The sequence below is a fragment of the Vigna unguiculata genome, chromosome 9, assembly GCF_037176805.1.
Source record: "Vigna unguiculata cultivar grain cowpea cultivar isolate G323 ecotype 2 chromosome 9, ASM3717680v1, whole genome shotgun sequence".
Taxonomy (NCBI): domain Eukaryota; kingdom Viridiplantae; phylum Streptophyta; class Magnoliopsida; order Fabales; family Fabaceae; genus Vigna; species Vigna unguiculata.
Genome location: NC_140800.1, coordinates 12,709,815 through 12,781,903, shown reverse-complemented (window position 1 = coordinate 12,781,903; position 72,089 = coordinate 12,709,815). Strand labels below are relative to the sequence as shown.

General features: G+C 34.4%; 2 protein-coding genes, 1 non-coding gene and 1 pseudogene across 3 annotated transcripts; 1 reads left to right on the top strand and 3 right to left on the bottom strand.

Moving 5' to 3' along the window:
- Positions 1 to 4,343: 4,343 nt before the first annotated feature.
- Positions 4,344 to 6,113, bottom strand: LOC146883568 (uncharacterized). Its single transcript, XM_085666618.1, has 6 exons — positions 5,876 to 6,113; positions 5,609 to 5,824; positions 5,229 to 5,380; positions 5,004 to 5,135; positions 4,776 to 4,838; positions 4,344 to 4,676 (listed from the first exon to the last, which is right to left on the bottom strand). Exons 1-6 carry the CDS (start codon positions 6,111 to 6,113, stop codon positions 4,344 to 4,346), a joined length of 1,134 nt encoding a protein of 377 aa, XP_085522744.1.
- A 35,226-nt stretch (positions 6,114 to 41,339) lies between these two features.
- Positions 41,340 to 47,935, bottom strand: LOC114162124 (tryptophan aminotransferase-related protein 2-like). Its single transcript, XM_028045905.2, has 5 exons — positions 47,558 to 47,935; positions 44,382 to 44,685; positions 43,013 to 43,293; positions 41,815 to 42,116; positions 41,340 to 41,631 (listed from the first exon to the last, which is right to left on the bottom strand). Exons 1-5 carry the CDS (start codon positions 47,890 to 47,892, stop codon positions 41,447 to 41,449), a joined length of 1,407 nt encoding a protein of 468 aa, XP_027901706.2. The 5' UTR covers positions 47,893 to 47,935; the 3' UTR covers positions 41,340 to 41,446.
- An 11,190-nt stretch (positions 47,936 to 59,125) lies between these two features.
- On the top strand, positions 59,126 to 61,268 carry LOC146883567 (uncharacterized; annotated as a pseudogene).
- A 4,097-nt stretch (positions 61,269 to 65,365) lies between these two features.
- On the bottom strand, positions 65,366 to 65,472 carry LOC114164915 (small nucleolar RNA R71). Its single transcript, XR_003599650.1, has one exon. It is a non-coding gene; the product is annotated as a small nucleolar RNA R71 (small nucleolar RNA).
- Between the last annotated feature and the right edge of the window lie 6,617 nt (positions 65,473 to 72,089).

Here is a 72,089-nt window from a genome sequence, read left to right as displayed (position 1 = left end):
TTTTATTTTATGCACATATACATGAGATTCCAAAGCTTCCTTATTAAAGTGATTTTCCCTTACATGATGAAGTATAAAAATAATTAATCTATAGAAGTTATTTCTTTATTTTTCTTATACACAACATTTAAGTGGGCCAGAGTTGCAACCACATTCTTACTATTTCCTTCCTCCTTCATGTCATTCATTTTAAATCAATTTTGATATCCTTCCCAAGACATACTTCAAAGTCTTCTAATATCATTTCCAAAAATTTATAGTAGGGCCTTTTGTTTCTTCTACACACTAACACAATGAAGACTTTTTACGTAAGTTATTTTGGGTTTTTCATGTCAGTTTTAAGCCTGATATTAATACAAGGCACATAAATTTACATTGCATGAAAAACACCTGACATAAATTTAAATCAATTTATGTATTGTCTAACGTAAAAGCATACATTATGTCAAACTATATTTGGTTTGATGTAAAAAATTTTGCACCAATAAAGAAAACTACAATGAAACGAACATTCTAAATTTGTTTTAGTTTTGTGTGTTGCATATCAAATGAAGGATTTGGATAACGTTGAATAAGAGTTGGTGAACTGAGAAGTCAAACTTAGTACAAAGATTAAGCCACAGAGAAAGAAGATTGAGTTGTACAGTTGGTCGAGATCGTACCCAAACAAATAAACAAGTTAAATATAGTATGTAGGAGCTAACCCAAGGTCATCTCACTAGTGTAGATTTCGCTTTTTACCTCGCCTTATATGCCTCAGTTGGCCAGGAACTGAAGCGTATAATGACGCGGTGACATTTTTGCAATTCTAGAGAACTTTTATGCCTCGATTCAGTTAATAAAACTTGAAGCAAAAGAGTGTTATAGGCTTTCATTCGCCCAAAACCGGTGTCAAAAGTTGTTATATGCTTCGGTTCTAAAGACCCGAAGCCAAAAATGGGGCTGCATTTTTCAAAAATGCCACTAGCCGTTAGGTGTTTGGCCTCGGGTGGCACTTAACCAGTGCCAAAAATAGTCTTATATGCCTCAATTTTTAATTGAATCGAGGCCGTAGGGTTTATTTAGGGCTCAATTTTGCGAACCCCTTTTCTCTTCTTCTTCCCCGTGCCTCTGCAACAACACTCTCTTGTCTCTCTCTACTGCCACCACTACCACCACACCCTCCGGCTACCGTCGCTAACATCCCTACTGGAAATTACTTAATTAAAATAAATCAATAAATAAATAATAACAAATAAATTTAAATGTTGTACTATTACTCCCAAAACGCGGGAAAATTTAAAACATTAATAATCGTGCCATAATTTAAATAAAGCTAAAATAGTAATTTTATTACAAGTTCAACCATCCGACAAAACAATGAAAAATCATAAGAAATCCCTAGCTCAAAATCCCCAAGCTAGCCCTCTCTCCGTCTCAGGTGTTAGTAGCATCACCTGTACCATGAATTGCTCCCGTGTAAAGAATTACACGATATCGCCAAGCACAAACAGAAAGGGTAAGCTCAAAAGAATATAATAAACATATCAAGCAAATAATATAATTACACCCAATTATAGTATCATAGCTAGATCATGGTCAAATACTTAATACCCCCAAGGTTTTTCAACCTCCAATTCAACAACAAAGTCAACCATGGACTCAAGATTTATGATGCTCACACGAACCTGCCCGTTTGTGGTCCTGCCTCTACGAACCTCCTCGCTCGTACTCCTACTCTACGGACCTACCCGCCCATAGTCCAACACATGCGATCCACCAGCTATGTACCTCCCCGCACGCAACATCTCTCAATTGTGAGCACGGAACATACGAACCTACCTCGCTCGTATTCCCACAGGAGAGTAATTAGGTATGAACCTCCCCGCTCATACCATCACATGTTACCACCATCCATGAACCTACCCGCTCATGGCACAACATCTCCTGATCCATGTTCGCATCAATGCATACAACTATACACACAAACTGCACTAAACTCGCTTGGGCTAGAAGCTTTAGCTTAAGCGACCAGGCCTGTCTCGCTTGAGCTAAACTTCCTCGCCTGAGCGAGCGTGCCACAGTGGTTCATAGCGAAGCCTCGCTTAAGCGAGCCTCTACTCGCCTGGGCGAGATCGCCCTTCGCCTAACACCAAAACACTCGCCTAGGCGGCGAGTTAAGCCAAACCACAAAAACTCTGCACGACTTCTCGCTTGAGCGAGAACCTCTCGCCTGAGCGAGAGTCTCACTCGCCCAAGAATAAAACCCTCAGCTTGAGCGAGGGGCTCAAGCAGAACCACACAACTATTTTAGGTTTTCGCCTGGGCGAGATACCCTCGCTTGAGCGAGATGCTCGCATAAAAATATTCTTGTATTTCTAATTTTCTCGCCTAGGCGAGCCTTGCTCGCTTGAGCAAGAATACCAGACATTTTCATTGTTACGCACATGAAAAACCAGAAACCATACCAAATTCATATCCCAGAAACCCATACATTGCAATTTGGAATTAGGCACAACTCTTACGGCATAAATACAAACCAACACAATTCCCATTTTATTTAGTTTAAGCCATAATAACCCGAAAAATGCAGTAATCCAATCAAATTCATACACATGAGTAAGCATTTCAATCCAACCCTCACAATACAAAGTCAAAGCACAACCAACCAACCAAATTTACATTTTGTGATAATTCTTATAAATATAGAGTTACATTATCACTACCCATGCTCTCACATGTTATTAAAATTAATAATAAAACAAACATCACATAATTGGCATACATAGGACTTGAACCCAAGTCCTCTCACACAACTAAGTACTCTCAACCATTTGAGCTAGTACTTTACCACATCATAGCCCTCCTCATTAAATGCCTTAAAGGCTTCTACTATCCACCTTTATTAAATAATTAATTATTTATTTTATTTTTCTCGGGTCTTACATTCCCCACACCTTTAAAGATTTTTGTCCTCGAAAATAGGACTTACCAGAGAACAATTGCGGGTAGGATTGCCTCATGCGATGCTCCATCTCCCAGGTCATTTCATGAGTAGACTCATCCCAAAGTACTTTCACAGTCTTGATTTCCTTCCCCTGCAGCTTCTTCACTTGACAGTCGAGAATCCGCACCGGTCCGGTGTTTATTGTCAAGTCTTCCCTGATCTGAATATCATCTGACTCCAGTACATGAGATGGATCTGCTATGTATTTCCTCAACTGGGAAACGTGAAATACATTATGCAGATTCGCTAAGTGTGGTGGCAGGGCAATTTCATAGGCTATAGCGCCAATCTTTCTCAATATCTGATAGGGTCCAACAAACCTCGGGGTTAACTTCCTTGATTTGATAGCCCTTCCAATACCCGCCGTCGGTGTTACTCGGAGGAACACATGATCCCCTACCTCAAACTTTAAAGGTCGTCTCCTCTTATCTGCATATGACTTCTGTATGCTCTGAGTAGCTCTCATTTGCTCCTGAATCGCCTTAACCTTCTCAGAAGTTTGCTGTAGGAATTCTGGTCCCAATACCAAGGACTCACCATCCTAATTCCAGCACAACAGTGTCCTGCATCGTCGCCCATACAAGGCCTCATAGGGTGCCATTCCTATACTGGAATGATAACTATTGTTGTAAGTGAATTCCAACAATGGAAGCATCTCACTCAAACTCCCCATATGGTCCAGCACACAACCTCGTAAGAGATCCTCCAATGACTGCATTGTCCGCTCTGACTGCCCATCAGTCTGGGGATGATATGCAGAACTCATCCTCAATTGAGTCCCCAATACTGCTTGTAGAGACTGCCAAAAGCGAGATGTGAACCTCGGGTCTCTGTCTGATACTATACTAGTTGGCACACCATGCAATCTGACCACTTCTCTCACGTACAACTCGGCCAACTTGTCCAAAGACCACTTCTGATTTATGGCGAGGAAATATGCACACTTAGTCAATTTGTCTACTATCACCCAGATTGAATCATGTCTTTTAACCGACCTCGACAAGTGAGTCACGAAGTCCATGGCAATACTATCCCATTTCCATTGCGGGATGTCTAACGGCTCTAGTGTGCCCCCTGGTCGCTAGTGTTCAATCTTGGCCTTCTGACACACCAAGCATGATGCCACGAAGTCAGCAACATCAGTTTTCATACCATTCCACCAAAAGGATTGCTTCTAATCCTGATACATCTTAGTCATACATAGGTGTATGCTAAGACGACTTTTGTGTCATTCTTCCATAATTTGCTTCCTCAACCTCTAGTTTCCCGGCATACAAACTCTATCTTTGAACCGCAAGATACCATCTGACCCCATCCTGTAATCCTTCCCTTTCTCGGTCCCTATCCAACTCACAAACTATTGCAGCTCAGCATCATTCTTTTGCTGATCTCGAATAGTCTCCAAGATATCACTGGTCAGTGTCAGAACACTGCATCTGATGGAATCTTCACCCAATTGTATACCCAGGTTCATGTCCTTGAGCTTCTCAATCAATTCTAGCTCCTTCACCATCATTGCTGATATATGCATCTGTTTCTGACTCAAGGCATCCACCACTACATTTGCTTTACTAGGATGATAAAGCAACTCGAAATCGTAGTCCTTGAGATACTTCATCCATGACCGCTGTCTCATATTCAGCTCCTTTTGATCAAACAGGTATTTAAGGCTTTTGTGGTCACTGAAAACCTGGAACTAGGAGCCATACAAGTAGTGTCTCCATGTCTTGAGAGCAAACACTACAGTAGTCAACTCTAAATCATGGGTAGGGTAGTTCTTCTCATGCACCTTTAACTGTCTATAAGCATAAGCTACTGGCCTCTTCTCTTGCATCAGCACATAACCCAAACCCTGGTAGGATACATCACAATAAACCTCAAATTTCTTACTGGTATCCGGAATAACAAGCACCGGAGCTGTGGTCAACCTCCTCTTTAGCTCCTCGAAACATTCGTCGCATTTCTCTGTTTAGGAGAAGGGTTGATCTTTTCTAGTGAACTGAGTTAAGGGACTCACCATTTTTGAGAACCCTTCCATAAATCTCCTATAATACTCTGCCAGCCCCAAGAAGCTTCTGACTTCGGTTACCGTCTGAGGTCTCTCCCACTTTAGCATTGTCCCAATCTTACTCGGGTCTACTGCAATACCCTGTGAAGAGATAACATGCCCTAGAAATTGTACCTCTTCTAACCATAACTCACATTTAGATAGTTTGTCATACAATTAATGTTCTCTCAATACCTCCAGCACAATCCTCAGGTGATCTGCATGCTCCTCCTTGTTCTGAGAATAAATGAGAATATCATCTATGAACACTACTACAAACCTATCCAGATAGGGGTGGAAGATTCGGTTCATATAATCCATGAAGATAGCTGGAGCATTGGTCACTCCTAATGGCATCACCACATATTCATAATGCCCATATCTCGATCGGAAAGTTGTCTTCTAAACGTCCTCTGACTTGACTAAGATCTGATGATAGCTAGACCTTAAGTCGATCTTAGAGAACACACCTGCCCCCTCTCAGCTGATCGAGCAAATCATCAATTCTCGGTAGTGGATACTTTTCTTTATCGTTAGTTTATTCAACAGTCGATAATCGACGCACAACCGAGAACTTCCATCCTTCTTTTTCACTAGTAACACTAGAACTCCCCACGGTGAGGCACTAGGTCTGATAAATTTCTTTTCTAGCAAATCCTTGATATGCCTTTTGAACTCTGCCAGTTCTGTCGGTGCCATTCTATATGGTGCTGCTAACACTGGACCCGCTCCAAGGATTAGATCAATTGAGAAATCTATATCCCTGCTAGGTTGTAGCTCAGGTATCTCGTCTGGAAAAACATCAGCTAATACTGGTATTCTACTGATCTACTCTTCTGTACTTATCTTCTTCTCTTGAGCCACTATCACAAAGCAAATAGATCTTCCCCTCATCTCTTTCACTGCCTCTTGTGATGACACCAACTCTATCCCTTCAGTTTCTGGAAACACAATTATGTGTCGTCCACAATGAATCACCACATGGTTAATAGACAACCAGTCCATTCGCAATATAACCTTCAGTCCCTCCAGAGGCAAACAAACAAGGTTCACCTTGAACCGCCTGCCCTCTACTTCCATCAAGCATCCGACACAGGCTGAATTTGTTGAAACTTGTCCAGATGTTGGTGTAGAGATGATCAACTCGCATCCTAGGTCACGAGTCGACAATCCCAGTTTCTTCACACAGTCGTGGGATATGAAGGAGTGCGAAGCTCCTGGGTAAAAAAGCACTAACACACTGTTACCAAACAATACACAGTAATCCAGAATGAGGTTACCTAACCGAGTGGCCTCCGTGCTGGTCAAGGCAAAGACTCGGCTTGCTACTCTAGGCCTATCTGACGAGGATGGTGGAGGTCATGCTCCGGTAGTAGTTTTCTTATTAGGACACCTGTTAGCAAAGTGCCCCAGTTGATCACAAGCATAGCAATTGCGAGTGCTAGCACTGTTTCCCATGTTGCCCGCCGGTTGAGTACAATCTCTCCTCATATGCTCTCCTCCATAATATTAGCACCGCAACTTCTGCGAGGATGATGACAGTCAACTATAGGGCTTTTTCTGCTGTTTGCCCTCAGCACTGGTCTTCTATGATCGACTGACCCTGCTGGGTCCCATCTCTAGCTGCTCCACACTCTTGGCCTACTCGACCAAGACGGGAAACTCCCTGACCCTCAGTGGTATAATGAAACACCTCAGTTCATGCTTCAGGCCGCTTTCAAATTTCTTGCAATGCTACTCCTCCGTAACTGCCTGTGAGTAAAACCTCACCAAATACTCAAAACGCTCCTCGTATGCATGTACTGACATAGTCCCCTGTTGCAGGGTAAGGAACTCAGCTTCACGCTCATGTTTAACGCTGTTGGGGAAATACTTCTCCAGGAACCTTTTCTTGAAGTTTTCCCAATTCTCCTCCTCCCCTCGGGTCTGCATTTGCTGCTGCATCCCCATCCACCAATACTCTACATCCATCACCAGCAAAAAAGTTTGAAAAGGTAAGCTTCTGAGCCTCTGTGCACTCAATCACCCGGAATATCTTTTCACATTCGTGCAACCATGCATCTGCCTCATCCGGGGTGGCTTTGCCGGTGAACTTCGCCGGCTTGTGACGCATGAAGTCCTCCATCGTCACTGGTCTGACAGGTGGAATCATCGCCCTCGGCTGCATTGCAATAGGCTGCATCGCGTCCACCATCTTATGGATTGCATTGGCAATCTCATCAGCCCCAATATTATTCCTACGTCTCCTATTAGCCATAGCCTGTGCACGCCACATTATTCAGTTGTTCACATTAAACAGCTCTAATTATAAAAGAGAACCAACAATTCTTAACAATCAATAACACACAATAGTTTCGCAAAGGAAACACGGTCAGCTCACTCCCCATAATTCCCAAAAATCTTAAAAAATTTTGCTCTGATACCAAATGTAACATCCCTACTGGAAATTACATAATTAAAATAAATCAATAAATAAATTCAAATGTTGTACTTTATTACTCCCAAAATGCGGGAACATTTAAAACATTAATAATCGTGCCATAATTTAAATAAAGCTAAAATAGTAATTTTATTACAAGATCCAACATCTGACAAAACAATGAAAAATCATAAGAAATTCCTAGCTCAAAATCCCCAAGCGGGCCCTCTCTCCGTCTCAAGTGTTAGCATCATCACCTGTATCATCAACTGGTCCCGTGTAAAGAATTACACGATTATCGCCAAGAACAAACAAAAAGGGTGAGCTCAAAAGAATATAACAAACATATCAACAAATAATTTAATTACACCCAATTGTAGTATCATAGCTAGATCATGGTCAAATACTTAATACCCCCAAGGCTTTCCAACATCCAATTCAACAACAAAGCCAGCCATGGAGTCAAGATTTATGATGCTCACACGAACCTGCCAATTCGTGGTCCTACCTCTACGAACCTCCCCGCTCGTAGTCCTACTCTATGGACCTGCCCGCCCGTAGTCCCACACATGTGATCCACAAGCTACGTAGCTCCCCACACGCAGCATCTCTCAATTGGGAGCACGAAACATACGAACCTACCTCGCTTGTATCCCCACAGGAGAGTAATTGGGTATGAACCTCCCTGCTCATACCATCACATGTTACCACCATCCATGAACCTACCCACTCATGGCACAACATCTCTTGATCCATGTTCGCATCAATGCATACAACAATACACATAAATTGCATTAAACTCGCTTGCGCTAAAAGCTTTAGCATAAGCGACCAGGCTTGTCTCGCTTAAGCTAAATTTCCTCGCCTAAGTGAGCGTGCCACAGTGGTTCATTGTGAAGCCTCTCTTAAGCGAGCATCTACTCGCCTGGGCGAGATCGCCCTTCGCCTAACACCAAAACACTCGCCTAGGCGGTGAGTTAAGCTAAACCACAAAACACTGCACAACTTCTCGCTTGAGCGAGAACCTCTCGCCTGAGCGAGAGTCTCACTCGCCCAAGAATAAAACCCTCCGCCTGAGCGAGGGGCTCAAGCAGAGCCACCTAACTCTTTCGAGTTTTCACCTGGGTGAGATACCCTCGCCTGAGCGAGACGCTCACGTACAAATATTCTGGCATTTATGATTTTCTCGCCTAGGCAAGCCTTGCTCGCTTGAGCGAGAATACCAGACATTTTCACTGTTACGCACATGAAAAACCAGAAACCATACCAAATTCATATCCCAAAAACTCATACCTTGCAATTTGGAATTAGGCACAACTCTTATGGCACAAATACAAACCAACACAATTCCCATTTTATTTAGTTTAAGGCATAGTAACCCAAAAAATGCAATAACCCAATCAAATTCATACACATGAGTAAGCATTTCAATCCAACCCTATCAAGGCACTCCAACTCTCAATTCACATCATGTATAGCACCAAAATTCATAACCAAACCCTTCCATACATGCATTTCAGAGTACCCAACATTCAGAAGCATGTAAGCATACAAAAGAACTCCCCTAACTTAGAATTTCCTTGGCTTTTAATTTGAATATTGCATCTTCCCTGGAGTACCAATGCTATCTCTTTGGATTTTCCCAATTCAGCTCTCAATTGTCGTAATCCTCACAGTTCACTCTAGATTTTCGTACCCCTAAGCCTATTCCAAAATAACATATGCAAAAAAACTTCCTCTCAAACCTCAATTTCTCTTTATATAGGTATCTTTATGGTAGGTTTAAGTGCCAAAATGCAAATTTAACTTAATGGCGATTTAATTGTTATTCATGGCCCATGATTTAATGATTTTTCAGCCCCTCTTGGCTACCCTTCTACTAGGTTTTCCTCCACCCTTTCACATTCATGCCACAATCAACTATTTAGCAAAATGAAAGTTAAAGTTTGGTTCACCAAGGTTCAAACCCATACCCTCACAATACAAAGTCAAAGCACAACCAACCAACCAAATTTACATTTTGTGATAATTCTTATAAATATAGAGTTACATTATCACTTCCCATGCTCTCACATGTTATTAAAATTAATAATAAAACAAACATCACATAATTGGCATAGATAGGACTTTAACCCAAGTCCTTTCACGCAACTAAGTACTCTCAAGCATTTGATCTAATACTTTTCCACATCATATCCCTCCTCATTAAATTCCTTAAAGGCTTCTACTACCTGCATTTCTTAAATAAATAAATAATTAATTATTTTAATTTTCTCGTGTCTTACAGTTTATTGAGGGCTCAATTTCGTGAACCCCCTTTCTCTTCTTCTTCCTCGTACCTCTACAACAACACTCTCTTGTCTCTCTCTACTGCCACCACAGCCACCACACCCTTCGACCATTGTCGCTGCGTCACCTCTGGTAGCGCTGCACCTCCATTTCTTGCGTCATCTCTCTCGTCACTCTCTCGTCTCTCTCCTTGCCACCACACTCCACCATCGCTGCCACCACGATCCTCCGGCCACCGTCGCGACGTCGCCTTTGCTAGTGTTGCACCTCCATTTCGTCCATAATCATTTCGTGCACGGCTAATTCGGGCACCTCCTTCTCCGTTTTTCGGTAACTATCGTACCACCGTTCCTCCAAGGTAAGTTTCCAACTCGTTTTTGTTTCGTTTTCCGTTTTCAATATATTAATTTTCATTTTTGATTATTGCAAGTAAGGATTTTCATTGGGATTGAAATTGTTTGGATTGTTTTGTGAGAGAACTGGGTCTCAATTTAAGAGCATTGGGTCTGAAATTTAGAGCATTGAATCTGAATTTAAGAAAATTGTAACAATATAATTAAATAGGTCCTAATTCTAATATTTTCCTATGATTTTGTAGTTTGTTATGTAGTAGTTTTATATTTTATATATGTGGTTAATTATTTGTTTAAATATGTTGTTTGTTTTTCTTATACTGTGAGTTAGTCTTAGTTTCCCGTTTGAGATTCAATACGAAAATTATGTATTGTCCGTGAGTTTTCATTTTGAAGAAACTACATTTTTTTTAAAATTAGATATAAGGTGATACAATACTAATAATTTAAATGTATTGAATCTTGAATTATCCGATTGGACATTTTAAGAAGATTAATCACTTTCTAGTAGTTTATTAGTGCATATATATTTTTTAAAATACCTATCTTAAAATTCATGAATATTTGTCAAGTGTGTTTTGTATTCATCTTTTGGTGCATATTTGATTGTGGTTTATAATCACGTTCATTTCGTGAATCCTAAAGGCCAATACGAAATATTGGCAAAATTTGGTAAAATTTAAGATATGTATTTTAAAAGTAATATGTACAAATAAAATAAAGAAAGTGAATCTTCTTAAATGGGATAAGGTCACACCTTGATTACGATGTGAGCATTGATTCAAAGATTACTGAAATTGTTCACGCAATTTTAATATACATATATATGGATTGAGATTGGTTTAGTTTACCACGTATCAGCACTGAGTATGAGAATGGAGTAGAAGAATTTATAAACTTTGCGCAACGCTATGAGGGGAGATGTGATGATGAGGTGAAGTTCAGATGTCCTTGTGTCAACTATTTGAATGGGAGAAAATTGAATGCAACTCAAGTTAGGGAACATCTTATTTGTGATGGTTTCCTTTGAAGTTATACAATATGGACATGGCACGGTGAATTAATAGACTTTCCAACTGTTTCTTGAACTAAACATGTTGTCGATTCCACCATGAAAGAGCGACGGGAAGAGCGATGTGAAAAGCGAGTAGAAGAAGACAATATGGAGGACATGATACGAGATGTTGGCGCAGAAGTTTTTGCACAAGCGCATGTGTGTGAGACGATGTCTGCTGATGCGGAAACTCCGTTGTCTGTCGGTTCAACTAAGTTCACGCGATTATCAGCGGTTTTAAGACTTATGAATTTGAAAGCGACCAATGGTTGGACAGATAAAAGTTTCACAGAATTGCTCGTGCTCTTGAAATAAATGCTTTCCGAAGGAAATACTCTACCCACTCGAAACTATGTCGCCAAGAAAATTCTTTGTACGATGGGTATGAAGTATAAAAGGATACATGCATGCCCTAATGATTGCATATTATACAGCAAATAATTTGAAGATTTGAAAAAATGTCCAAAGTGTGGGTCATCACGGTATAAGCAGAAAAGAAACAATGAAGATAATGGTCAAATAGAGAAGGAAGGATATGCTTTGAAAGTAGTTTGGTACCTTTCAATCATGCCCATACTTAAGCGTTTGTTTGCAAATCCTAAAGACGCTAAAAACCTTAGATGGCATGCAATTGAGAGAAGATATGACGGACTGCTTCGTCATCCAGTTGATTTAATGCAATGGAAAAATATTAATCAAGAATTTCCCAAGTTCGGTGAAGAATGTAAAAATATTCGTTTTGCCTTAGCTACCGATGGAATGAATCCATTTGGTAATTTAAGTACAAACCACAGTTGTTGGCCCATTATATTATTCATTTACAACTTATCTCCTGGATTCTGCATGAAGAGAAAATACATGATGATGTCTATGATGATATTTGGTCCAAAGCAGCCTAAAAATGACATAGATGTATATCTCAATCCTCTAGTTGAAGTCTTGAAGTTGTTGTGGGTTGATGGTGTTGAAGTATTTGATGTTGTTGCTTTTGAAACTTTCATGATGCCTGCATTGTTATTATGCACCATTAATGACTTTCCAGCATATGGTAAATTGTCGGGGTACAATGTCAAAGGTCATAAAGCATGTCCTATATGTGAAAAAAATACTACATCTCATCAGTTGAAAAATGGAAGGAAGACCGTGTATCTGTGCCATCAAAGGTTTTTACAAGCTAATCATCCTTATCAAAGGTTAAAGAAAGCATTCAATGGACATCAAGAGAATGAGAAAGCACCAACTCCATTAACTAGCATTCAAATTCATGAAAAAGTTAATAAATTACATCATGTATTTGGTAAAACGTCCAAGAAGTCATCTGCATCGTGCCCTTGGAAGAAAAAATCAATATTATTTGATCTTCCATATTGGTCGAAGTTACAAGTTAGGCATTGCATAAATGTCATGCATGTAGAGAAGAATGTGTGTGATAGCTTGATTGGTACACTACTTAACATTAAGGGAAAGACAAAAGATGGAGTAAATGCTCGTTTGGATGTGGTTGAAATGAAGATCCGAGAAGACTTGGCACCAAGGGAGGTTGGTAGGCATACTTATTTGCCCCCTGCATGTTATATTATGTCTAGATAAGAGAAGATAAGGTTTTGCTTATGTTTAAAGAGTGTCAAGGTACCTCAAGGATACTCTTCAAATATTCAGAGTTTAGTGTCCATGCAAGACTTGAAGCTTGTTGGCCTAAAGTCTCACGATTGCGACATCTTAATGCAACAATTGTTACCTGTAGCTATTCATGGAATTTTACCCAAAAATGTTAGACAAACTATAACGCGTTTGTTATCATCTTGTGTCAGCTAGAGATGTTTTTCCCTCCATCATTTTTTGACATCATGATACATTTATTGGTTCATCTGGTGAGAGAAATCAAGTTTTGTGGACTAGTATACTTAAGATGGATGTATCCCATTAAACGTTACATGAAGATTTTGAAAGGGTATGTGAAAAATCAATATCGTTCAGAAGGTTCAATGATAGAAAGGTATATTGCTGAAGAAAGTGTCGAGTTTTGTTCAGATTACATGGCAAAAGCAAAACCTATAGGAGTTCCTCAGAGATCATGGTTGAACAGATGTTCTATAAGTAACAGCATCTGAGGTGTAAGTGTGGTTAGCAAAGATCGCGAAGAGTTATTGCAAACACATCTATACATATTGAACAACACAAATGAGGTAATGCCTTACTTATTTACACACAAAGTCATTGTGAAAGACAATCAGAGAAATGACATTTGATGGAGCATAATAGAACATTCATGCCTTGGTTTAAATCTGAGGTTTTGAAAGATTCGCAATGTTTTGAGACTTTGATGTGGTTAGCGAATGGATTGAAATTTGATGTCATCTATTGTACAGGTTATGAAATCAATAATTTCACATTCTATACGAAGTCTTTGGATGATAAAAACACAATACAAAATAGTGGAGTCAGCCTTGAAGCTTAGTCGGTAATATTTTCTACATCTAAAGATCAAAATCCTGTATTTGGATCAATGACATACTATAGTGTAATACAAGAGATATGGGAGGTTGATTATACCATATTTACTATTCCATTGTTCAAATGTAAGTGGGTTGACAATAAGAGGGTGTCGAAATGGATGAATTAGGAATGACTCTAGTTGATTTTTGAAAAGTGGGTTATCGAGACGAACCATTTATCATGGTACAACAAGCATCTCAAGTTTTCTATGTTAAAGATCCTGCGTCTGAACTTTGGTTTGTCGCTCTTCATGGAAAAAACAAATTAATCCTAATGAAGAGAATCTGAGTGATTTTAATATTGTTGTCACCCACCATTTAGAAGAATGATCAATGTTGATGAAATCGCTCTAGTTGATGATGTACAAGCAATTCGAGAAGATCACGATGAAGGAATATACATATGACCAATCAATAACTTTATGTATGAATTTTGTGCTCTTGTTAAAATTTAGTTGTTTTGTTAAATAATGTTTTATATGTGATTTTATATGTTGCTTATTAATGTTTTGTGATGTCTTCATTTCACATATATATGGCTGAACATCATAGTTCATTAGAGGATGAAGCACCCGCTAAGAGACCCACCAGAGGAGCCACTAGGTTGAGATATCTCTTGATTAGAAGAGCTAATGGTCAGAAAACACTTGTTGATATTAACGTCGACACTGGAATGCCTAGTGGTCGTTATGTAGACGTCTTCAAAAGCTATTTAGGAATGCTGGCACGAGAGAGAATATCAATCCTTACTCCATCTTTTGATCATGTCACTGAAGTTGATCAGGAAATGGTATGGCATGATTTATTGGTAACTAATATTAATGTTATTAATGCTATACTTTGATTTTGTTGATAATATGTTAAATATTATTGATGACATTTTCTATATTGCAACTAACATTTGATATTCCAAATATGGCGACGCTTAAACAAAAATGTGTGTCATCGGTGGCTAAGAAATTTCATGGTTTTAAGACCAAGTTGACGTCTAGGTATGTCTTTGGATCTAAAAAGAATGAAAATCCATTGTTGAAGTACACTTGAATTGATGAAGACACCTCGAGTCAGTTTCTTGAGCTTCGGACATCTGAGGGATGATAGGTATGTTTATTTGAAATCATCAATTGCACAATTGATAATTATGCAAAAATTGAACTAATTCATAAAGTGAGTTTTATATGTTACAGGAAAAGAGAGAAAAGACTTAAAGCATAAGTGCTCAAAATAAAAACCCGCACATATTTTCTCGTGGTGGGTATAGAAAACTTGAAGAGAAAATCTAGGCCCCCACCTTCTGAAGGTGAAGATACTGAGCCTCCTTCACCACCATCACGTCATCAAAAGTTGAAGTTATCCTATCTACGCACATCGGGCAACTACACTTCTGAATCTGCACGAGAAATCTCTGAGAAAATTGTAAGATATAATTCTTATCTAAATAGCTCGTTCATGTTTTATATTGTATTATTTTTTATAAAATTTTTTGTTACATTACAGGATTCGTTGGTTGAGCAAAGCTCCCAAGGAGGATTCACTCCAGAAGGTCGTCATGACATACTTGCTGTTGCAATTGGACAGCCTAAGCACCCTGGACGTGTGTGTGGTGCTGGATTAGGAGTCGGCATACGCCAATTTTTTGGTTCCTCCTCTCGTTAGTCTTCATGCAGTCATGATACTGATTATGAAGAAAGAATGCAGGAAATAATCACTACGAGTGTGAGAAAAGAACTTATGCACCAATTTGAGCATTATGGCATTCGTTCGCCAGTGGATCCTCCGCCAGAACTAGACCCATTTGTGCCTCCCACGGGTAAATCTGTTTTCTATAAGTTATGAATTTAATAAATGATATTTAATAAATAATTGAATAACATTAATAAATCGTTGACTCTAACAGGTAGAAGCGGAGAGGGGAGTTGTTTAGCTCCACCCGGGGATGACATGGATGACACTCATCCATGTCAGCTATATATTTGGGATGGTACAAAGAAGACACTAATGGCTCGTGGAAAAGTATTCGAGGAAGCCACAATTCTTCATGGCATGGAGTTATCAGAGGATGAGGTTAAGGTCACGATAGAGGAGGTTCTCGTGTCGTTTGCTTTATTTCTTGTGCCAACAAATGAGGTATATATTGTGGCACAAGCATTCCAATGTTTCCTCGCCTAACCTAGAGATTTGGTTGTTTCTAACCCCCCGGTATAGACTCTTAAACCCACCATATACTAAATTTTTAAGTTTACATGTTTATTATATTCAAACTTAAATTATATTCCATTTTAAATAAAATTGCATCAATATAGGAAAAACCTCAACCAAAGAAGATTCTTCTCTCTTTGGACGATTCTCTTGGTGCATTGCTCCAACTTGCAGAAATCATAGATGATAAGTCGATGCAGGTTCCTTGGGATGCTAACTTTTTGGGAGAAACCTTGAGATCCCACTTTACTTGCATTCCCAAGATGTCAAGGAGCTTGCACGGGGAAAAGAGGAACTGAATATTATGATTATTCAATTATGGATGATGTAAGTCTTTCAGTCATTATATATAGTTATATGATATATTTATCTATTTACTTATATCAAATCAATTTTATGTTTACATATTTGTTTGGTGTCACTGAAACTATGAGGTTGAATGATCTATATGGGTTTGTAGACCCCCAACTCACTCATGAAGGCAACAAGTTTGATGACATCCAATCATATGTGATCGGATGCTTTCAACGCGAAAAAGAAATTTATTTTGTCTCTTATGTTGCAGGGTAAGTCATTTTTGTTAACTTATGAATATAATCTGTCATTTTAATGCATAAATATTAATTTATTCTCTTCTCAGACGTCATCAGCAGTTACTTGTGGTTTCCCTAAGGGACAACCTTGTTGTGTGGTTTTGCTCTTTGCTCCACCTTCCACCCAACCATCTTAGACAAATGATAGATTGGTAAGAAACCTCAATCTCAATCTTATGAATATGACATGTTATATAAAAGTATCCTAACTTATTCCCTTTATCATAGTTCAATTGTTGGACATAACATGTTGTTAGGGAGATCAACGACTAAGGCAAAATGTCTTGCATGGTGTTCCCTCCAGGTTTATTTTGTCTCTTATATTGCGGGGTAAGTGATTTTTGTTAACTTATGAATATAATCTGTCATATTAATGTATAACAATGAATTTATTTTATTCTCAAGCGTCATTAGCAGTTACTTGTGGTTTCCCTAAGAGACAACCTTCTGTGTGGTTTTGCTCTTTGCACCGCCCTCCACCCAACCATCTTAGACAAGTGATAGATTGGTAAGAAACCTTCATCTCAATCTTATGAATATGACATGTTATATAAAAGTATCCTAACTTATTCCCTTTATCATAGTTCAATTGTTGGACATAACATGTTGTTAGGGAGATCAACGGCTAAGGCAAAATGTCTTGCATGGTGTTCCCTCCAGGTTTATTTTGTCTTTTATGTTGCGGGGTAAGTCATTTTTGTTAACTTATGAATATAATATGTCATTTTAATGCATAACAATGAATTTATTTTCTTCTCAAGCGTCATTAGCAGTTACTTGTGGTTTCCCTAAGAGACAACCTTGTTGTGTGGTTTTGCTCTTTGCATCGCCCTCCACCCAACCATCTTAGAAGAGTGATAGATTGGTAAGAAACCTCCATCTCAATCTTATGAATATGACATGTTATATAAAAGTATCCTAACTTATTCCCTTTATCATAGTTCAATTGTTGGACATAACATGTTGTTAGGGAGATCAACGACTAAGGCAAAATGTCTTGCATGGTGTTCCCTCTAGGTTTATTTTGTCTTTTATATTGCGGGGTAAGTCATTTTTGTTAACTTATGAATATAATCTGTCATTTTAATGCATAACAATGAATTTATTTTATTCTCAAGCGTCATTAGCAGTTACTTGTGGTTTCCCTAAGAGACAACCTTCTGTGTGGTTTTGCTCTTTGCACCGCCCTCCACCCAACCATCTTAGACAAGTGATAGATTGGTAAGAAACCTCCATCTCAATCTTATGAATATGACATGTTATATAAAAGTATCCTAACTTATTCCCTTTATCATAGTTCAATTGTTGGACATAACATGTTGTTAGGTAGATCAACGGCTAAGGCAAAATGTCTTGCATGGTGTTCCCTCCATGTTTGATATTTCTATCCATATATTTATAATTGTTTGATTTAATTTTCTTCCTTAATTAATTTTAACGTTGTTGATATAATGTAGTGTAATAGAGAAACTGACTCATATGAGTATGGTTACTATATAATGCAATTGATGACAACCATTGTGCATGCTCGTATTATAACTAATTGGGAAACAATAATATATATTTGAATTAAAACAATTACTTTGCAATATACTAAAGTTTTGTATACTAAAGTTGTCTTTCTATATACTAACTTAAATTAATGTCTTATTTTGTAGATAGTATACTAAAGTTGTCTTTCTATACACTAACTTAAGTTAATGTCTTATTTTGCAATATACTAGCATGTGCAAAATTCATAATTCAAATGTACAATAGTATTGATTAGGATATATGTATTTGGATTGTGGATATTCCAATTATCTTTTAAATGTTTTTGGATTGTGGATGTTTGAGAAAATATTTTGTTCTAGTTTGTGTTGGTCTGTGAAAAAAATTTGTAGGTTTAAATGTGGGAATCACAATAAAACAAAAAATTTATTTAAAAAAAATAGTAGAATAGGCCTCGGTTCTTATCAAGACCGAAGCAAAAATGGGGTATATGGCCTCGGTTCTTACTATAACTGAGGCCAAAGGCTCTGCAAAATTTTTAATTAAAAAAAAATATTGTGAACCTATGGCTTTGGTTATTGCAGACCCAAGGCAAAAGAGCCACCTCTATGGCTCTGGTCCCTTTGCAACCGAGGGAGAAAAATGCCTCTATGGCCTCGGGTGATAACCGAGGCCAAAAGGCCCCTTTTGGCCTCGCCCCAATATGCCTAGGTTCTAAAATCGAGACAAAATGACGAAAATAATTGAGGCCAAAAGCTCTTATTGCACTAGTGTCTCCTTGTGACCAATGTTTTTAATCAAAAGTTCCAATTGCAAACAAATAGGGGTTTTAACAGATTCATAAAATACCAAATTCAACAAATTTGCAATCTAAATCAATAAACAAAGATTAAAACGAACTTACTCCTTGATTCAAATGCAATTCACTTATCATAGGTCATGAAATTAATTCATTTTGTTCCAATGTCAATCCACTTGAACATAACCCATTAAGCGAAGATTACAACTAGTTTCAATACACAATTAAGTAGTGCATACATCTATGAATTTGTGGTAGTCAAGCTACATTAAGCACAAACACAACCCAACCTATAACACATACACCCAATCTGATTATTAAGCATAAATAGAACAAGGATATCATCAAAACATAGATTCAATGATGAAGACAAAACAAAAATAACAAATAAAAATAGAACCTCAAAGCTTCATTACATTATCTTAAAGAAGTCAAAACATAGAAATTAGCAAGCCATAGAAATGATGTAATAAAATAGTGCAGAACAAAAATGCTCCATCGAAGGTGAGAAAATAAGTCAAAAACCAAAATAATCAAACTAGAATATAAAATCCTAAGTTGGGTGTTGTTCAAAATGAACCAAAACGTGAAAATAGTGTGGTTGCCTTCAATGGCTCTCCATGGGAGGCTTTAAGAACGTAAAACAGAAGATTGAATGGAAGAGAAGGGTTCTGAAAACCTAAAACCTTGCAAAACATGTGGTCACATCACCACAAATGTTCAAAATTACAAAATTGCTACTATAGGCCCAAATGATGACATGAAAATAGGGCTGAAGTGGAACAAATGACGTGGCAAAGCTTTCGTAGCCCAAAATTAGCTTTGCTTGATTTTCACTACTAGATGTTCTTCACTTGCATGCTTGCTTAGAAACAAGGTATTTTGCCTCTCTTTCCTTGCACCATTTTTGACCCATAAAGCCAACTTGTTTTTCCAGTCTAAAATCTTTATGCAACCCTTGAGCATTAAAATCACATTTCCTTCATCTTTGAACCCTCGAGTCTTGTTGAAAATGATTGACCACCATACCTTAAATGGAGAGAGCAAACATCTTACATTATCAATGTGATTCAAGTGTAGGGGAAGTTATAAAAAAAGAGGAGGCATAAGGAACATATTAGAAATAGTTGTGGTTGATGTGGTGCCTTCTTGTATATGTGCCATCTTTAAAAGAAAAAGAAAAAAAAGAATAGTGTGGTTGCAAGTTGGTATTTTGGTTGTGTTCTAGTTTTCAAATAGAATAAAGTAAGATGTTAAGATTGTGATGTTTAATTGGTTTCTCTTTTTGCTCATTCATGCTACCTAGAAACACTAATTCCCTTCTTAGCCTAGCAACAAATCCCTAAATAAAGTCCTTGTTAATATTACATATTTTGATAACTCTTGGCTCTTGAAATGAAAAGCAAAGTAAAATTGTGTGTTAGTAGTAGAAGAGAGAATAACACACATCTTTATACATTAATGTGCTTGAGTGAAACACTTTTTGTAGTAAGGATTGAATTCTTGGATTGATCAATAGAATAGCACACACACATATATATATATATATATATATATATATATGTATATGTATATACATATATGTATATGTATATACATATATGTATATACATATACATATATGTATATAGTATATGTATATACATATACATATATATATATATATATATATATATATACATATATGTACATATATGTATATATGTATACATATATACATATATGTACATATATGTATATATATATACATATGTATATATATATACATATGTATATATACATATACATATATATGTATATATATATATATATGATATATGTATATGTATATATATATATATATATATATATATATATATATATATATATATATATATGTATGTATTTCCAATTCAAGTTAGTATTTGATTTTGTGCTTAATGTTTATTATGGCTTGATAACTCATGGCTTGTTTGTGGTTTTTAAGGTGTTGGAAAGTTTCTTTTAAACTTATAACAAAAATTGAATACCTAATGGGGCTTGTATCTAGGGATAGAATATGTTTCCTTTGTAATCTTAAGACTCTTGAACTTAAGACTAGGAATAGGATTTGAGTAATCTTATGAGTTGATTTTGACCTGAATATAGAATTGAGATGTTTTGTGAATGCATGAGAAATAAGTGAATGAAATTTAGTCTTCACAATTATATATACTCTATGTTAAATTTCTATTGCACACGAATTCTTTGATAAAAGTACAAAAAATGTTTCTTTGTGTTTTTGTGAGTTTTGTTATCTAATTGAGTTGTGAATTGCAAGAGTTATCATATGTTGCACACAAGTTCTTGTGAAGATAATGATATTTAGTACTTACTACGTGCGACTGGTGCACTTGCAATTTTTCACTAAAAAAAACTAATGCAAGAGCCTATTTACTATAAGGTTAAAAAATCTTTTTGGTCCCAATTTTTGTCAAGTTTTGTCAAATAATCCTAATTTTGGTTTTGTGTTCAAATAGGTCCCAATTTTTGTCGATTTTGTTCAATTTGGTTTTTTTTTGCTAACACCGTTTAAATCATTAACGGCCATGAACAAGGACTGCTACGTCTCACTTCGTGGTTTTTTTTATTTTTATTTATATTTTTTAAATGTCCACGTGTCAACCCAACGTGCCACGTGTCAAAGTCAATGTTTTATATTCAATTTGCTCCCTATATTTGTTATTTTTGTTTAATTTAGTCCCAATTTTTGTTAATATGAACCAATTTGGTCCCTCTCCAAATTGAAACCAAATTTAATTTTTATATTAAAACAAAATTGGGACTAAATAGAACAAAAATAACAAATATAGGGATCAAATTGAATATATAACATTGACTTTGACATGTGACATGCTACTGGATTGACACGTGGACATTTAAAAAAAATATAAAAAAATCCAAAAAAAAATCACAAAGTGACACGTGACAGTCATTGTTCATGGTCGTTAATGATTGAAACGGTGTTAGCAAAAAAGGACCCAATTGAACAAAATTAACGAAAAGTGAGACCTATTTGAACACAAAACCAAAATTAAGACTTATTTGACAAAACTTAACAAAAATTGGGACCAAAAAGATATTTTAACCTTACTATAATATAGGAGGTTGGCACACCAACAAAGTTCATTACCTTTGTGTGGAGGTACTCTTAGACAAAATCCCTCCTAAAACTAATCTTAACACCATTTTTTCAATAGCAAATTTAATTAATATGGATATTGGGTTGCCTCAACCCATATACTAAAGAGAAAGAAATGGAAAAGGAAAAGAAAAAAAAGAGCTCAAACCCCATAATTCCTCCTTAACATGAGATTGTGCAAAAATGACAAAAATATGAATAAACCTTTTTCCTTATACATGTTATATCACAAATAAGTGTTATGTAAACCCATTCAAGAATGTCAATTGTTGTTGAATGTATTGTGTTCTTGATCATACCATTCACAAGTTTGTACCCTTTGTATGTTCCACTTTTGAAAGATTATGTTGCAATGTGTCGTTAATAATCTTGCTTACTTAAACCCTCATGGATTGAAGACACGTGTCACAACCGGGGTCATGACGGGACAGCGAAAAAAATTATTTTAAAATACAAAGAAGTTGTCACCATAGTTTATTAAGAAAAACTATAGAAAAACCTTAAAAAGAAATAGTCTTTGAAACTAAGTTTGGGTTCGGGAGTCTATTTCCTTTTAAGTTTTTTCTATAGTTTTCCTTAATAAACTATCGTGGCAACTCCTCTGTATTTTAAAATAATTTTTTCGTCGTCCCGTCGTGACCCCGGTTGCAACAGATGACAATTCCACTAGGGATTGTTCTATAGAGTCAATCCTAATTAATAAAAGCTTGAAATATATATGTTTATACATATTTATTTTCCCCTTTTTATTTTATTCTCCTTTATGTGCATTTATCTTCATTTGGCTTGATTTGATTTATATATGCTTTAATGTCGTGATTTATTATATTGTGAAATTATTGAACCCTAGCGTAGATAAAAATTTCTATATTTGTCTATATATGCTTGGGAAGTTTTCTGGTTGTTTTGTAGGTGGGAGATTTGGTAGTTTTAGGTTGCTCCCTTCACACACTACACTTTTTAGGCTAGTGTTGTTGTTGTGATATTGAGGCCCTATACCCGGGTCTGAGTGAGCCATAGGGAGTGGAGGTCCAATGATTGTCATGTTAGATCTCAGATCTACTTGTCTTAACATGCCACATCTATTAGGTCACCTATCGTTGTGGATTATGTCCTGAGGTTGACTTCAGCTCTAGAGGCCTGTGAGATTATTTAGAGCTACCCATGGAATTAAAAGGCCTATAGACCAGAACATAAGTTTTATCTACACTATTGTAGGACATAATGGGAGAATGTTTTATACTTGCATATTCATGATACCGTATAATTAATTTTCAAATTCGTCATGCTTGTATCAGCATATGGTATGAATAAACACCTTTTGAGGTGCAAGCATCCATTGCATTTTACATTTGACTTAGGCATGTCATTTATGTTGCATATAATTCTTATTTTTATTGAGTGCATGACCATTTTACCATCACATCATGTGAATAAATACACCTCTTGAGGTGTAGACAAGCACCTTGTTACATCAAATAATTAAATTCCATGCATGTTTTTTAGTGTATCACAATTTTAGTAACATATCATGTAAATAAGTACCTCTTAAGGTGAGCATCTCATTGCATCAGTTAATTGCATGTCATGCAAACCACTTTTAAAATGTGTCACATTTACATCAACATTAGGTGAATAAGTGCCTCTTGAGGCACAAACATGCATTACACATTTTGTCTTCATTCATGAATGATACTTTGTACATACCTTTTCATATTTATAACACCTTGCTCTCACATTTCATATTCCATAATGTCTACCATGCATTCATATGGGTGGCCCTTTGCATTGGCATAATTTCTAAATTCATAACAACATCTTGCATTCTCTTGTTTTCTTACATAATGCCTAATATTTATCCAATATACACATGCATATAGGTAGTTTTTCAAGTTCATAACATCTTGTATTTTCATGTCACTTTGCATTTTTTTTCCTCTCCATATCCTAAAATAAAAATAAAAATAGAAAAATAATGGAAAAATCATCTTTTTTTTCCCTTCATATTCTAATATACAAATAAAAACCAAAATAATGGCAAAACCACCACGACACCCTTGTAGGACTCGTGCTAACCAAAAGATCATGGAAGATTGGAAAAAGGATCAAGTAGTAATGAAGGCTGATATAAACAAATTAAAGGACCAAGTGAATCAAATTTTGGAGATCTTAAAAAATCTGAGGACCACGAATGATACTTTCCCCTCTCAAAGCAAAGAGCAAACCTTTTCTTATCCTCCAAGATTCTATCCTAGAACTTATGCTAACCCTCTGGTATGTATGGCGAAACATAGTGTACACGAACAACGACGGGGAATCCAAGCGCAACCCTTTACCTTACATAGTCATCCTCCATGTTATTGTAGTAAAAATCAAGTTATACCTACCGCTCATCACGCTAATAAGGCCATTCTCCAAGTCAATGCTCATGATCATACTCAAACTCATGTTCAGACATCCGACAAGATGTCTTTAATTAGTGAGGGAGAAGGAAATAAGCTTGAAGCAACTCAAGTTACTAGGAAGGCCAAGGCTTTGCATATAACCACAAGAGAGGATTCTCAAGTGAAACCTACATCTCATATTCTTGTACAAGGGATAGCAACTAAAGATGCCAATACGATAAGCAAGCTAGAGATCTTAGAAGAGAGATCGAGAGCCATAGAAAGCGAAGGTTGTCCTCAAGGTTTTCACAAAGGAGATTTAGTTTCGCCTATTCAAAACAATTAGAAAGTGGACTCCAAATTGTGAAGGGCCCTTTGTAGTAAAGAAATCATTTTCTGGGGGAGCTTTGTGATAATGTAGATTTTTACCATTATCTTGCCTATCTTTTGCTAACAAAATCAACTCCTCTTAAGCTTTTAACCCATTTAATCTTCATTTTTACTTTGCTTTTGTGAATAAAAACAATATGGGTTACATAGATCAAATTATACCACTAACCAATTTAATGATAGGAACCTTTTGTCTCAAGCCAAAGAAGTTGTCAACCAGAGAAGAAAGACGAAAAAAAGCCAAAATTGAAGATATGAGCATAGTAGTTCAAGGCTGAGCGCCAGAATTCAAGGCTGAGCCTCATTCCTCTCTCATTTTCCAGCGCTCGGCGCCAAAATTCAAGGCGGAGCGCCATTCTTCTTGCATTTTTGGGTGTTGAGCGTTGATTGGCTCGCATTTTTTGGATGCTGAGTAGTGCAGGGACGACGCTAAGCGGCACATGTGCTGATGTGGCAAAATTAAACCTATTTCTTCTGGATTCTTGAGGGGAGATCATCTTTGGCAGTTTGGGACACGATTTTTCACTCTTGGAGAGCTTGGAGGTGTACTAGGGCTTGTGGAAACTATCCCTTCCTCTTCCTTGTATCTTCATCTTCTTCCATCTTCCATTTTGTAAGTTTGGGCTCTCCATGACAATGGAGAGCTAAACCCATTTTATTGCAGTTAGATGTAGCCATAAAACTCTTGTGTAAATGCAAATGTTTTGATTATATATATATATATATATATATATATATATATATATATATATATGCCTCTTTCATTAATTGCTAGTCTTTTTGTTTCTTCACTTAATGCTTGCATTGATTTGACCATCCATTGCATGATATTTGGTTCATTTGGTGTGGAAATATCTTTTGAAACCTTGAATTGGAACAAGAAACCCAATGGAGCTTGTATCTAGGAACGGGACTTGACCCATTGGTTATCTCAAACCCTAATGCATAATGCATATTTGCTTATCAAGAGTTCAAGGGATTGACTCTTAATAAGGAAATTTAGGCTCATTCCATTAAGGAATTAAGGTTTGAGTATATTTGTGCGTTGACATTAGCATATTGATGTAGAGGATGTAAAATTGTAGTTGCATGAGAGCATAGTTGGTGAATTCTAGCCCCGACAATATCAATTCATATTATTTGTAATCTTTTTCATTCACTAAGTGCCTTAAACTTCCAAAGTTCAATTTTATTTATTTATGCAAAATTTAATTTCTTACATGAAACTCAAAATATGGATTCATTCTTTAGTTTAAATTAGTCACTAATTACGCAATTATTTAGTATACACGAGTCTCTTGGGAAACGATATCCTAGTTTTACCGGTTACTAATTGTGCGACTTGGTACACTTGCCATAGTCATAACACTTTTATTCTTACCAAAATGGACGGAGAAGAATTACCTTTTCCAGTCAATTCGGATGTCGTCAAGAAATACAACACTTGAAAGAAGTCTCTAATTCTTAGGATTTGCTAGAATTTGCTTTATAGCCAAGTGGCATATGTTGCCTTTCTTTCTATCATACCAATGTATATTTGCCAATATATACCATCAATCTCGTGTCTCATAGAACACATTTCACGTCATATATTTTGACTTCCTGTAGCTTTATTTTTCATATAAATGAGTTCTACACGATATTGGTTGAATCAAGTTCTGAAGGGTGTCACAAAGGTAAAGAAAATAAAATAAAATAAAGAATAATAAAAAATGTATGTTGGGTTAATTCTCTATCTTAAATCATCAAATTCATTATAAAAAAATTAAATAATACAAAATATAGATAAGTTAAAAAGAAAAAAAATTCTTGGAATGTCATGTTTCTTCTTAGCTTATTGTTTTAATTGAGGACAAAGAGCGTGATGTTTTCTTCCAAATATTCACATGCATGTCTCTTGAAATCCTTTAGCCTTCTTCATCTCTTAAAACAAAAGAATCTTCCCTATCCATTTTTGTGTCATTGCTAAAACAAAATCTCATACTGGGGTAATTCTTTGTGCATTATGCCACCTCTAAAAATAAGGAATCCTTAACTTGAAACCTCACCCTCAATGAGTCAAAACTGGGGCAATTTCTTGTGTTCGTTCCACCATTGCACTCATGTTGCTATATCCATTGTAGTTTATCCAACTAGGGCAACCCTTTTGTCCTTGTACATCATGTTACCCTTGAGTTAGAACAATCCATATTCGTGCATCATTCTTTAATCTTATAGTTCACCATGGTAAGTAAAAATTGGGGCAGATTTTGTAGTTTTTCACCTTGGTATTGAGGAGTATTTGGCTACATTTTTCTCTACAGACCCATTCTTGTCACACTCGTGTCCTCATATTCTTGTGACTACATTTTTTGGGATCATTGATGAATTTACCCCACAATTTGAGTTTTTATCCCGAAAGCCAGGCAATCATTTAAACCAATTCACACACAATATAACTACCTATATTTCCAAAAATGCCAACTCGAGCATGCACGTGAATTAAGCTTTTTGAAAAAAATAGTCAATTTAATGACGCCTCAATCATTGCACTAGCTACAAAAAAGAATCATGATATTACCGTGTTCTGTTCTCAAAATGATCAATTGAGTTTTAAAAAAAATGATGAACTTACACGAATTTGATAATTGTATGGAAAATAATTGATAAAAAATACATGTCTTTGTACATAAGAAAATGAAAAATGAGGAACAAGATGAAATAGGACAAATAATCTTATTCTCCTTTCATTTCATGCATTCATGCATAGTCATGTCTCATATATATATTGCCACTCATGTTTATTTCTATGTTAAACTCTAGTTTTTTGTTGACCTTCTGGCTCAAACCCAACTTTTGTTGGGGATTCTACTTTTACTGTCAGTTAAAACCTAACTTGTGTTGGTCTATACAATTTTACCTACATTTAAAGTCTGCATCCGACTAGCATCAATTTTAAAATTCCAGCATCCGACTGGCACTTGCATTTAAAGTCCAACATCCGACTGACACCTGCATTTAAAGTCCAGCATCTGACTGGCATCAACTTTAAAGGTCCAGCATCCGATTGGCACCTACATTGAAAGCCCAACATTCGACAGGCACCAACATGTTTATTTTCTACTAAAGTCCAGCATCCGACTGGCATCCACAATGAAAGCCCAGCATCCGACTAGCCCCAACATGTTTATTTTTCCAACATCCGACTGGCATCAGCTTTAAAAGTCCAACATCTGACTGGCACCTGCATTTAAAGTTCAGCATCCGACTAGCATTAGCTTTAAAAGTCCATCATCCGATTGGCACTTGCATTTAAATTCAAGCTTCTGACTAGCACTTGCATTTAAAGTCCAACATCCGACTAACACCAACTTTAAAAGTCCAGCATCCAACTGGAACCTATATTAAAAGCCCAGCATTCGGCTAGCACCAAGATGTTTATTTTTTGCTAAAGTCCAACATCCGACTGGCATGCACAATGAAAGCCTAGCATCCGATTGACACCAACATGTTTATTTTATGCTAAAGTCCAGAATCTGACTGGCATCTGCATTAAAAGTCCAACATCCGACTGGCACCAACATGTTTATTTTTTGCTAAAGTCCAGCATCCAACTGGCACCCACATTGAAAGCTCAACATCTGATTGCCACCTACATGTTTATTTTCTGTTAAAGTCCAACATTTGACTATCATTTGCATTAAAAGCCCAACATCCGACTAGCACCAACATGTTTATTTTTTGCTAAAGACCAGCATTCGACTGACTAACATGTTTATTTTCTGTTAAAGTCTAGTATCCGACTAGCATCCACAATGAAAGCCTAGCATCCGACTTCACCAACATGTTTATTTTCTGCTAAAGTCTAGCATTCGAGTAGCATCTCCATTAGAAGCCCAACATCCAGTTGGCACCAAGATGTTTATTTTCTGCTAAATTCCAGCATCCGAATGGCATCCACAATGAAAGCCTAGCATCCGAATTGCACCAACATGTTTATTTTCTTCTAAAGTCTAGCATCCGAGTGGTATTTGCATTAAAAGTATAGCATTTGACTGACATTTCTACACTTTTTTTCCCTCTCTCTCTCTTACATTATAAGTCAAGGTTTCCACACTTTGTTTAGGTTGTTACACCTAGCTCTTTTGTTTTCATTTTCTTAAACTCGAACAAAATTTGTGTTTCTATCTTTACTCATCTTTTACTGTAACACTATGGAAATAAATATTTTCATATCACACGTAAAAGTTAAGTAAAGAAGGCACCCAATTTCGTCCAGGTGATTAAATAATAAATAAAAATAATAATTTTTAGTAATAATAATCTTATTTTTCTTATTTCCTAGACAAATAATTTAAATAAATAATATAACAAATTAAACATTTTTTTAAATAGAAAAGTAAACGAAATAGAAAAAGATAAGAAAAATATTTTTATAGTGAAAATGAGTTTTTAAATAATAAACACATAAAAACATAAAAACAATTTTTATGATTAAGAATACGAATAAAAAAAAGTTTTATAATAAATTGAAAATAGAAAAATAGTTTTTAAATAATCAAAATAGTTTTATAAAATAAATTTAAATTTATAATTAATGTTATGAAAATAAGTATAAAAAATAATGGTTATCAAATGAGACCAAGACTCGATAGATAATTAAAGCTATGAAAAAAAAACTATAGAAAGGAATGATTATCAAGTTTGGAACTCAACATGATAATTTTTGTAAAATATTATATATCTCTTTTAGAAAAGAATATCACCAAACAAAAATAAAATTTTCTCAGTTAATGCCTAGACATATTTATTATTCAATAGCTATCTCAAAATTCTTTATTCCAATATTCATGTTTAGTGTGTATCTTGTGTGTTATTTTGAAACATCCAATATAAGCAACATATTATATTAGCCATTAAAATCAACACTCGCATTCTGATAAAAGAAATTAAGGAAAAAGTATAACAGATTTTGATTAATAAACTAACGTACCAAAAGAAGCTTCCAAATGCAGAGATTTATATATACATGTAAGGTTTATGTTTCTTCTACACCTTTTATGCCAACACACATATACAACTTTCATCTAATATTAATGACAATAAAGCCCATCCCAGATTTCGTATATTACACAACCAACCATTTCTTTTGACATAACAAAACAACATTATAAGAGACTATTTCATAAAAGAAATGATAATTAGAACATGTACATATGATGTTATGATGAGTTCAAGCTTCAGTGTAAGAGAAGGAAAACAGAGAAAAAAATAATCAATATCTTTAGTGCTATGAAAGAAAAACCTGGATTTTTTCACACCTGCTTGAAGATTTTTGCTTTTCAAAATCAAAACAATGTTTGCAAGTGTATCTCTCTTATCTTCTCAAAGCTCCATGTTTTGGTTTCTTTGTCCTCCAAGAAGTATTTTTTCAGGTGCTTTTTCTTTGTGTTTGGTATCGAGGTGTGTGATTCCTAAATGTGAGTTATTCTAGAGTGATCGTTAATGGAGGGTGATGAGAGTGAGATCCAAAAAGGATATTTTTTATCTTGGGAAGAAGATGATAGTGGATAAAGGAAAAAATGTCTAGTTATGTGTTGTGTGAAAAACCTCTCTTTAATGAAGTGGAGAAAAGAAAAAAGAACCCGAGGGACGAATGTGAGAGACTATGAGATCCTCTCCTTTTTCTATATTTTGTTAGCATCGTCTAAGATATTAGTTGTGTGCGGAGGTTGAGAGAAATGGGAAGAGAATCTAGATTGTAGGAGTATACGGAGGATGTAGTTGAATAACGGTACCATATAACAAATTACTTTGCAAAAATAACTTTTCTTACTTTCCCTAATTTTAATTTTAATTTTTTCTTTAGTAGAAACTATATATATCTTTTTTTGATTTTTTTATTAGTTTTATATATATATATATATATATATATATATATATATATATATATATATATATATATATATATATATATATATATATATATATATATACTTATTAGTAAAATATATATTTCAAAAAACAATATTTTTATAGTTTTTTGTACCGTTATCTTTTTTCCATTTTTTTGTAAATTCAATTTTATTTTATAAAACTATTTTGATTATTCAAAAACTATTTTTCTATTTTCAATTTATTATTATTATTTTTTATTATAAAACTTTTTTATTCTTATTTTTAATCATAAAATTTTTTTTTATCTTCTTTTGCGTTTATCTTTTAAAAACTCATTTTCACTATAAAAATATTTTTCTTATCTTTTTCTATTTCATTTACTTTTCTATTTAAAAAAAAATGTTTAATTATGTTATATTATATATTTAAATTAGTTCTCTAAGAAATAAGAAAAATAAGATTATTATTACTAAAAATTATTTTTATTTTATTTTATTTATTATTTAATCATCTGGACGAAATTGGTTGTTGACAACACGTTATTAGACTTAAACACTAGTTAGAATATGAAAATATTATTGATCCAGCCCAAGCTATAATTTGTACTAAGGTAAACAATTCCTCTGCAACTACTTATGAATTCCTAAAAATGATGTTATTCCTACGGCTCCACATACTCCAAATTATCACTTCCCACATATAGTATCAAACTTTATCTTGTGCGCTGTTGTGGTTAGGGGTGGCAAAATGGACCAGCCCGACTCATTTTGGCTTGGCCTGTATGTGGCCTGTCAAAAATGGTCTGGGTCTGGTTGACCCGTTAAACAAAAACAGGTCAATAATCACAACACGTCCCGTATAGAACGGGCTAACGGGCCGGGCTAGGCTGGCTCATCCAATTTTTTTGTTCTTTTTTTGTTTAATTTTTTAAAATTCTTTTAATTTGTTTTCAAATTTTTTAAATTTTTTATTTTTAAATTTGTTTATATATACATATGAATTATTATTAAAGTCATATTTAATCAAATAAAATAAGTTTTTAAACTTTTAATTGATTAGTTAATGTTTTTAATTAGATAAGTTAAAATAATTATTAAATTTACATATTAAATTATTCAATTATAACTAATAATTCAAACTTAATTTGTAGGGGTTAATGATTTAAATTACAATACCATTATATATTTATACATTTAAAATATATAATATAAAAAATTAATCTTTTTAATTACTTTCAAAATGGGCCAACGGGCCAAGACGGGCTGACCCGTACTTTGGCCCGTCAAGTTGACGGGCTGGACAGGACGGGCCAAAACGGGCTGACGGGTTGAAATCTTCAACCCAACCTATTCCTTTTAACATGGGCTGACGGGCTGGCCCGTTGGGCCTAGCCCGTTTTGCCACCCCTAGTTGAGGTATACTAAACAAACCCTTGACCAAAAGTTTTACATGTTCCATACGTGACCAGTTGCCCATCAGCTAAAGAAAAAGTGATTAAATGTTTCATCATATAGTTTTCAAAAAGCACAAGTTTTACATTCTACAACACACCTCTAATCACTAAGTTATCCTTTGTAGCCACCCGATTTATTATGACTCTCCACTTAAAGTATTGTGCGAATGGTGTAAGACATAGGAAAAATAATTAAATAAATAAATATTTACTTAATAAAAAGGAGAGTAAAAGAATCTATATATTAATTAATACAAAAGATTATGATAAGGAGTAATGATAGCTTAAGTGGTTGAGCATGTTAGCGGTGTTGAGAGGACTTGGATTTGAACGGATGCCATTAATATGAGGTTTTAATATATTATTTTACTTTTGCATGGATGTGTGATTGTCATGAAACATATATTTGCTTGTTGGTTGTGCATATGTTTGATAAATGGATGGATGTGACTTTAAACCTTGCTTAGCGCTAAAGAGTCCCCTTTCATGTTTTATTATTTTTGTGACGTTTTGTGGAGAGTCTAAAAGAGAGGGTTGTGTGGTAGCAGAGCGAATACTTTGAGACCATTGAATTGTGACCTAAATAGAGGAAAAAGGGTTAGTGAGAGTTCTTAGTGGTGGAATTAGAGTGGGAAATCTAGGTAAGGGCAGTTGCTTTATGTGCTATCTTATATGTTTTGATGCTTTTGTGATTTTATTGAACCCATGTGTGCCTTCTTCATTCACTTTCATTGCTGAATTTTGCGTTTCTAGGTTTCTACCCAGAAACCATTAGGCGACACAGGAGGCAAGATGAACAATTCTAGGTTTTGCCCAAAAATCGCATGGCGGCACACAAGGCCCGCCAGGCTACGCGATCTCTGTGATTCGGTTTCTACATTTTGATGGTGTGGGAGCAATGTTGATTCTCTGGATTGACTCTCTTCGTTCTGGTTGAGTGATTTTAGATGTGAAATATTGAAATGCTATTTCGTATGGACATTTGGGTGAATTATTGCATGAACAAGAATGAGGGTTAAGGTTAGGCTTGGGGATGAGTTAAAAGCATGAATTCCATATTAGAAATTGTTGTTATAACATATGTCTTTGAGTTTAAATGGATTATACGTATAGTATGAAATCTTGTTTAATTGTATATATAAGAAATTAGATGAATGGATTGAATTTGGGGGTTTTAGGGTTTTTCGTAGGTGCAACGAAATTTGGGTTTTACCAAGAAATTGATGCACCGCTTGGTAGTACATGCTTGCTGCTAGGCGATAGACAATGTCCAACAGCCATTTGGTTGGCTATGTTTTGGCAGCGAGTTGGGGTCCTATTGGGGTACATTCTTAATCATGAAAATGGTATGATGATAAAATGTGTGAAATTATGTAGTGGTGTGTCTAATGTGTGAGTTATGAACATGAAATAACATTACACTTGAACTACTTGAGTTATTGGAACAATGGATTAGAGTAGGTGATGTCTGAGATAATATTATGAGTTGCATGAATTATAAGTCTTAATAGGATTGCTGGTTCAAAGTCTCTAAAGAGCATGATAAATCTCTTGTTTGATTACAGTTGCTACTAATGTGGGTCCATGTATGGGTGCATGATCATGTAGAGGGCTAAATATTGGTTTTGGTGAGAAGCATTGGAATAAAAAAGGGACTCTTACAGGCACTGTTTGAAACCTTGAATATTGTATATGATTGTATGCATGATTTGGTTGTTGCCCTATAGATTCCTATAAGTATTATGTACTCTTGGTGAAACTCAAGTATTGTCATGGTTTTAAGTTGGTGAATACATATGAATATGTATGGGATTTAAGCATATGAGGTATGATAGGGTAATTTTAGTCATGGAGAATGATATGAACGTGCATTGATATTTTGGAAGTGTGCTTGTGATGATTGATGTGCCAAAAAATAGGTTGGAATGTAAAAACCAATAAAAATACGCATTACTAATAGTGTTTGGTCATGTGGATTGGACCGCTAGGTGATAACTACAAACAGGGAGGGGCCTGTGAAGTGTGGCGCCTAGCGGTGCATTGGAACCGCCAAGTGGTCTGCGTTGCAACTTCACCTGGCTGGGCCAAGCAATAGTGCAGTGGCAGGTTGCATTGTGATGTGTGTTACATGCCTTATGATGATGGTTTTATTCTAGGATATGCTTGGATGGATTACGAGCTGGGAGGTTCGTAATGGAGTTGGAAACGCATGATGGATACAGACGAGGAGGTTCGTACTGAATGTACTCTTGTGTGGGGATACGAGCGGGGAGGTTCGTATGTTCCGTGCTCACACTTGAGGCTGATATGAGCGGGGAGGTTCATAACAAGATGTGTTCACGCGTGTTGGACTACGAGTGAGGAGGTTCGTAAAGGTTAGACTACAAGTGGAGAAGTTCGTAGAGGTGGACTACTTGCATGGAAGTTCATAGAGTGGGACTATGAGTGGGGAGGGTGGTAGAGTTGGACCACGAACGGGCAGGTTCGTGGAAGCATATGGAATCCCTAAGATCATGGTCGAGTATGTGCATGATATGATTGGGTGGGTTAGCCTCATATAGATTATGAGGTTATGGTTGCAATTACCTTGTGTTATAAGGTCTTTAAGTGTTTGAGTATAGTCTAGTGAAGTTAATTCTTTTAGGTGAGGTATTCATGTGGTGTGCACATATTTTATTCTTTTAGGTGAGGTATTCGTATGTTCCGTGCTAACACTTAAGGCTGATATGAGCGGGGAGGTTCATAACAAGATGTGTTCACGCGTGTTGGACTACGAGTGAGGAGGTTCGTAAAGGTTAGACTACAAGTGGAGAAGTTCGTAGAGGTGGACTATTTGCAGGGAAGTTCATATAGTGGGACTATGAGCAGGGAGGGTCGTAGAGCTTGACCACGAACGGGAAGGTTCGTGGAAGCATATGGAATCCCTAAGATCATGGTCGAGTATGTGCATGATATGATTGGATGGGTTAGCCTCATATAGGTTATGAGGTTATGGTTACAATTACCTTGTGTTATAAGGTCTTTAAGTGTGTGTGAATATAGTCTAGTGAAGTTAATTCTTTTAGGTGAGGTATTCATGTGGTCTGCACATATTTTATTCTATTTTAAGCTCACCCTTTCTATTTATGTTTAGTGATGATCGTGTAACATGTCACACGGGAGCAAATATTATTCCAAGTAATGATGGCAAGGCATAGAGCCAAAGTGAGGGCTAGCTTGAGAAATCTTGTTAAAGATACATGATTTGAAATATTTTGTATTTTCTTTAAGTCAATTTTAGAATGTTGGAACCTTTAATAATATAATGGTGAATTATGGATTTTAGCTTTAGGCGCTCTTAATGATTTTTAAATTTTTTCGCCTTTTAGAAATAAAATCAGACAATTGAACTTATTTTCAATTATAAATTCTTTTATTAAGTAATATTCGTCAGGGGTGTTATAGATGCTAAAACTTTGATTTTCCAAAATTTATCAAAGCAAAAATCTACCTCCCTTATAGATCATTTTGTTAAGATTGTATATGTTGATTGCACTGCATTGCAAATCTTCCCATCCAATCTATCTCTAAAAAATGTCTTTTCCTCTATAGCTTGCATCAACATATCCACCAAAGTCTTTTCTCATTCAAACCATTGTCTTCTCCATGGTAAATTCCAAATCCAATTTTCCTCCACCCAAAATTCAACCTCATCTAAGGTGGTTTCTTTTATGATGGAGTTCAAATATAGTTTCTCAAATCTTACCATTAAAGGAGTTTCATCTAATCACTTATCATCCCAAAACATTATTTTGTTTCCCTTACCTCTTCTCCATATAATATTTTTATTAAACCAATTTCCTTCCTTTCCCTCCCCACACGCTCTCTTAATATCTCTCCACCATAACGAATCATGGTAGCCATCTTTTGCATGATCTATTTCCCTCCATGACCTATATTTTGCGACCAAAACTTCTTTCCATAGACCTGAAACATCTATACTAAGTCTCCACTTCCATTTTCCAAGTAGCGCTATATAAAACAATTTCAAATCCTTTACCCTTAAGCCACCTTCTTTCTTTGTTCTACATATCACTTCCCACTTAACCTATGCAATTTTCTTACCTTCACACCCATCACCCCATAGAAACTCTCTATAAATTCTTCTAATAATTTTTCCCACAACCAAAGGCATTTTGAATATTGATAAATAATATAAGGGGATGGTTGACAATACAAATTTTATTAAGGTTACTCTTCCTACGAATGAAATATGCCTACCTTTCCATATGGATAACCTTTTCCTAATTTTTGATATCATATCCAGCAAAAAATCTTTCCTTCTATGGTTCCTCCTATTGGATGCCTAAATACTTGAATGGCATATTCATGATTCCACAATTTAATACAAAAGAAAATTGTTCAAGCTCCTTTGTTGAAATCATATGCTGACTAACTTGCTTTTGTGAAAATTAACTTTAAGTCTTGATGTTAATTCAAAACATGTTAGGATGCTCTTTATAACCATAATATTTTTTAACTTAGTTTTAGCCACAATTATAGTACTATTAGAGAATTGTAACATACTAATCATAATTTATTTGTTACCAAATTTTATCCTTTCCAAAAGTCTTTTGATCTCAACTAGTCTAACTACCCCAACTAGTTCTTCGGCCACAATAAGGAACAAGAATGGGGTTAGAGGATCCTCTTGTCTAAGCTCTTTAGAAAGTTTAAATTCCTTTGTTGGACTCTGATTTACTAGGACAAAAATAGATGATGATTCTAAACATCCCCAAATCCATTTGACCCATTTGTAACAGAACCCTAACATCTCCATTATACATATGAGGAACTCCTAATTAACTTAATCATATGTTTTTTCAAAGTCAACTTCTACTATTATGCACTCCTCTTTTTTTCTCTTTACTTCGTTTGCGACCACTACACTATCTAGTAACCTAAATAACATGTAAAATTGTGTCTAATCACATATGGTGTAAATTTCTTTTTGACATTTTGTTCCAAAAAGCTAGTTTCAAATAAATTTAATTTGTTCTTGTTTTGAAAAGCATGTTCCAAATTTTTCAGAAAATTTGTTCTGAAATGTTTCCTAAATTGAAATTATGGAGTTGCAAGAAAAAAAGAAAACCCATTTTTTATTACATTTGGGTCTTAACCTAGACCAATACCAAATGGCGGGCAAAGAAACCAGACTTGGGCATATCAAAATCCCATTAGAACGAAGACAAACAGATTAAAAAAAGACAAAAAGAAATAAATAAGAAGTATTATCGTAAACGTGTTCAATTTTTTATGCAAAATATCTAATTTTAATATTTATATATAGGGGTTTGTGATTGAATAAGAGTGTAAACTCATTACATTTTTAGTAATCTATACATTGTGGTCTCACATATCGTTGTACATTCTCAAATAATTTGGTCCTCAATCCAAAACTGTAAAACCAGCTACTGTCTGTCAGTATTTTGGATTAAGAGGGCTTCTCCTTACACCTCCAAAGAGTTCTACTACACTCCAAAAAAATTTAAATTTCCTATAATACCCCTTTGAACCCTTTGATCATTCAGCGGTAAAAGTTAAAAAAAAAAGATTCTTTGTGCCTCTATTGTAAAATCACGAGTTCTTCAATTGACCTCACACCCCCAACACTTTTTAACATGCCTCCTTCACTTTCTCGTTATTAAAGAGAAGTTCTCCACTCACACTACGAAATTTGAAACTCATTCCCAATTTGAAATTCGCTGCTACTACTGTATATTGGAGGCCCTTTGCATTGATACCCACACCCACACAAAAGGTAGGTTGTGCCCGTGTTGCACCGACGAAATCCACACCCACACCCGCAGAAGGTAATCGCTACAAATCTGTTGCACTCATGAAATTTGCAAGGAAGCAACAAATTCTTTGTTTTTCTCAAGAGTAGCATCCATGGTATGCATTATTCTTCTATTTACTTTGAATATTTGAATGTATATGTAAATATGAATGAATATGGTTATTGTTGAACTTTGATTCTATCATGTGTTATATATGATGTCTATAAAATGGAAAACATATAGTATGTGTAGCATCAGTTCAAAGAGCGTGTACAAGGAAAAAATGGATTTGGGTCACAGACCATAGTTCGAAACCTGGTAAAATCGTTAACCAGCTTTCGAAACCTGGTGAACAGTGCCTAACGAATTTGGAATTGTGTATCGGCATTTGAAGTCCGGTTAAGTGATTTAACGGAATTCGAAATTTGTTTTCCTTTTATACTAGCATTTGAAGCTCGATTATGGAATTGTGTACCAACATCCGAAGCCCGATTAAGTCCTTTAACGAAAATCTAAATCCGTTTTTTTTAAACCGACATTCTTAGTCTGATTGTTGATTTTAATTTTCTTATTTTTTATTTGATTTGTTTATAAGATTTAATTTTAATTATTTTATAATTTATGTATTAATTATTTAACTTTAGATTATTTATATTTTATATAAGTAGATTAAATAAAATTTTATTATTTTAATTTTTGTAGTTATTTTTACTTTGTTAATTTTTAATTAATAATGATAAATTTTTGTTTAAAATATTTGCCTTTAGATTAATTTTATTTAATTATTTTCAAGTTATTTTCATTTATTTATTATTTTTTGACATATAAGATTTAATTTTAATTTGATTAATATTATTAATTTATTGTTTAATTGTTTTTATAATATATTTTATTCATATTTATTGTTTTTTAGTTCTGAACTTGAGTTTTTATTTATTTATTTTTATTACATTACATATAAAGAATTATATGATACACAATAAAAATATAAACTAATTATAAATGAATAAAAAGTTTTAACTTTTTTAAAAAATTGAAAAATAAAAAATTACATTACATATAAAGAATTATATGATACACAATAAAAAAAACTTTAAAAAATAAACAAAACATAAAAAATATTAATAAAACAATAAATATTAAATAAATAAAATAAAAATAAAATTTATTAAAAAAATATTTAAAATTAAATTAAAAAAATAATTATGGTTTTAAACTAATTAATAAAATTAAAAATACAAATATAAAACAAATACGTTAAATAAATAAAATATTATACCTAAAGCTATACAATTAACAAAATAATTACAAAGCATTTCAAAATATCAAAAAAATAATTAAAACAAAATACGAATCAGATTTCAAATTCTAGTTCGTATAAAATGAAATTTTTGTTACCATCATCACCGAAATTTGGTTTGTATTAAAAATAAATTCAAAAAAAAATCAAAATTAAGAATTAAAGACTTAACAAAATATTTAATTTTTAGAAGTTTGAAACCATAAAAATATATAAATTAAATAAATATATAATAAATCACAAAATATAAATAACTTACAAATTTAATACTTGAAAATATTTATTATGACAAATGTGGAAACCTGTAACAAGATAAAGTTGATATCCAAATTCATTTTCTGAAAAATCGGATATCGAAATTTGTTTAATTTTGAAGCGGATTTCCAAATCTATTTTTGGACACAACTGGATGTCAGAAGTCGGTGTATGTTTTTTTGTTTGCTTTTCCATGTCATCATCTATCAACATCTTTTGAAACCCAAATTCACAACCATGCATTCAATATATACAAAATGCATTCAGTATATACAAAGGTTAACGTATAAAATGAGTTAATATATACAAAGTTGAACTATAAAAATGCATGCATCTCATCAGCATTTTGAGTATATCGGAAGCATGGATAATGGATGTGAAACAATAACTTAGATACCTTAAAAAGATAAAACTTAAACAAGTGGATAACGGAATAACGTTTCGATAAACCTGAATGATGCAACCCAAACAATCGAAGTGCAAAATTTCAAAACGCAGTTGAGAGCGAAAGTCGTAGAGGTTCTGAAAACATCAAACAATGAAAGTGGCTTCTCGAGGGGTGCAGCATAAGAACAAAATACAACTCTCAGTTCACCTAACACAGTAATTATTTTAATTACTTTTACCTACTTAAGTTAGAGAGGCAAAATGGATTGCACAATTAATCTTTGGGGTGCAGTAGAAGTCTTTGGAGGTGTTGGGAGAAGCCTCCTTGAATTAAATAAGATTAAAGAGTTCACTTGAATAGAATTGAGTCTTCTTCTGTTTACACTCCCCTCTATAGCTAAATGCACGTCCATTTTAATTCATTTATTTACAATGATGTAGTCTTATTTTCACTTTCTTGATTCATGTTCGGGAAAACACTTAATAACTATAAATGTTTTTCATAATATTAAAAAAATAAAATGTACTAACAAAAATACATTTTGAAATATTAGAAGATTAATTCGAAAATTAGTTGATAGAACACAATTTTCTATTTTTACATTTCGGAGTGCATTTCTTGGACAAAAATTAACATTTCATGATAGTTTTCTTTTTCTTTAACATTATGAAAATGCTTTTGGAAACATGAAAATGAAAGAAAAGTTTAAAAAAGTACTTTCCAAAATATTAAAAGAAAAAAGTGTGTACCAAAAAGTATATTTTGGACTATAAAGAGAGTATTTTAAAAAATATTTCATAAACACTTTTCCTTTTTACATTTTGGACCATACTTTTCAAAAAACATTTTTATTTTCTTAACATTTTTTAGTATCACTTTCCAGAACATTAATATTATCTGTATTTAGTAAATTACTTTTCAGAATGTAAGAAACACACAAAATAGTGGTTCTGAAAGAAGTTATTTTTAACGAGACCTTCCTCATCAAAGTTTGACTAAAAAAAAAAACAAAAGATGATGTTGAGAGAATGAAAATTATTTTAACTTTGTTGGAGTGAAACATAATTAATTTCAATTAATCTATATTGTACCAGAAGTACTGTTAACGAGATTGGGTAAAAGCATAGAAAGGCATGTGAAATATTAACAAGAGTGCAAGAAGATAAGAGTGTTTTTAAAAGAAGGGAAATATGTCATTTTAAATAAAGCAAACAAAAGGAGAGTGCAGATATTAAAAGTTGGGGTGTAACTAGTAGGATCAATAGCTTCTTCTGACTTGGATTACTAGTTTTCCTAAACGAACGATTAGGACAGAGAATGAAAAAAAAAAAACATTATAGTTACTTCTCCTCAAGTTAAAACCAACTGGTACACACAAGTTCAAAAATTGAAGAAATTATACAAGATAACTTTGTTAAACTATGTTAATCTTATAATGTTTTTCGTGTCATGTACATCTTCATTTGGTCCAAAAGTAGAATCAGATAATGTATTTATACTAAAAGAATTGGACTATTTTGGTACAATTATTATTAAACAGAGAAAGAGCCATGACATGATGAAATAATTATGCAGCAAAAGAGAAGGATAGAAATGAAGGAGCAAAATTGCATTTCGGTGTTTCACTCTCCATCATACAGAAAACTAACACTTCTAATTATCATACAAACATTACCCAGAAGCAAATTTTCCCAATCACGATTTTATGGAAGAAAGCCTCTCTAGAAAGTGGCTAAAATTTTCATCAGTATCCAACATGCTAATTCTTACGTATTTTGGGCTAACCCCAAAGTGTTTTCCACTTCTAGTTAAGATGTTGTGTGCTCGAAGGAAGCTTTCGCAATCTTCAACGTTTCCCTCACACTTTAACCACACAAAAGCTGTCAAATCATCAAACATGCATAAAACAAAAACAATATAAGTTTTTATATGTAACTTGAAGTTGATTACTGAAACACTTTTCTTAAAAGTTGAGCACAAACAAAATCACTAGACAAGTAACTGAAAAAGAAGAAATATGAACGCATGAAATCAAATTTGTGATCAATAGAGCAAGTAAGTACCTGGTTGAGGCTCCAAGACCTCTTTGAAAAAAGTGCAGAATGCTGGTGAAAATTTAGGCAAACTGAATAAGTCACTATGCTCCACCACTAGTCTAAGTTGCTTCCACCTGTTTGCCATGAGTTTGTGGCTGAACTTGAAGAATGACTCCCCCTCTTGGGGGTTTCCTTGTTCCCAGCTGTCAGAAACTGCCCTTAAAACCTTAGCTGCCCTGAGTTGAGAATCCTTAGACACTCCAATTGTGTTCAGCTCTATGAATTTTGTCATTTTCTTTGCCACCTCTTTGTCTTTCACAAGTGCCCACCTACACAAATTACAAAAATTAATGTGCATTCTACGAATTTGATTCATCTTTCTTTACTTGGAGTTATAAGGTTGATTTAGTATTAAAACTGGAAGGGAGAGTGAGAGAGATTATGAGTTTAACTTCTATTAACACGCATATAAAGTTGACATGGTGGATTTGTAAGGAAGTGTAGGAGAGGTTATGAATTCAACTTCCCTATTAACAAAATACTAATAACTAACATTGCTAATTAAGAAAAAAATAATAATTCTTTACTTTATTTTTTATACATCAAACACTTTTCAGGAAACCAAAATGGTTCCAGTCCAACTAGCCATACTTCTAGATTAATTACTAACATATTTGGTTTCACATATGTTAATACTTTTTAACAAAAAATTTAAACAAGTCTTAAAAAGAGTGATAAAAGACATGTATTTAAATAAGTTACACATATGTTGATTGTGAATTTGTATTGTTTTCTAATGATAATTAAGAGTTTAATTTTGATAATCTGGTTACTGAAGATTTACATCAGAGTTATAAGGTTCGTGTAGTAATAAAATTGGAAGGAAGGGTGAGATAGACCGTGAGTTCAACTCTATCCTATAAACACTCAAAAGTTATAAGGTTAGTTTAAAAAAGAAAGTGAAAGATATTGCAGATTCAACTCCTCCGCTAACATATTAACAACTAACATTCTCCATATTAACATCTAACATTGCCGATAAAAGAAAAAAAGAAAAAAACTGAAGATTTACATCAAAGCATTGTGCAGGTTAGGAAAGTAAAATTCCAATTTTTGTAGAACAGTAATTCAAGAAACATCCAATGAAGGTTGTACAATTGTTGTGAAAGAGAAAATAATTGAGGAGTGTAGAAAAAGGTAGCGTTTATGATATGGGTGAACTTACCCTATGCGCATTCCAGCATGGCCAGTACTTTTTGAAACAGTGAAAAGGGTAAGATCATGATCTGCAGGTGCTGATATTGGAGTGTACTGTGGCCAGTAATAGGCAAGGTCATGGACCAAAAATCCCTGGCTTCTGTTGACCTTAGATATTCTTGCATGTCCATCAGGATTATTGGGAGAAGTAACCAGCTCAATGTAGGGACCCTCTTTCTCAAAACTTTCTGCATCACCACCCCATTGGTACAGTCCTGATTTCAGGTGATTCGTCATTGATGGGTACGACTGCAAGTAGTTACTTAGTTAGTTCACTCGTCAATTTCATGTCAAACCATCAATTACTCAAACTAAATAACGTGTCACTGCAAAATTTTCCAGGTAAACCTCACCATAATGAAAGTCAGAACCATGTGATGTAACTAAAATGTGTGTCACCTTGTCTAAAATCTGTGTATAATTTGTTTCTTTGCAGTATATAGTGTGATTAATGGGGTCAACCATAATTAGTAATGAAGCCATATCACACTTTTTTTGTTCATCAATTGAATGAATGTTAAGATTTTCAAATCAAAACTACTTTACTGACAGTTCCGCACATGCCACAGTTGGACAAAAGTACCGAGTGTCATGTGATCAGTTGCAGATGTGAAAAATTACGAGTGTAGGAAAAACAGAACATACTGATAAGATAAACATGGAAGGATTAACAAGGAAAAAAATCAATTTTTGTCAACTGTGATTACAACAGTTATTAAAGAATTGAACAGAAGTTTTTTATTTTTCTGTTTTAAATACATAAAGTATATTATGATATGATCTTAAGACAGTACCAGTAAGGAAGGAAATTAATTGCAGAGTACAGATACCTAAGAAATGGTAGGAACACATTGAATGCTATAACCAGTAAGTGTTTCATTCAGAAGAATCTCAGACACAGTTAACTCAATTGCTTAATGTTTATTGATTTCCAACTGTCACAATAAATGTCTATGGTTCATCATCAACAACCAACAAAAAAATCTTGACTTAGTACACTGTTTTAAGTTCCTTGGAGCATGCAATAATTGCTTCACTATATATAAAAAAGTGGTCAACCACTGTCTATTTTATAACACAAGCTGTATGTGGTAATTAGTACAAGAGCATTGCTTTTACATCACAGAAGCTGTATCAGAAACAGATTCAAGAATGACCTTGCTGTTCTTTAATCAAACACTTCATATGCATGCACTTTTACTAAAGAATACTTTTACAATATCTTAGAAATCTTCTTGTCTATTAATTCTAGACAAAACAGAGTATACACCTAATTTTATATTTTGGTTCAATCATAAACTAAACTAAAACATGATTAAAATATAGTTTTTACTCACTGAGTAGTAGGGTGTGGCACAGACAACACTGATTGGTTCAGGTGCATCAGTAGGGGAAAGAGCATAGAGAGCAGCCAGAAAAAGCTGAGAAGAACCTGTGCCAACCACAATGTGTCTCCCTTCTGTCACAGCATTTCCCACCACCGTGTGCAACCTCACCACTTCCCTTGCAAACTCTGCCTCCAAAAACCAGCAAATGTTGGTCACATCAGAAAAATAACTCATCGATTGCCACCCCGGGATTATGATCGTGCTCTTCTCACCACTTTGTCTCCAAAATCTCTCGTACACTCTCGGGTCTCCACTGCACAAAATCTCAGTTTCATATAATTTTCAATCTTTATTTTAATGCATCACACAGCTCAGCAGAAACTACCCAGATCATGCACCATCTTCATGTCCCACAATGAACAAACATCTCACAATAAAAAAATTGCATACCTTCTATAATGTCATGAACTATAAAACATGCATTATCATCATGTCCACCCATTAACAAATATTTTAAATCATGTTGAGAATTCTTTTATGGAAACCGAGAAATTTCAATCTATTAATTTTATGACTTTTTTTTGTATTTCATATGCATTCTTCTTATCTATTTCTATTCAATTTACGAAAGTGAGAATAATGAGAAGAGTAAAAGTACAGTGAAACCAGAAAAAAAAAGTATAGGACTTCAAAGATATAATGAACCTAGACAGATACATTTAACTAACTGCTCTCACATGTAGACACAAATCCCATCATAAAATTTCTTTTGAGTAAATTAAGGCATAGTAATGATTTTGTTTCTTCCACAAATTAGGTAAAGAAGGGGCAATGAACAAGTTGAGGAAAGGGCATTGAAATTAGTAAGTGATGAATGTGCACGTGTAAAGGTTATGGAAAAAGTAATCATAAAACTGCATTAGCCAAAGCAATGATTTGATGGGTTGAAAATATAAGGGTAAATGTATGCATTTAGCATTACATGAATGAATGTGAAGCATGCAGAAATGAAGAGTGAAGGGGACAAAATATGTTGGAGTTGGATTTCCAATTTCGGAGGACCCACAATGTAGTTGACATGTTTAGATCCAGATTCCAAAGGGTCCAACTCAAACCTTGCTTCTGCAATTCAGCGAATCACGTTTGAGCCAAAAAAAAAAAGCTTAAAAAATGTCTTCTCACTCACTCAGAGAACCAAAGAAAATAAGCGCTTCCACATAGTGTTATGTTATGGCCACGGCCGAAAGAGTGTCTTTATGCAGTGCCTATGTGACCCCACCAACTTCTTTTTTCCTGTTCTTCCAACTACCAACGAACACTATTATATCATAGCATTTAAAAAAAAATGGTGGGTTTTCAAAGGCAAAATAAAGATAAACACTTTTAGAAATAAGTGTGTTTTAAAGAAGAAATTTTTGATCCATTTTTTTCTATGACATGTAGCAGAATTTTTGAGTTTATGAAAAAACAGTGAATATAACTCAAGACCATGTGATAGAAAACAGTACCTTAAAATGGCGTGACTCGGTGGGAGGAAAATTAGTTGGATATCAAATGTTTCTTGGTTAAAATGTTGGAACAGTTTGTTGATTTAAAAATAGTTGTTTTAGAAGTAAAAGACAAGGGTTCTTACAAATTGAATAGTTGAGTTGGAATGGGTGTCCTTTAAAATTGACTTTAGTTTGCAATTATGTCATCACTTTTGTATTTCCCCTAATCAAATATACTATTATAGCAATAGTGAGTGTCTCTTAGGAAAAGAATAATTTGTTAGAAGAGAGAAATGATTTTTGAATAAAAAATGATAAAATTTAAGAGGTTAATGTAGATAATTATTGGGTTAGACAATGTCAATGAGGACCCCGCCAATGGTGCTAAAGTTAGACTCTTCTACTTGGCTACCACTTCTAACATAAAAATGGGACTCTACTTTTTCTAACTAAATCATAACCCTTGTGTTGAGCATTGCGTTGTGCATGATAAAAATGAATTTTTTTTTTTCTTTTCTTACATCGAACATGAAACACACTTAGGAAGATGACAGGATCCAACATTTAGCAGTAAAATATGTTTGAAAAAACATACAATCAAAATATCAGCAACGTCTTGATCTAACTTAGAAATTAAGGAACTTTAAACTCAGTTTTCGGTGTTGAAGAAATTATTAAATGATTTAAGACAATTAACTTGACGTTATTGCAAAATCTGTGAGAAAAACGTTGACTGATAAAATCCGTGATATATTTGGAAACGTGATACATCACATTTGAAAACCGTGCTAATCCTCAGCTATCTCCGATAAAAAAACATAATAACACTGAGTTCCATGTTGTTCCAAACAACTTCGGCAACTTCTAATTTACTAAGAAAATTAGTAGAACTTAACTAAACTATGTGAGAATTTAGCACATGATGAATAGCACGGAACTCTTAAAAAAAAAAAAAAAAAACTTAAACTTTGTTGAAAAAACAATTGAATAAGTTTAACCTGGTTATTCAAACATTTATAAAAACATTTGAATCCAAATAGTTCCATTCATTTGAACACCTATTAATTAATAACTTCTGTGGAATTTCTCTGTTAATTTAATTCCAATTTATTTACACTACTCGTTTAAATTATATAAATAATCTCTCAATTTTCTGCTACAAGTATAAAATAATAAAAAAATATATATAATGAAACAAATTTGTTTGTGTACTGTGTCTCTGCTGCTATATTCCTGACATTTTTGGTATGAGCAAGTCACGTTAGAGAAGATGAGTTGTCTCTGTCTTCTCGGGTAACAATAGCTATAGCAGAACGCAAAGAACAGGACCAAAGACGCAAGACTCAGTCATAGCTACCAACAAACAAACAAAAGTGGTAGCAGAAAATGACAGTAGAATCGAAAATTTTCAACCATCTAACGCCAAATAATCTTCCATCCACAACAAGTATTTGGTCTCTGGTTACCTTCGACTCATTACTTTTTACTTATCAATAAAATTTCTTAACCCTTTAGCTTGACAACTTGAAAAATGTCTAAAAACATGTTCCAAGTATCTTGAAACGTCAAAGGTTGCTTACTCACTCAAACAACCAACATATTGCAAGTTATAATAAACCTTAACCAACACATCATATACGAGAAAAAAAACTAAAACTAGTAAAACATATATTATGTAGTAAAGTCTTTGCTTACTGGTCGAGGTTGATCACTCTACTCCCACTTCCTGTTGTGCAAGTTGTTGAATTGGAGGATGATGATGATGATATAAGCATGTTGGAATTGGTTCTTGCAATGGATGCCCCTGTTGTTTGTGGTCCGAAACAAGAATGGTTGTGGGGTTCTTCTCCTTCGTGGACGATTAATCTGAGTATGAGACTAACGTTCAAGGCGAGAGATAAGACCAAGAAGTGTTTAGAAGAGAAGAAAGTGAGTTTGGGCATGGCGGAAGAAAAGAGAGAAGAAAAAGTGTGTGTGGAAGAATAAAATGGCTGGTTGAACCGCTTTCTTGTTGCACAGGTGCCACTCATATAAATATAAGTGTGTTTGGAAGAGTGGACCTTTGGTTTCGATACAAAATCAAGTTGGCGAACTTGCCTCAAACGTGGTGCCAACACGTACATAGAATCGCTTGCGCACTCTTACCGAGATTTTTGTTACCATCGAAATCTGTTTTGTTCAAAGCCAAAAGGAGCTCTCTGTAATTTTATAATATATGTTAAATTTTTTCGAAAGAAAATAAGGGATGAAACACGAGTTTCTTGGCGGTTATTATTTTCCTGTGTTCTCATTTTAATTATGGGATATTATTTGAGACCAAAGACTTTCTATACAAGAAGTTATAATGTTTTGATCAGAAGGAGAATGAGAGGAAAAGGTCGGGAGAATTATACTTTGAAGTTAGTATTATTTTTTTAAGGGAGTCTGAGTTGTTTTTAGAACAGATTAAAAAGTGAAAATTATAAAAATTTGTAATTGGTGTGACATATTGAAATTAAATTGATTGATGTAATATATTAAAAAATAATTTTAATAGATAAAAAAGTTATATTATTAAAATGTCCACTGACGTGATATTAAAAAATAATTTTAATAGATAAAAAAGTTGTATTATCAAAATATTTTTATTATTATACGTAATATTAAATTATATATAAATAATTTATAATTATTTTTATAAATTTTATTGAATGATTGAAAATATAAAAAAATATTTATAAAAAATTGAATAATACAATATATTTTGTATGAAAATAAATTTAATATATAAGATGAAAAATAATTTATTTACATGGAGACTATTTTTATTTTTAATAGTAATTTTATAAGTAATAAATTTTTAATATAACCACACTAAATTATTATTTGTATTACTAATTTTTATTATGTTGAATTTTCATAATAAGAAGAATGAATATAAATGAATGACTAATTTGGTAAAACCAGCAGTGTTATCCTCTAATCTTACTATAGGTAGTGGGATTGGATTTTGAGTGAATCCCATTAATCATCTTCTTCCATGACCTTGTATCATTTCCAAAATAATACCACTCACTTATTAATCATCATTTCCTATTCTTTGTGAATAATACATCTATCCAAATATCCAAAGAGACAAGGTGTATATCTTAAAATTTTATTTACTTTAAAATATAGTAGTTATTTTACTCTGCAAAAATGTACAAATTTTCTAGAAACAATATAATATATTAAAATATAATTAAAATTAAATATAAATAGTTTATGTTGTAAAATTTAATAGTAATACCTTATTATTTTTATTATAAAAGATTATCTAAACTTTGTGTATTTTTTTAATAAAATGCATGTTATCATATAATTGTTTAAAAAAAACGTATAATAATTGAGCTAATTAAAATAAAGAAATCAAATCCAAATAAAACAATCATGAAAAAAAAAATTCTATAAATTTAAAATATAAATTTACTAACAAATTAAAACTCATATATATATATATATATATATATATATATATATATATATATATATATATATATATATATATATTAGTTATATTAGACAAACTTAAAATATAATAAATTCAAAATAAATTCTACAAATTTAAAACATATATTTTAAGCAACTAACAATTTATCTCTATAACTTAAAACTTGATTAATTTGCAATAAACAGCAAAGGTCTCTAATTATTTGTTTAAAATTATTTTTAAACACTAATTATAAATAAATTAAAGATGATTTGAATATTTTATAAATAATAAAAATATACAAAATTATTTTGACTTTTTCAGAGAATAATTATTTGGTAAAATATTTATGAGTTCATATTTGTACATTAAATTGTAAAAACGTTATTAAAATTATTGTAAAATATTATACATTATAAAAATTATTTTATATATATTCTACTCTATATGAAAATAAAATATAATAATAATAATATATAAAAAAATAATAATGATTACTAAATATATAATTAAAAAATAATTGAAAGAAATTAAAATTAAATGATATATAATAATGATTACTAAAAAGTAGTACAAAATATTAAAATTCAAATATTAAATAAAAATTCAGTAAAATAAATAATCAAACATAATTATTCAAAAAAGAAATTATAAAACAATCAAACAATCTATATTTAACTATTTAAATCACTGAATATAACACAAAATAAATTAATATGAAAAAATATTAATAATGATACATCTTTATAAAACTTTTATTATAACACAAATTGAAAATTTCGAAACGGAAATACATAACACCTATAAATTTAAAATATAATATATATATATATATATATATATATATATATATATATATATATATATATATATATATATATAAAAGAAAAAAGTAAAGCAAAAAAAGAGTTCTTAACTCAATTTTTCCATTGATGCATATGTGTCGTTTAAAGCTTGCATGTCATTCATCAGTTCTTGGGCATTGCTCATTAAGGTAAATTACCCAATGAAAAAATTGATTAAAAAACAAACAATGATGTGTAATGATGAAACTTAGGATAAATTACAGAAGGGAAAAATAAAAGGGAGAAATGAAAATGAGAAATTATGTGTTCAAGGTTGTATGTGAATTACAATCTGCTTAATAAGTTTACAAACAAGAATAAGTATTTGTTTTTAGGAAGGAGATCTAATGAATCAATTGCATGTTATTGTAGTATTTTCAAAGATAGATGAGATAATGGTAGCATGTTACAAACTAGATTTAATATGAATAAGGTTTTAAAATTAAAATTTAAAATGTATTAAGATCTTTTTAGAGAGAAAAGATGTCTGTATTGTTTTATAGTCATTCAATGAAAAACTTTTATTTATAAATTTATAATAAGTATATCAACTTTTACAATAGTTATGTCAAAAGTCCTTCTAATTATTTTTGTTAATAAATAGTGTAAAAATATTACAGTAATACATTATATATAATGTTAAACTCTTTTATATCTGTATATTACCAGAACCAAAAACAATCACGATTTCCTCTGAATATGTATATAATGATCAATCAACCTCAAAGTAAAATATTACTATGAAGAAATACATTAAGGAAACTCGTTACTAATAATATAAGCCAATATAGTAACATCTCATTTATAGATCATATATGTTTGATTATAAGGTCAAGATTTAAGTTTTATAAAATTTAATGACATAAGAAAAATAGATTATGAATTATAAAAATAAAAAATCATTTGTATCTTAAAAACATATGTTTTTATTAACAACTACAATAATAACGTAAGTATTATAAAATCTTTAAATTAGAGTAAAAATTGTAAAAAGATTAAATTAACACTATTCAATAATAATAATAAAAAAACCAGAAAATTGTAATGGTGATTTATCAGCATCATATATAGGTATCTCTGCAAGAAGTGGACCGGTCTAGTGGACACCTATATCTCGGTATCAATGTGGACTGGTCCAACTCTAAACCAAATACCAATCAATCAACAACGTTTCATGTGATTGTTTTCTCTATCATTTTACAACTTTCCCCTTTTCAACTTCTTTTTAATCAAAAATGCTACTTTATCAACAAAATTTCATCCAATTAACAGTTTTCTTTTTTATATTTTTTCTGTTAAAATTTGGTAATAATATTTTTGTTTTGATAATTTCAATAATTTTACATTATTTATTATTTGATATTAAAGACAATTTAAATATATTTTTTTACAATTTTTTAAAAAAAAAAAATTTAAATTTTAAAGTCAATACCTAAAAATTATGTATTATTAATATTTCCAAAATACTTTAAATATGTATTTTTTTTAAAATAATTAATTTTTTTAGTGATTTTTTTCTCTTATTTTTCACAATTTTGTGTCAAATTTATTTTAATATGATCATTTGTGTGTGTTTTCTTCGATAATTCTAAAATAAATGCAAAACTTCCTTCAATAGACCTTTCTTCTTTTAAAGTACCAAATATACTGAAGTACCATTCTTGATATAAAATGGGTCTCCAGAGCCTTATGTCAAAAGACAATGTTTATAATTCCTTTGAGTATTTCTGTTCGAAACGGCAATCGACTTTTATGGAACTGTTTTTTTTTTTTTTTCTCATCTGAAGCGTACATAAAAAATATTTAATAAATTTAAAATAATGCTTATTAAATATATATTATTGAAAATTAAGTTTATTTACTCGATTAATAAAGTTTATAAGATTATGAGAAAGATAGTAAATCTTTTAGTTTAAAACTAGTTTTCAACTCGCGTCTACACATGGTTTCGTGTTTATGTGTATGTTTAAATAAAATGATATAAGTGTGAAAAAAATAATACATATTTTTAATTTTATAATTAATTTTTGAATGCAATCAACGTGAAAAATAGTTTACAGGTTCAGAAAGTTAACACATCTACAAAAATATAAATGATAGACTTTGTATAAATACAAAAGATAAAGTATGTGTAAAAATATAGAATAGACTCTCTGAAAATATAAAGAATATATAGAAATAAGTAGGGTAGACTCACTAAAAATATAGTTCAATGTATGAATAGACAAGTCTAATATGTGTTACTAGACTCGTCGAATCGGTGCATTGATAATCTCGACTAATATGTGGTGTTAGACTCGCTAATCATTATATGGACACACTCATCTTATATGTATTGTTAAACTCATCCAATTAGTATATGGACAAATTTATCTAATGTATATTACAAGACCCATCTAATAAAAGAATAGATAGAGTCGTCTAATGTGTATTAATAGACTCATATAATATGTGTATGAACAAACCTTTCTAACGTATATATATTACTAGACTTGTCTAATTAATGTATGGAGAAACTCGTCTAATGTGAGTTGCAAGACTCGTTTGATCAATGTACGGACATACTTATAATGTGTATTCTTAGACTCATATAATCAATGTATAAAAGGACTTATCTAATGTTTTTTACTATACTCATCTAATCAATATATGGATAGACTCGCCTAATGTTTATTGCTACACCCATCTAATGTTCTTTTGTTATACTAATCTAATCGGTGCATGGATAAACTTGTTTAATGTGTATTAATATACTTGTCTAATTTGTGTGTAGAAAGACTTGTCTAATGTATATTGCTAGTGTCGTCTAATCAATATATGAATAATTTGTCTAATGTGTATTGTTAGACTCATCTAATCAATACATTGATAGACTCATCTAATATTTTTTTCTTTACTAATCTAATTAATGTATTCCTAGACTTGTGTAATGTTTTTTTGTTATACTTGTCTAATCAACGCATGAAATGGCTTGTCTAATATTTTTTTTTAGGAAAAAGATTGTTTGACACCATTTCACAACCATTTTGACAACTTTTATAAGGGTAGAATAGTCTTAATAAAAGTTAACTTTTATATTTTTAAAAGAAAGAGAAAGTGAATAGTTATGAGGGTTGGTGTCAAATGGTAGTAAAAAAAAGTATGGTGCCAAAATACTAGTGTTCCTGCAGAGAACAAATAAGATGAGTTAGGCACAATTGTCACCTTACCATGTAGTCCGCTATCTCCTCAGTTAGTCTCTCTCCGGTTAATACATGTCAGCTTGAACCCAGGAGGGGTTACCTGCAGAAGAGTCTCTGAAGCTCAAGTAAGTCAAAGCTCTCAGAAGGTCAAATCAAATCAGTGATTAATGAATGCGTACCTTTAATTACTGGGGTCGCACAACTGGTAGCATCTGCTGGTTTGCCAGAGGTGTTAAAGGTCAGGTTGGGGGTTCGATTCCCACTGGCAACAACCCACCCAGTATGAATGGACGGAGAAGGGTGATGGGTTGGGGTGTATTGGGCTGCAGACCTAACACAACCGGTTTGAGGGTGGCAGGTGGGATGCCTGGTAAGCCCAAGAGGATCCGGGGGTGTTACAAAAAAAAGTGCACTTTTTTGTAACATCCCTGGCTACCCCTCCTCGGGCCCCAAAGGCTGTCAGGTTACTACAGCCCAATGCACCCCAACCCATCACCCTTCTCCGTCCATTCATACTGGGTGGGTTGTTGCCAGTGAGAATCGAACCCCCAACCTGACCTTTAACACCTCTGGCAAACCAGCAGATGCTACCAGTTGTGCTGGTTTGCCAAACCAGCAGATGCTACCAGTTGTGCTGGTTTGCCAGAGGTGTTAAAAGGTCAGGTTGGGGGTTCAATTCCCACTGGCAACAACCCACCCAGTATGAATGGACGGAGAAGGGTGATGGGTTTGTTAAAAATCAGATCTGTCTAATACTCCTAACCACAAAGGGATCTGAATTGATTAATGTGTTTTTACTAATTTGAGATGAATCTTGGAAAGATCTTTAGGTTTTAAAGCTCAATTAATCAATTACACAGTTTTGGGTTAATGGACTGTTTAAATCAATCAAGAAGAATTAAAAGAGAGAAGAGGAATCAAAACACACAATTTATACTAGTTCGATTCAAGGCGAATCTACATCCAGTCTTCTCCTAAGTAATACACTTAGGAGGATTCCACTAAACAGAAAGGTTCCAAGAATTACAAGCACACCTATGTAATTCTAACCCCAAAACCCAAGAACTTGATTCAACAATCAAGAACTTCCCCTAGGAGCAATGCATCCACACAATTGCACCTAGGTCCACACTTCAAACACTGAAGCTACTGTAATCAGAAATACAGAAAACAAAACAAGAAACGAAAACACCTAAGTTGTGCAGATTTGACTTGATGCTCCTTGAATCAAGCAAGATCCATCATAGTAGAATCAACCATCAATTCTTCTTGGATCTGTACTTGAGTTATTGCAGAATCTTCTGAAGCTTTTCTGTCTCTCAGTTGGCTCTGTCTCAGATGAAAACTGCGTGATCTCCCTAAATTTTTCAGACCCAAAACAGATTCCAAAACAGCTTTTATACAAAGGTTTTTGCTGTCACTAATTCAATTAGCTATTTACCTAATCGATTATCGTGAGTATGTTTTCACTTACTTTGTACAATACTCACAGGTAATCCATTAGTTAAAGAACTAATCATATGCAGAATTACACAGCAGGCCTGAAATACAATTGATAAAGAGAAGCTAATTGCCTAATGCATATCCTAACTGGACCAAGCTATGTTTTATCCTAGATCAGTAGACATCATCAAAAACATTCTTCATTCATAGTAACCTGACAGCCTCTGGGGCTCGAGGAGGGGTAGCCAGGGATGTTACAGCTTGGGCTGTGAGTGGGCCTGGGCCCTAATCCAGGCCCTTAAGGCCTATTGAACGCGGGGGCTTCCATTTTACTAAGTCTTCAAGAGCGGTCTGATCCGTTTACTTCTTGACTTTTCAGATATCGTCCTTGGCCGCACACTGTCCTAGGTTGGCCGCTTTGTTGTTACTTTAGCCTTTATTTTGTTATGAGTCTAAGTCCATGCCAGCCCAAGTCATGTACTTGGGTTGTTTCCGGCATGTACTTGGGTTGTTTCCGGCATGTACGTGAGGGTTGTCCTTTATATAGATAGAGTCATCTAATCAATCTACGTACATACTCGTTTAATGTCTATTGCTAGACTCCTCAGGGAATTGACAAACTCGTGTAATATGTATTAATAGACTTGTATATGTTATGCAGTGGTGGAACTTGGATAAAAATTTTAGGGGTGTCAAATTAAATTTGTTATATATAAATTATTTTTTTAATTAGACAAATAAACTTTTCACTTCCTCTACTTAAATTATTTTTCTACATTGATTTACGGATGTACTTTTCAATTCCTAATATTTTTCATTTCTATTCCAATTTAAGACTATTCAACTAATTTATTATGTGTAAAAAAATTTGTAATGCAACCCAGATACATTAATAATATTTTACAAATTTAAATTGAAAATACAAAATCCCTAAATTTCATAATTAGAATTATACTAATATGAGGAAAACTACAATCAGATTCATGTCAATTTCATAAAAGAATTCCTAAAGTCTTGATTAGGGTTCATACTAATTTGGAAAAAACTTAAGTTGGGAAAATATTGTAATAGGAATAAGATAATCATAAATTTAAAATACATAAATCATAATAAAATACTAATCTTGATTTATGAGATATATTGTGATAATAAATTCTTCAATTTCTTTGTTCTTCCATCTCTTTCCCGATTATCTTTATATCTTTTTCTTTTTTTTACTTTCATACTTTCTTGATAACTTACTAAAAAAGAACCTTGTATACAGAGATAAAATCTTATTCCATTTTATTAATGAACATTCATCAAATTGATTTTTATTTTATTTTTTAAACAATAAAAATACATAAGTAAATGATACAAACTTTTCAAAACTTTATATATATATATATATATATATATATATATATATAATTTTAAAATATATAAATTACATATAAAAAATAAAATTAAAAAATTTTTGGAGGAGTCATAGCTCCCCTTAGTCATCATAAAGTTCTGCCAATGATATTATGTATGGACAGATTTTTGCACTGTATATTGTCAAACTTGTGTTATACGTGTACGGATAGACTTTCTTAGTATTTATTGTTAGACTCGTCTAATTAGTGAATTCAAAAAATATACAAGAAAACTTATAATTTTAAGAAGTGTGATATTTGTATCACAAATATATAAATTAAACCTTTAAAATGAACTATTAAATACAATATTTTATTTTATTTTTTTCAAATATAATTATTTAAAACCTTATAGCAATTTATAGGTACATAAGATTAATGCTAGTTTTTTTATTAAATAATATCAGTTTAATTTTTATTTACCAAAACTATGAAAAATATTTAACGATAAGACTATCTATATTATAATGTAATATAAAAAAGATAAATTTAACTTTTTGTTGACACTAATTTTTTTTTTTAAATATTACATAACATTTTTTTATTTAACAGTATAAACAATTGGTATTATCAAAATATAGATTATTTTTTAAATAATATTATTTTAAAAAATAAAAGTAAAATATATTTTTCTAAATTTTGTTTTATTAAATGATAAAGTTAAAAATCATAAAAAGATAGAACTAAAAGTGAAAAACAATAATAGAAAAAAAGTTAATAATTTAAACAAAATTATTTTTATCTAGTATTTTTTGTTATAACCGTGTGTAATGTCTATCATTAATCTCGTCTAATAAATATATTTATAATATATATTCCTAAATTCACCGAACGACAATAAAAATACATTAATAATGTCTTTTAAGACAATTAATTTTTTCGCTTTTATTTTTTTATTCGGTCTAATAAAAATGTTTAATGTTGAAACAATTTGAAGTTCGAAATAGTAAAAACTGAAATCAACATATATTAAAAAAATTGAAAACATTACGCAGTATGATTTTTTTAGGTTAAAATATTTCGTTGGTCTTTGTTTTGGTTCAGAAATATCAAATTGGTTCTCGTATTTTAATTGATCTCAATTTCGTCCTCATTTTTGTAATTGAGTATTAAATCAGGGCAATCGTTAACAGTGTTAAATTTATTAACGTTAACTTGGTTTTGAATTTCTGACGTGGCCTTATGTATTATATTTCAGTATTGGACATTGATTGCATGGACTGAGAATTAAAAACATTCATTGTGCTTGAAACCCTAAATGATGTAATTAGGGATTGGATTTGGGAAAGTCAGTCGAAGTGCGGGAATGCGAACCCCGTGAGTGTGGACGAAGGTGAGGTCGATCGTGGTCGGAGGTGAGAGCGGGTGCAATTGGAGGTGAGAGCGAGTGCAATCAGAGGTGGATTTAGAGCGTTCGTTGTGGTCGTGCTTGAGCACCAGCCTAAAGGTAAGTACGAGTTGTTGTAGTTGAATATGTGTACGATTTTTTCGCGTTTTTGGGTTTTGGGTTTGTATTGGGGTTTTGATGTTTTGTTGGCTGGGTATGATGTTGTATTGCTTTTATTGTGTGACTTACTTTTGCTGGTCCCCCCCATTTTCGACATCGAGATCGTTTTTTATTGGTGGTTCCCTATTGGAATGTGTTTTTTAATCGGTGACCGTATATGCATTGTAGTATGTGTTTAATGTTGTGGTCCCCTATTTGAATGCTTGGTTCTGTGTTGTCTGTGTTGGTATGATTTGTAATATTTGAATTCGTTTGGGGCAATGTATACAAGTGTAGATATAGAATGTCTGTTGACCGTTTTGAAGTGGTGGTCCACCATAGTGGCCACTTTATTAGTAATGGGAAATTGGAATATGATGGGGAAATAACCATGTGGCTCTATGATCCTGATACGTGGGGATATCTTGAGGTTATTGCTGGATTAAAAGAGATAGGACACGTATCTTTGAAGGAGTTGTGGTATTGTTTAGGAGGTGGGACTATGTTAGAAGATAGATTGGAGCTCCTTTGTGATGATAAAGGGGCCACTCATATGGCAAACTTAACAAGGTTAAATGGTGTCGTTCATTTGTATGTGGTTCACGAAATGATAGAACCTGAGATAATCAACATGATAGAGGGTGTTGGTATGGGGGAGGTTGGTCCTTCTAAGGTTAATGATGTAGTTAACTGTGTGAATGAGGGTCATGAGCATGGTGCAGGTGAAGTACTGGAAAAAGAGGGTGGTGAGGGTGAGGAAGATGTTGCAGCTAAAGTAGTGGTAGGTAATGCGAATGTTGATGAAGTTGAAGGCGAAAAGGAAGCTGAAGTTGATGTTGGTACTGATAGAGTGGCAGTGGAGGATCCTGAAGGTCACGAAGTATAAGAAAATGTAGCAAAGAGAGGGTATGAAGGTGAGGCTGAATCATTCAATGAGGAAGGTCTTGTTGATGTTAACATTAATCGTGATGGACATAGTGATTCAGATTGGGATGGTAATGTGGAAAGTACATCCGGTGGAGAAGGTTGGTACACAGCCCAAGAGTCAACTGATACAGATTTTGATGAAGTAAGGACTGAGGGTGGAGGGTCAAATTTCGAGTGGCATTTAGATGAATTAGTTAGTGGTTCAGACATTGATGAGGGCAATGATGATATTGAGGGTTATGGGTCATTTCCTACATTTTCAATGCCTAAAAAGATGGATGAATATAGATGGGAAATAGGAACTTATTTCACAGAGAAACATGAATTCATTGAAGCAATTAGGACTTATGCACTTGCAAATGGAAAAAGTTTAAAATTTTTAAAAAAGGACAATCAGAGGGTTTCAGTGAAATGTTTGGGAGCAAATGGAGAATGCAAATGGTATGCTTATTGTGGTTATATGGGTGCAGTGAAGTCATGGCAACTTAGAAAAATAATATATCAACATACGTGTTCTAGAGATTTTAATGTGAAATTAATGAATGCAAAGTGGCTAAGCAAGAAGATGGAAAAGACAGTTAGAGAAAACCCTAATATGAAGGTCATGGACATTCGTGATAAGGTTAGTAGGAAATGGAACGTAGGTGTCTTAGAAACATGGCTTTTCGGGCTAGAGCTATTGCTAGAGACCACATGGATGGGTGTTTTTCAGAACAATTCAGGAGAATATATGATTATACACACGAGTTGCTAAGAACAAATCCAAGGTCTACAGTAAAGGTGAATGTTGATAACATAGAAGGTGAAGTCATATTTAAGAGATTTTATGCATGCTTGAAGGCATGCAAAGATAGTTTCACATGTTGCAGACCTTTCATTGGATTGGATGGCTGCTTTCTCAAAGGTAAGTATGGTGGTGAGTTATTAATTGCAATTGGAAGAGATGGGAATGAGCAGATTCTACCTCTAGCATATGTTGTTGTAGAAGTGGAAAATAAGGATTCGTGGAAGTGGTTCTTGGAGCTTTTGATTAATGATCTTGGTGGGGATTCAGTTTGTGCATCATGCACTTTTATATCAGACCAACAAAAGGTTATTCACTTTTATTATTTCAATTAATTTGTATTTTAACATCATGCAATATGCTATTTTTAGAGTCTGTTTTTCATATATTAACATAGGGTCTTCTCCCAACTATGCAAGAACTTCTCCCTGGAGTAGACCAGAGATTTTGTGTTAGGCACATGTATGCTAATTTTAGAAAGCAATTCCCTGGGAAAAATCTAAAACGTCTCATGTGGAAGGCTACTTCAGCGACACATCCACAGGCTTGGGAGAAGATAATGAGGGACATTAAAGAGGTCAATGAAGACGCCTTTAAACACTTGATTGGTATTCCTCCAAGGTATGACATCCTGAATTCTTACATCATATTTATTTCATGATTAAAAAGTAATTATTTTTTTATGTGATACTAGGTTTTGGTCAAGATCTAGATTCATTGTAAGAGCCTAGTGTGACACCTTGGTTAATAATATGTGTGAGGCATTCAACAGTGTGATAGTGAAGACTCTAACAAAGCCAATCATAAGGATGCTGGAGGACATTCGTGTTTATATCATGAAGAGATGGGGCACAAATAGATCTAAGGTGAAATCTTTTAAAGGTTCAGTTTGTCCCAGAAATTGACATGCTTAACAAGGAGTCAAGCTTAACAAGACACTGGATACCAAGGTAAGAAGTTAATATATATTTATGTCAGCAACTTTAACATATTTGGGATTTGGTGATTACATTTCTGTTGTATTACACGCAGATGGTCAGCTGAGAAGTTGTTTGAAGTGAGGCATGCTTCAAATCTAGGGGAACAATTTGTGGTGAATATTGACAAGATGGAGTGCACATGCAGGAAATGGAGCATAAATGGACTTCCTTGTTGCCACGCACTTTCTGCCATGAAATTTTTGAATCTGAAAGGAGAGGATTTCATAGCCCATTGGTTCAGGAAGTCAACCTATGAGGAGACGTATAATTCAGTAGTTTACCCTATTAATGGTCAAGAGGTGTGGGAAGCTACTGCATATTCAGATGTCCTGCCCCCAACCAAAAGAATTATGCTTGGAAGACCTAAAAAGAAAAGAAGATTGGAACCTTGGGAGCTGAAAAAAGATGACACCACATTACGAAAAGGAGGAATTCGCAAAAGATGTGTTGTGTGCAGGGAAATTGGTCACAACAGAACTGCTTGTCCTAAAAAACTTGTGCCACCACCAAGTCAATCAATTGTGCCAGCAACAACATCAGGTCCATCACAACAACAACACCCAGCACAACAAACTGACCCATCACAACAACATCACCCAACACAGCAAACTGGCCCATCACAACAAACTGGCCCAGCACAACAATCTGGCCCAGCAAGAGCATCAGGCCCATCAGCAGCATCAGACCCATCAGCAACATCAGACCCATCACAGCAAACTAGTCCAGTAGCAGCATCAGCCCCATCACAGCACACTGGTCCAGCAGCAGCATCAGCCCCATCACAGCAAACTGGTCCTGCAGCCAATCAGTCCCAACCATCTCAAGGTCAATCTCAACGTGCATCAAGCAACCAATTTGTCCAACCAATGAGGAATAAACTCCAGGCTAGAAGGGGACGTGTTTGGAAGCCCTGATCATTTTTATTAAACAGATTTCAATATGCTTTGTAGCTGCTGTTGAAACTTTTGTTAATTTAAGACTCGTAGTTATGTAGTCTTTTTGGGTGTTTGATAGGAATAGACATAGTCTTTTTGGGCAATCCACTTTAATGTATTTTGAACAATTTCTGGGGCAATCCACTTTAATGTCTTTTGAACAATTTCTGCTTTGGCCGTGATCAACTTTGACAGTGGATATAAATTAACATTTCTTACTTTGACTCAGTATACTATGTGCAATAATTCTACTATATGTTGAAGCATTATAATCTGTGTGATTCAATAGACTATGTCCAGATTAATGTTTTATATCACATTTGGTATGATTTCCTTTTCAATTAGGTTCACTTCATATCATGGGTCAACACATTATATTCCAATATTTCGATTCCATATATTGTGAATCATTACATCATCAGGTATAATATATTCCAAACACAATGCTGAAACTTTCACATTCATTTCGAATCATTACATCAACAGATTTACTTCATTGTGAAAAGGAATATGTTTAACACATACAACAAACAAACCATTACAAACAACACTTTGACCCATTTTTCCAAACTCATAATACATTTCTCGATATTTATTAATTTGCTTTCCCCATCCCTTTCTACATTCTTTGTCGCAGTGTCATCACTATCATCATCATTCTTCGTACTAGGACCACATTTTTCTTCAATTACATTTTCGCTGCACCATGAAAAAAAGTTGCAGCCAACAACTTCTTAAGTTCCGCCCTGTCCAACGAAACAAAAAACCCCCAATTGCAAAATTAGGTTTTCCAAAACCAAAATACAAAAACAACATCCACCAAAAAACAGAACTAAATTCATTTCCATATCTCATACCTTGAACTTTAAGCATCCCCAAAATTTTCTCCCCCTGTTCTTAGCAGTTCTCATTGTTAGTTTTGAAATGGTGAGTTTAGCCAAGAAGGGGGGGGGGGTTGAATTGGCTTTATAAAACTTTTTCGAAAGCTTAAATCTCTTTTCAATTGAATCTAACGGACTGGAAAGTTTGGATGTAAATGCAGCAGACCAATACACTTTCAGTCGATTAAAATATAAAATAGCAGACTAAATTGTTCTTGATGCTATGAAACAGTCGATTATAAAGGCAATTCAGTCAGCTAAAATACTGGAGAATTATGCAGAATGCAGAATTTTCGAATTTAACTCAAACAACAATCTTTTATATACAAGACATGTTCCAATCAATATTTATAACAAGTATAAAGCCTCAGATTACACAAGAACACATTAAATCACACCAAAGATCAAATTGCTTGGTTTTCTTGAGTTTTTAAAGAGTTTCAAAGAGATAGAGATGAGGGAAAGAAGATTGCACAGCTGTTTTTACACTGGTTCACTCAATCACAGAGCTACATCCAGTTTTCCAGGACAACCTAAGCCTGGTTTCCACTATATTCAAAAGTTTTACAAATCAAACACCAAGATTACACTTTTGAACACAAAGCACACAAGATTTTTGACTCACACAAAAATCTAGAACTACAACCTACAAGAATCACACTTGCAGACCTGAAATCACATCAGGCAAACCATCCAGAGGCATAAGAACGTCCAAACCTGATGGTGGTTGTCCCTAGCACACCATACATGTGTTCTTCAAGCTACTCACAAGCCAAAATGCCTCCAAGATCAACCAAGATCTTCAAACACGAGTTGCAACTTTGTATTGTAGAGAGAGAACGCTTCCCAGAGATGAATGACATGATTTCGTTCAGAAAAACTCAGATTCGTACCTCTGCTCGCGAAAACACAACTTATATAGTTTTGGTTTAAGTGAAAACAGTCGATTGAATTTTCAGTACAGTCAGCAGATTTCACCTGACTTAAGTGAAATCAGTCGATTGAAAAATAATTCAACTGATTGAATGCATTCATACCAAAAACTATATACAACAAGCCTTTTAACTTGTTAAAACCTATTTTAACAGATTAAAAGAGACACACTAAGGCACACAAGACATCTAACCTATGTCATATAGCCTATTCAATAAAGATTCATAGCCAAGTTTGGCACTTATGCTTTTAATTTGCGTTCATTTCATATTGATTCTCCCTAAATCTAGAAAAGAATGAGTTTCAATCACATGTTTCCAAGTTTTGACTTAAAGAATTCACTTGATCCCTATTTTGTGTAATTTTCAGGTAAATTATAGTAGAAGGAGGAAAGAAAACAAGAAGAATGAAAGGAGAAATGAAGAAACAGAAGAGAAACACTACAAGGTCGCTCAAACCAAAGCAATCTTGCCCAAGCTCTCGCTTGGGCCGCCAATCTCGCCTAAGCGACGAAGGATCTCGCCTAAGCGAGAGCTTGTGCAATGGAGATCATCTTTTGTCGCCACTCTCACCCAAGCGAGATTTGAAGCTGCCAATCTCGCTTAAGCGAGATTTCGTGAAGGGGCCTCTGTAGTTTTTTTGATTCTCGCTCAAGCTAGAATTGGGTCGCCTAAGCGAGACCCTTTCTTCATGCTGAAGTACTCTATCTCGCCCAAGCGAGATTCATTAGCCCAAGTGAGAGTTTGTGTTGTATATATATTGTGGAAGTTCATAACTGCAGGGAGTTGGAGATTTTGGAGAAGAACTGATCCTTGCTGCAGAGCTGTGACCACAAGCAAACACAGATCATATTTCTTCTTCTTCTTCTTTAGTTCTTAGGATTTGATAGCTACCATGAGTGGATAATCTTCTCCTTTGGGGTTGAATGTAATCTACTCAAACTTGGATGTAACATGGTGATATTTATATATAACATTTCTGTTTTACTCAATATTGGTATTATTGTTCTACTCTTAATGCTTGATTCTATCTGATCAATAGATATTTTGATTTTGATTTTTAGATCTGATTGGAAAGTATTTCTAAAAATCTGATTTGAACAATGATACTTGATATACTGTGATGCTAGGAATAGATCTCAATATATCAATTGCTTTTAACACTCGACCGTAATGCTGGATAGTTTGTTGAATATGTGAGGAATCAATATTCAGGGAACTAATCTTATGAATTTTAAATGCGAGGGATCGGTATAAATGATTTTTGAGTGTGCATCAATATTGGTATTCTCAGATGTTATGTATTATATTCATCCAGATTACAGACAAGGGAGATAGATGAAATTCAATCCCAGTTTCTTTTACTGAATCTTTTATCTAATTTTCTGCTTTTACTGTATTCTGTTTATGCAAATTAGTTTAAATACCAATGATCTATCAAATTAAAATTTCTGTATATATATGTTGATCGAGATAATTATTTATTTCAAGTGATTCCGTTCCTCGTGGGTTCGACACTCTTATTAAAAAATCATTATATTGTAGTTGAGTTTTGGTACGCTTGCCAAGAGACCAACAAGTAATTTTGGCGCCGTTGCCGGGGAACGGTGTTCTTTTGAAATTTTTAGTTATCTCATCTAGCTCTGTGTATATTTTTCTTAATTAGATAGTTTATTTAATTTTCTCCTTTGTACTAATCCTTACTTGAGTTGTTTGATTTATGCTCTTAAGAGGCCAGGTTCCTGAAGTTCGATTAGCATTTGACCCGGAGATAAAAAAGACAGTGAGAAGAAACAGAGGCAAAAACAGAAAGAAGCAAGAAAAGACAAGGGAAGAATCTTCCAGTACTTCCATCACACCTCAATCAGAAAACATGGAGAATCAAAGACCAGCTCCAACCAGAAAGACACTTGGAGACTATGCTATGCAACAAGGGCCAAGATATTTTTCTAGCATAGCAATACCACCCACCACCAAAACTTTGGAGATGAAGCCAGCTTTCCTTAGTATAATTAGTTCTCATCAATTCATTTGAATGGATAATGAAGATCCATATACTCATCTCTCTACATTCTATGAATTGATAGGAACCATGGGCTTTCAAGAAGGAGATCTTGAGCATGTATACATGCGTTTGTTTCCTTTTTCTTTGGCAGGTAAAGCAAATGAATGGCTTAAGTCACATCCAAACCAGAGTTTGAACAGCTGGAAGGATGTTGAGGAGAAATTCTTGAACAGATTCTTTCCACCATCTCGCTACATCAAAGCCAAAGCTGATATTTCGACGTTTAGGCAAGGACCAGATGAGCCATTCTATGAAGCTTAGGAGCGATTCAATTCTTTATTGAGGAAATGCCCAAATCACGGATTTGAAGATATTGCTCAGCTGAACATATTCTGTAACGGTCTGAGGCTTGATACCAAGATGATATTAGATGCAGCAGCAGGTGGAACAATGATGAGTGTAGATGCGGAGCAAGCAACAAGAATCATTGAGGCATTAGCATCCACAGATCATCAAGCTCAGCATAATAGGCAAACTGTTTAGAGGAAAGGAGTGTTTGATCTTAGTACTACAGATGCGATCTTAGCTCAAAATAAAATTCTGACTCAACGTATTGAAGCATTGACAAAGCAAATGTCTAAATTACCCGAGCAGTTGCAAGTTGTGCAATCTTCTCCCAGTCAACAACCCATATGATGTGACTTCTGTGGAGGTGATCATCCAAATGGTCATTGTTCTTATCAGAGTAGCTCACAAGGAGAAGTTCAATATGTGAGTAACCAAGGAACACCAGGAAATTTCTCCAACAATAATAACTTTTCACAGGGGTGGAGAAACAATCCAAATCAGAATTTTGGATGGAAGCTAGATGCTGGTCCTTCAAACCGACAACCTCCTTATCAACAGCAGCAACAACATTATCCTTCGGTGCATGACAGAACAACTAAACTGGAGGATACTCTAGAAAAGTTTATGCAAGATTCTTTGACCAATCAGAAAAATACAGAAGCTTCAATTAGAAATTTTGAAATACAGGTTGGACAGTTGGCGAAACAGTTATCAGATCAACAGGCAGGTCAATTTTTAGCCAACACACAAACTAATCCGAAGGAGCATTGTAATTCAATTACTACCAGGAGTGGTAAAATTGTGGGAAAAGGGATTGGAGACAACCTGGTTGTAGAGGAGGAGGTGTTGGAGAAAAATGAGATAGAGAAAGAAGAAAATGAGTGTGAGGGAAAGGAAGAATAAAATAAAAGAGAGTTTGTAAATAAAAGAGAAGAAAAAGAAGAAAAAAAATAAAAATAAGGAGAAAAAGAGGGTGAAGGGTGAGAAACAGGTACCTTAGTTGAAGAGCCTACCATACCCTCAAACTCCTTCCAAAAAAGACAAGGAAAGGCAGTTTGCAAGATTCATGGACATTTTCAAGCAACTGCAGATTAATATTCCTTTTTTGGATGCTATGGAGCAGATGCCAACTTATGCAAAATTCATGAAAGAGCTCCTAACAAAGAAAAGAAAATTTTATGAAGAAACAGTGGAGCTTGAAGCAAGGTGTAGTGCCATCATACAAAACTCTTTACCTCAGAAGTCAAAGGACCCTAAAAGCTTCAGTCACAATTGGAACATTGCCAGTAGATAAAGCATTGCTCGACTTGGGTGCAAGTATAAATTTGATGCCTCTGTTTATGCTACAAAGAATAGGAGATCTGGAAGTAAAGCCTACAAGGATGACATTACAATTAGCTGACAGATCTTTGAAGTATCCATATGGAGTGGCAGAGGATGTCTTAGTTAAAGTTGACAAATTCATATTTCTAGTCGATTTTGTTGTGATGGATATTGAGGAAGACATTGAAGTCCCTCAGATACTGGGAAGACCTTTCATGAAAACAGCTAAGGTCATTATTGATGTTGATGATGGCAAACTGAAGGTCAGAGTGCAGGATGATGAAGTCAACTTTAATGTATTCGAGGCAATGCAACACATTAAAGACAAACAACAATGTTTCAAAGTGGATGTGATAGATGAAACTTTTTTATCAGCTAGGAAGCAAGTGACAAAAGCAAACCCTTTAGAAAAAACTTTAGTTGGTGTTCATGATGATAAGGCAACAAGAGAAAAGAGAAAATTACAGCTGCAAGAATTGGAGGAAATGAGACTCAGCGCTTATGAGTCCTCTAAGCTCTACAAGGGAAAGATGAAAGCTTATCATGACAAGAAAAAATCTCAAAAGAGAATTTTATCCTGGCCAATCAGTGTTATTGTCCAATTCCAGGTTGAGATTATTCCCTGGAAAGCTAAAATCAAAGTGGTCAGGACCATTTCTTGTCAAAGATGTGAAACCGTATGGGGCCATTGAGCTAGAGGATCTTGAATCACAAAGAAGCTGGGTTGTAAATGGGCAACGGTTGAAGCCCTATCTTGTCGGTGAGATTGATAGGCTCGCCACAATCATTCAACTGGAGGAACCTTAAATGAAACAGGCGTTAGGCTCGTGACGTTAAACAAGCGCTTCCTAGAAGGCAACCAGTGTTTTAATTATGTTTTTGCACTTCAAGTTCATCTATGTTTGTGTTTAAATGTTTGTGTATGTAATTATGTGTTGTGTTTATAGTTCTATGTTTGTGTGTAAAAATGTGAGTTTTTAGCATCCAATCATCTCAATAAGGCAAACCATGCACTTTTGGTGTTTTCAAACAAAACTGGTATTTTAAGCATGGGAATGACTTTTGGTGCCAGAATTGAGATCATCAAATGCTAAAAATTGCCTTGTTTTGGCCAAATTGTGAAATTTGAGTTTGATAGCTTGATTTTTAGTTTAATGTTGTGAAACCTTTTGGAATGATGGAGGATTGATTGAAGTATGGTTTGGTGTGTGTTTATGAGTTAATTGGACTGATAGGATCATGAAATGGCTGAGTGAAAGTGAACAAAATTTTGAAAAGTGCAAATTCTGAGATTTCTTAAAACTCCACGAAAATCTCGCCCAAGCTAAACATGTCTCGCCTGGGCGAGATATGCAGAACCTAAGCCATACATTTTTGCTGATATACTCGCTTAAGCGAGTAATGGCTCGCCTGGGCGAGAATTCCCTGTACCAAGACTGTAATATCCCGACCGGATATTACGAATTTAAATAATAAAATAGAGAAGTAAATAATAAAACTTCATTTATTATAACTTATATTACCAAAACACGGGAAAATTAAAAAAACTTTTATTACTTTCATAATAAACCGAAATTCATAAGTATAAATAAGATTGTAATTATCCAAAAGTCCAGAATATTCATAATTACAATTTATTTGAAAGCATAAAAAAACTTCATAAAAGTTCTGATAAAATCTTCTCCCAAAACTAGCCCCGCTCCGTCTCTAGGCCTCACCAGATCCACCTGCAATAACATCTGCTCCCGTGTACCGCGTACACGATCATCGCCAAACACAAGCAGATAGGGTGAGCTAACATATTACACACATATATATAAATATCGCATAGTTATATATATCACACAATCACACCAATACTGTTGTAGTAAAATCGTCTGGCGGGGGACACGTACCGCCAAGCGCTACCCGCTTCCAAACTGCTTGGAAGGTATGATGACTCGAACCTTGGCTCACATTCAATAATATTATTTTTGCGCTTTAAAATTTTATTTAGTTGCATCCTATATTATTGGATATTATTGAGTTTAATAATGCAACTGTAATTTAATTTAGGTCCTTACGAGTGTAAATAATGAATATTTTAATTCATAAATTAAGTCCCAAAATAGGAATTTTTGAGAGAAATAGTTCAGGTACCAAATGCACCCCCAATTCTCATGTTTACACCCCCTTTTTCCAATTGGATTATCTATTTCTAAAAAAGTATTTCTAGAGCTAGCTGCACCCCCTGTTTTCAGGTTTACACACCCTTTGTAATTGGACTTCAATTTCTGTTCTGCACCTCTCCTTTTTACTAAGCTGCACCCCTAAGGTCACTTAAACTCTAGTCCACCAGATTTCGCCACGTGGCAATCCTCCACTTACTAAATTAACCACTCACAGTTTGCCACATCATCAATCCTCCATTAACTCAAATCCCCAATCAAAACATGCCACCTCATCACTCTTTCTCTCTTTCACACAACCAAAACCCTAACCCTTATCCCATTCTCCCTCTCCATCACTCTTCCACAGCCACAGTCACCGCCCCCGACGCCGGTCGTCACCGCACCTCCGTCGACCATCCTCCTCTGCGCCAGCCACCACCTTCTCGCACAACATCGTCGGCACGCCAACCTCCAACAACACCTTTGCGCCACCGTCTTCCACGTCGCGTCGTCACCCTCCATCACGCTACCACCACCACTACGCGCATCTCGAACCCCCTCGAACCATCAACCTCGTCCACGTTCATCGTGAACTCGGCAGCCATCGCGAATCCTCCATTTTCTTCCTCATCGTGAGAGAAACCAAGAGTTGTGACGCAAACGCAGCGCCTCCATGCTTGCACCTGCGCGCGAATCACCTTCTTCCTCGCGACGTCAACCATGGAAACCATCGAACCAGCAGTTACGTCTTCTTCGCCATGGTAATGCTCACGGCAGCGGGAAACACGAAACCACCGTGCTTAATACCTTTAATGGTCGTGCCACCGTCGAAACGCAGCCCCCATCGCTACCGTCGGAGTTCACGCCTATATCAACCACCACGGAGCTCCGCCGTGTCGTCTTCTCCATGCATCCCGCGGCCACCACCATGACAACACCACGGTCGCGAGTCTGCATCTCACCGAAGCAACCTCAAATCACCAGCAGCCCCTGTATCAGTGCGCACCAGCACCTGCAACCTCGACCATTCGTGCGACACCACGACAATTCTGGAACGCGGACCCACCTCCATTTTTCCGCAACAGCCGTGGAATCAGCCCCTTCGGCGTTTCTGCCGCCACCGCGGCAACCCCGTAACTTTCGCTCAACCACTCATGACAGTCAAACCTTAATGGGGAAACTTCCCTGACATGTGGCAGTCTCTCAATGGATTGTCAGAAAGTCAAGATTGATCAACTAGTCAACTTTGTCAAGGGTGGTCAACATTGGCCAATTTGTCTATTTTACGCTATTTTTGGCATGTGGTTCCTCTGCAGGAACCCTAAATGGCCTAGAAAGGAAAGGATCGTCTGGCGGTAGTTCATCACCAACCAGACTAATTCTGGAAAGTTCCCAGAACCACAAACTTAAAAAATGGAATATCCAATTCATACATAATCATACCATACTTAGCATGTCCATCATACTTAAAATAAACAACACATGAAATTACACTATTTAGCATGCCAATCACATTTAAAACAAGGTTAACGTGTAAGGTATTCTAATTATCATACCAATCAGAAATAATCATAAACTTAATGCGTAAAGCTCCCTTAACCTGGTCTCCTTTGCTTAGAACTTTGAAAATTCTCCCTTGATCAGCCCCAAAGCTCCCCTCAACACTTTCAATCCTCACAAACACTCAATTTTCGTTCTCCCTTCTACAACCACAATAACAGCCCACCAAAACCCTCTTTCTTACCTCTAATTAGCCTTTTAAAAGTGCTCTTAATGTGGTTTAATGGTCTAAAACGAAAATCCAATTAAATTATGGTTAATTTCCTTTAATTGGTTGTCTTATGATGGTTTTCCAACCCTCTACCCTCTTTGGCTACTAGGGTTTTCCTCTACCCTTTCATACTCAATCCAAAACTAAGTTTGACAAAAATAAAGTTTAATTTGGATTCTCCAAGACTTGAACCCACAACCATATATCTAATATAATTAATACATAAATAGTATACATAGAACTTGAACCCAAGTCCTCTTACACAATTAAAGTACTCTCAACCACTTGAGCTAGTACTTTTCCACGTCATACAAATCAGAATTAAATACCATAAATGTTCTTCCTACCCGCATTTATTAATTAATTATTTATTTAATTATTTAATTTTCATGGGTCTTACAAAGACAGGTTTGGGTGAAACAGTCTCGCCGCGAGACTCTTTAATGTTTCTGCACATGCTCATCTCGCTTAAGCGAGACTCTGTCGCTTAAGCGAGAAATCGCGCTTAAGTGAGGGGCAAGGACAAAACTTACTCACTTTTCTTTCCCCCAAACCCTCGCTCACAATTTCGCTCACGTTCCTCTTTCCCACTCTTTGGGTGCACCTTCACTCACTTAGTTTTCTGCATTTTAGCTCACAAATTTCATCTCTCTTTGTTAATTCATTTTCAAGGTAAGTTCTTCTTCCTCATTCTCTTCATTTTCATTAAGCACAGTCACGTTTTTGTGCTCTTGCAAACCCTAGGTAGTACCCATGCTCTGTTTTGATGTGTTTTGTGTTTATACTATGAGTTTTAGTGTGAATTAATGCTAGAACTGAATAATGTGGGTTGCCTATGGATGAATTGATTCAAAAATGTTCACAGTTTGAACATGCACTCAATGTGTTTGATTAAATGTCATGCTGAAATTGTTCTTGTTTGTTCTTGGTTGGCTAGTGAATGGATTCTGGAAACTACTATTGCATTGTAACTAACTTGGCATGCTTTTGGTGGGTTGATTTTCATCCTTGCAGGTCAATGGCTAGAACAAAGACAACATCTAGACTTCTCGATACTGAAGCCAACAAAGGGAAGAAGAGAAGACGTGCAAGTAGTCCCTCTCCTAAAAGGCCAAATAGCAATTTGTTTAGAGACCCCCAAAGGCAAGAACGGTATGAGAAGATAAAGCATTGGGTCTTTATCAAAGAAAGAAAGGTGGTTCTACTTTCGGATGAATATGACACATTCTTGAATGGCCTTATCAGGAGGAACTGGATGAAGTTGGCTGACCCGCTTCCCAAATTTGATCCAGAAATTGTCAGAGAGTTCTATGCAAATGCCTATTCTGAGGACAATCCTGGTGAAAAGAGGTCTAAAGTTAGGGGGAGGTGGGTCAGTTATGATCGAGCG

Bases quoted from the DNA above. Each gene is read 5' to 3' on its own strand.
- LOC146883568 (XM_085666618.1), bottom strand. From the start codon at position 6,113: ATGGAAGTAGAGGGCAGGCGGTTCAAGGTGAACCTTGTTTGTTTGCCT. The intron at 5,381-5,608 runs GTTCTCGGTTGT...TGATGCCATTAG, and splicing joins AGTGAAAAAGAAGGATGGAA to GAGTGACCAATGCTCCAGCT. The intron at 4,839-5,003 runs GTGAGTCCCTTA...GTATCCTACCAG, and splicing joins TGGAAGGGTTCTCAAAAATG to GGTTTGGGTTATGTGCTGAT.
- LOC114162124 (XM_028045905.2), bottom strand. From the start codon at position 47,892: ATGAGTGGCACCTGTGCAACAAGAAAGCGGTTCAACCAGCCATTTTAT. The intron at 42,117-43,012 runs GTAAGTTCACCC...TAATTTGTGTAG, and splicing joins CATGCTGGAATGCGCATAGG to GTGGGCACTTGTGAAAGACA. The intron at 41,632-41,814 runs GTACTTACTTGC...ATGATTTGACAG, and splicing joins GGTCTTGGAGCCTCAACCAG to CTTTTGTGTGGTTAAAGTGT.